Source organism: Echinops telfairi, unplaced genomic scaffold (assembly GCF_000313985.2).
Source record: "Echinops telfairi isolate 266 unplaced genomic scaffold, ASM31398v2 ScPeMD7_443;HRSCAF=831, whole genome shotgun sequence".
Taxonomy (NCBI): Eukaryota; Metazoa; Chordata; class Mammalia; order Afrosoricida; family Tenrecidae; genus Echinops; species Echinops telfairi.
The window spans coordinates 29,331,334-29,382,987 of record NW_022104341.1 but is presented as its reverse complement, the minus strand read 5'-3'; the positions used below and the strand labels follow the sequence as shown (position 1 = coordinate 29,382,987).

At 40.7% G+C, this 51,654-nt stretch overlaps 1 protein-coding gene and 1 pseudogene across 1 annotated transcript; one reads left to right on the top strand and one right to left on the bottom strand.

Annotated features, from left to right (window-relative positions):
• Positions 1 to 13,070: 13,070 nt before the first annotated feature.
• Positions 13,071 to 13,827, bottom strand: LOC101660838 (annotated as a pseudogene).
• A 2,871-nt stretch (positions 13,828 to 16,698) lies between these two features.
• ZNF326 (zinc finger protein 326) lies at positions 16,699 to 43,662 on the top strand. Its single transcript, XM_045291819.1, is given in 13 exon segments — positions 16,699 to 16,814; positions 19,456 to 19,500; positions 23,291 to 23,343; positions 23,345 to 23,413; positions 23,415 to 23,533; positions 25,504 to 25,909; positions 28,147 to 28,342; positions 32,141 to 32,252; positions 37,470 to 37,617; positions 38,080 to 38,179; positions 39,674 to 39,804; positions 40,989 to 41,084; positions 42,734 to 43,662. Coding segments are annotated over 13 exon segments (1,926 nt in total). The 5' UTR covers positions 16,699 to 16,798; the 3' UTR covers positions 43,169 to 43,662.
• Positions 43,663 to 51,654: the final 7,992 nt, after the last annotated feature.

Below are 51,654 nucleotides of genomic sequence, written 5' to 3'. Positions count from 1 at the left end.
CCCAGAGGGGTCACAACCCACAGGTTGAGAACCACTGCCCTATGGAGACACACATGAGGCAGATGCATCTACAAGTTCAAGAACTTCAGGGATTGCTGGCTGCGAGAAACTGAAATAGACAAGAAGGACCTTACCCTAGAGCTCAAAACAAACACCACCACCCCCCAAAATCTCACTACCATTGAGTCTATGTTGACTCATAGCAACAATATAGGACAGGGTAGAACGGCCCCTGCACATTTCTGAGACTGTAACTGTTCATGGAAGTAGAAAACTGTGTTTTTCTCCCATGGAGTGGCTGGTGATTTAGAACTGCTGACCTTTTGGATTGCAGCCCAATGCCTAACCCCTAACCACTGACCCACCACCCTTCCCCTAGAGCGGGGGCAGTGGCAAGCTGCAGCTCACAAGCCAGATGCCAGCCTTTTGGTACGTACATGTGACTCTAAAGTAAAATTGAAAAAAAAATTAAAGAATATTGTTCAGATAATGGTGATTTCATTTGTTTGTAAAACTATATTTATATCTCTTGAATAATGTTTAAATTGTGTGAGGAACAGGACTGCCTTTTCTGTCTGAAAAGTTTGCTGACTTCTGCCTCAGAGAAATACTCTCAATCCAGGCTTCTAGGCTCCTGAATTATCAGAAAGCAATGGTCAGTGGTTCCAATCCACCAGCCGCTCTGTGGGAGAAAGAAGCCGCCGCTTTCCGCCGCTTTCCGCCCCTTCCTGGTGAACATGTACAGCCTTGCAAGCCTGTGGGCAGTGCTACCCTGCCTTACAGAGTTGCTATGAGTCAGAATTGACTTGTTCGCAATGAATTTTATTCATTGAAGCCACTCATTTAGGATATTTTTTGTTATGGCACCACAAGGTAACTTTGATAGCCACTTATTGATCAAATGTCCTACTTCGTCTCCTTAAGGAGTAGGTATAGCCAAGCGTAAGACTCTATCCTTCTCATTGTTTGAGTGAGTGTACGCTCAGCTAATGCACTCTGAATCAGACTGCACGGCAGCACTCTCGGGAAGGTGACACACGCTCCCCTTTCACATCAGGAGCCTACGCACACTCGCTTTCCTCTCGTGATGGCATTGGCACAAAAGTAAAAGAAAAAATACATATGGCGGAGAAACCAAAAGGCTCAAGATTTGAATACTCTTCTAAGAGACAAGAAGTAAGGCAGAGGAGTAATGGCTGCACTTGGCAGGTTCCGTCTAGGAAACCCAAGCTGAAAAGACAATTGGAAACTCAGAGGGGACGCTGGCCAATGAGGCCGCAGACCACACATGCAACAAACTGGTCACGAATGGGAGCCGTTTAGGAAAAGGGGCTCCATTGGCCCAGGGGCTACAAACGGGCCCATTGGAGAGATTCCCAGGTGACAACATGTGGGTGCATAAAAAAAGAAACTGTCACCCCAGGATCAGAGCATTCCACAACGCTGACACTGGTCACAATGACGTCTTTGCAGTGCATTGGTTTGCTTCCATGCTTATGTTTTAATGCTTTAAAAAACGTTCTTTTTTCTTTTTGAACAGTTGCAGATTTAGAGAGAATTTGCAACACTAGCACAGGCCCCCGGTTTTCTGTACTAGCACTGTTGTCTATTGCTATGCTGTGCTTGTTGCAACCAATGAACCTGCTCTGCTTGCTCGTCATTAGCTAAACTCCATACTTTACTCAATTTGTTTGTTTGTTTCAACCAACTGTCCTTTTTCTATCCCAGGATCCATGCAGATGGTCATCACATCTCCTTAGGCTCCTTTTGTCTCGGACTGTCAGTTGCTCAGCCCTTACTTGCGTTTGACGACCTTGACAGTTCCGAGTTGTTCTGGTCCCTCCAGTTGAATCTGTCTGATTTTAATTTCTCAGGATGAGACCAGAACCAGGGGTTTGAGGAAGAAAGACCTCTGAGGTAAACTGCTTCTTCTATCACATCAACGCAGAGTGGGCCACCTGGCAGCATTAGCACACCGACAGAGCAGAGAGGGCTTGCTTGTGGCTGCAAATATGAACGCGTTTGTTGTTGAGGGAGGGTAGCTAGCGAAGGTGGAAGGGAGAGGAGAGGGGAAAGGAATGGGGAGGGAAGACCATACCTTCATTGATAGTCTAGGAAGTCCAGAAAGACTCTATAAAAGAAAGGAAAACTTCAGTTCTTACAGATGGAATAAAATACAATCCTTGCTAGCAAACATTAAGAGGAGGAGGGTAGTGTGGGATACATACATGTTCATTTTTGTTCTGAGGAATCAATGGCTCTCGATGAACATTGATTATTACAGGTGGTCTGGCTCACGGCAGGCTATGCATGGAGCAACTACCCACAAAGTCAGCTGTGGAACCCCCAGCCACTCCTTTGTGAGGGTGGAAGATGTAAATCTCAGAAAGATTGACAACCTCAGAAACCCCGGGAAGCCATTGGACTTCCTCCTACAAAGTCGCCATGAGTTGGAATCGACCCCGGGACCACGGTTTTGTTTGCGTGAAGCTGAGTGCCCACGAAGAGCTTAGTGGAACACAACGGAAGTAAACACTGAACGATCTCAAACCAGAAGAACAAGGATTCCCTCCGCAGAGGAGCTGGAAGTGGAGCAGAGAACATTCTTTGGAATGATTTGGTTACCCTCCACGGGAATTTAAACAAAAGATAATGGGTACGGTGGTAACAGGATGCTTCTTGGACCACCTTGTATGACCTGACTTTTGTGCAACACTGCCTTCCATCACCCAAGCGAAGCAGCTTCCGGCCCACACATGATATTACATTTTGTTAGGGCGGGAGCCTCACATCTGAAGTTCATGTCTAAGGACGAAGACAAGCTTCGTGCATTTGTTATTTGGAGGAGAGGCACATTAAAACAAGCCATTCCTTTTGTTTCCCTTGGATTCCAGATTAGGAAGATTTCAATTGCAAGAGAAATTGGCTGAAAGACGCATCAAGTGTCTGCTTGAAAAGTATTGGCAGTCCGTGGAAATCCTCTGTGTATTTCCTGTGTTTAGCATTTACACAACGCATTTCAAATTTAAAAACCCTTTGCTGTCATTAGCTAATTACCTCCCATGGGCTGCAGGGTAGTTAGAGGGAATGCTGGAGCAGAGCCAGCCTTTAAAGCTGTAAGCTGCCCATGTGTCTGCGCATGTGTTTGTGCAGCCGGGTTCAGAGTGCAGTTGCTGCACCGTTTTCTGTACAGGGAAGGATCAGTGAATATGTGGTTCTTCAATCTCTAAACTCCCTTTTCTAGACCTGATGTCTTCCCAAGAAACGGAAACAGGAAAGAGTTTCTTTCAATAGCATCTCTTTTAAGGGTCATAAAAATAATTGCCTAGTGGTGACAATTCTAAGTTCATCCATGTTACAAGAGCTCTGCATCATTCTGAAACAGGAAGAATTGAAAATCACCCACTCAGACCAAACCAGTTACCACCGAGTCAACGCTGACTTGTGGCCATCCTGTAGGTGTTAGAGCACAATCGCTCCCTAGACTGGGGCCTTGGAAGAAGCGGATCGCCAGGCCTTTCTTCTGCGGGTTCTTATTCTGTGGGTTTGAAACACCCGCCTTTTGTTAGGAGTACAGCATTTAACTGCTCCTCCTGCCACACCTTAATCATTATATCTTCAAAGAGAGTCAAATATAATACCTGGCTCAGGAAAAAAAATTTATAAGCACTAATGATCGATATGGATGTCACATTTCAAATACATGCTTTATATTATGAAAGTACCCAAGGAATTTGGAGACTAGAAGACAGTTTGTGTGTATGTACTTATAAAATGTCATCACTGAATTGCTGTTCATATTTTAAATATTTTCTTTCCATTGGATTTCTATGAAGTTTTACAATTTATCGACATAGACGTTATCAAACCACATACGAAACTGTGTACCTTGCTTTATGAATTTCTCATGTCACATACATTTCCCTTTGCATCATGTTTTAAACAAACCCATTGCTATCAGGTTCATTCCAACTCATGACCGCCCTCGCTAGGGTTTTTGAAACTGAATCTTTACAGGGTGCAGGCAACGTCATCTTTCTCCCAAGGGGGAGCAGCTGATGGATTTGAACCACTGACCTTGTGGATAGCAGCCCAACACTTCGCTGGCAGTGCCACCAGTGTTCCTTTGGGGTTTAGAAAAACCCAAACTCTCAACGCTGCCATGAGTCGATTCTGACTCCCTGTGGGACTGGGTAGAACTGCTGCTGTGAGCTTCAGAGACTTCGCATCGCTGGACAGCCACTGCATGGCTCGTGGATTTGAATGGCTGACCTTGTGGCTAGCAGCTTAATGAGTAACCTCTAAAGATGATATCTAGTCATTGTATACTTTCTAGCACATGAAGCAAACAGAACAATAGATATTGACAATTGCACCTAAATAGAAATGTGGGTACCTGCCAAGCACAGGCTCACAGGAGTGATCTCTACTTAATGTCCACTAGAATCCTTCAGACCAGCAGATGAGAGCAAACGCTACTTCAGAAACCCAAGGAACCATCACCATTTTGGGTGTGTGGTGCCATCTACTGGTTATTTGAGGACTGTGCTTTTTTCTTCTTTCTGTTTGTAACCTGTGCAGTTGGTGAGGACAATCCAGAAGGGGACTTAGATAGTATTCACGTATATTTGAAGTTTATATATCTGTCTTTGTATATAGAGTTGTTGCCTTTACATAGAGTTAAATACAGGCGTTCTATGTGGGTTTTAAATGTTTAAAAGTTTTAACAAGTCTAAAATGTTGTAAAGTGTCTACTCATCCCTTGAAAAGGACTTCCCGGGTAGCAGATGCTCTGTGAAAACATGGGACATGCTCAGTGAGATGATTTAACACTATAGCTGCCGCAATGCACTCAAAAGCGGCAACCATCAGTAAGACGGCGCATCTGCCTACCCCGGCCTGACCTTCGGACTTCGGACTGAGCTGCACCCACCACTGAGTTCGACATTTCCTCAAACTCTCGTGAGTTCGGTGGGTCCTTGAAGCAATTACAGAACCCAGAGAGGTGAAGGGGATACGTGCAAGGAGGAAAGATGGAGCAGACGATCATCTTGCAAGAGTTGGACTTGGGGGACTTTTTCAAGATCCAACTTCTTGGGACAAATTTGGCCTTAATTCTTATAAAATAAATTATGACCACAATTATGAGGCATGGGTAGGGCCAAGCAAAGTCTTGTACTTTTAGGCATGTAGTACCTCTGAGTGGGAGCCAATTTGACAGCCACTAAGAACAAACATGCTCTTCATCACAGAGTAGCTAAGGCACCCGGGAGAAATGGTGAAGTCCAAGAGCTGAATAGAACATGTGAGAGGGCAGCCGGAGAAGACATGGTAAATGATTCTCGCGAAATGCGCGAAGGCCTACAGTGAGAAAACCAGAAGGAAAGAACACGCACAGCACACCTGAAACTGAAAGGACCCAAGAGGAAAAATTCAAGCCTTGAGTTGCAAGATTGAAAGATTCTAAGGGGAAAATATTGAATGATGAAGAAAGCATCATAAGAAGATGGCAAGAATGCATAGTCCTCTACCAAACCAAAAAGAACGAGTCGACATACCTCCATTCCATGAGGGAGCATATGAGCAAGAACCAATGGTGCTGACGGAAGAAGTTCAAACTGCACTGAATGCATGAGCCCAAAACAAATCTCCCGGAACGTATGGTCTGCCCACTGAAATGTTTCGACAAGCTGATGAAGCACTCATTCATCGATGCCAGGAAATTTGGAAGACAGCTACTTGGCCAACTGACTGGAAGACATCCATACTTGTGCCCATTGCAAAGAAAGGTGAACAGAATGCTCAAATTACAGAACAACATCATGAATAGTTCATGCAAGTAAAATTATGCTGACGGTCATCGAACAGTGGCTGCAGCAGTACATTGATGGAACGGCCAGAAGTTCAGGCAGCATTCGGGAGAGGACACGAATAAGAGCTATCATTGCTGATGTCAAGTGGCTCTTGGCTGGTAGTAGAGCATGCCAGAAAGATGCTAACTTGTGTTTTGTTGACTACGCCAAGGCCTTCATGGTGTGGATCGTAGTAAGCATGGGAGCTTTGAGACAGGTGAGAGTGACAGGCGGTTTCATTGCGTTCATGTGGAACTTGTACACGGACCTTGTACGCGCACTTTCGTGAACAGAACAAGGGAATGCTGCGTGGTTTAAAATCAGGCAATGCGTCCAACACAGCTGTACCTTCTCACCATACTTATTCAATCTGAATGCTGACCAGATCATCAGAGAAGCTGGCTTGTATGAAGAATGAAAACGTGGCATCAGAATTTGAGGAAAACGTATTCACCACCTGTGTTAAACAGATGACACAATCTTGCCAGCAGAAAGCGAGGAGGACTTGAAGCACTTGCTGGTGAAGGTCCAGTCTTGAAGCCCCCAGGATGGATTACAACGCGGTACGAAGAAGACCAAATCCTCTGGAGAAAAGGTTGAAGTTCCAAGGATTTGCTCTTGCTTGGACCCACAGTCAGTGCTCATGGAAGCCGGCTAGAGATCGAAGGACACAGTGCATTGGGTAAATGTGTTGCTCCAGACCTCTTTAAAATGGTGAAAAGCAAGACAATTTTTTGAAGACTGAGGTGTGCCTGACTCAAGCCATGGTATTTGCTTGCCTCCTATGCTTGTGCAAGTTGGCCACTGAATAAGGAAGACCGAAGAAGAACTGATGCATTTGAATTGTGGTGCTGGAGAAGACCATGGAAAGTACCGCGGACGCCAAAAGAAGACACACATCTGCCCGGAGGAAATGCAGCCAGAATGCGCCTTAGAAGGGAAGACGGCAAACATAAAATAAAATTAAAAAATTAAAATTAAAAAAGAAGCGAAGATGGCAAGCCTTCGGGACTTCCTCTTGGATGCTTTGGACATGTTAGCAGGAGAGAGCGATGTCCTTGTGGAGGGACATCATACTTGGTAGAGTGGAGCGGCAAGTAAAAAAGAGGAAGATCCTTGATGAGATGGATTGATGCAGGGCCTGCAACAGTGGACTCAAACATAAGAACAAGTGTGCGCATGGTGCAGGACCAGAGGGCGTTTCTTCCTGTTGTTCCTAGGCTGCTATGAGTCAGAACCAACTCGATGGCACCTAACCACGGCAACCACCACCACCACCACCATTTGTCCAGGTCTGAGGCCAGTAGGCGGCAGACACAACGATGAAGGCTCTGTCCTTAATGCAGAGGCCCGGCCTGCTGGGGTAACCTGCTCAACAAGCTCCCGGATGACTCCTTCCTTGTTGTCGCTCCTTGTTCTCCTCTTATCTGGGACAACCGTCCCATTCTCCAATGAACCCTGCCCCTCTGAAGAGACACATGGGGTAGAGGCAGGAAGAAAGGGCCGCCTTCCCAGCAAAAAGCTCTGCTAACTCGATTCTGCCTTTCAGAGGGGTTCACAGATATTGCAGCCAACTTGCCCACAGCAGTGGGCTTCAAAAAGCACCCAAACTCACTGCTAGTGTGTCGATTTCGTCTCGTTGCAACCCTATGGACAGGGTAAAACGGCCCCTGTAGTTTCCAAGACTAAACTTTTACGGGAGCAGAAAGCTTCATTTTTCTCCTACAGAGCAGCTGGTGTATTCGAACTGTTGACCTCACAATTGCAAGTCCAATGCATAACCTATTAAACCACCAGGGTTCCTTAGCAGAGTACTTAATAAGTGAGGACTTAGGGTACTTTACTCATCTGATCACTGTCATCGAGTTGATTCTGACTCATAGGGACCCTACAGGAGAGAGTAAAACGAATCCCTCAGTGTCTGAAACTGTCCATCTTTAAGGGAGTAGAGAGTCTCATCTTTCTCCTAGGGTTCAAACAACTGGCCACCAGGTTATCAGGGCTCCTTGGAAATTTAGGGTAGACTAGAACATGACCGTGGAAATCCACAGGGGTAGTTCTCCCCTTTCCTCTGGGGTCGCTGTGAGTCAGCATTGACTCAGTGGTACTGAGTTTGGTGTTTTCTAATATAGGAAACGTGCCCTGGTGCCACAGTGTGTTACACAATGGGCTAGCTACCACATGGTAAGTAGTTCGAACTAGCCACATGCTCTGAGGGAGAAAGAAGAGGCTTTTTGCTTCTGTGAAGATTTATGACCTCTGAGACCCAAGGAGGCAGTTCGACTCTGTTCATAGGGTCAGAATTGGCTCAGTGGATAAAGCACTCAGTAGGGAACCAAATGGTTGGTGGTTCAAACCCAGCATCTCCTTCACAGGAGAAACATGTGGCAGTGTTTCCACAGAGATCACAGCCTTGGGAACCCTTGGAGGCAGTTGAGGCTGAGTTAGAATCGACTTAGTGGTATCCGGTATGCATATTAATAAGATAAAGTAAATGGCAATAATTCAGAGCTTTATTCAACCATTGATTTGTATGATATATGAATTAGATGTCAATAAACTACTAAAATATTAAAAAATAAATAAAATGCTGTATTGCATTGAGTCACTCTACGGCATGAGACTCTCCAAAGTGCTCAAGAGCAAGTGTCTGAGGACGATGTGCTTCTGAAATCATCAGCGTGCTAGCTCAGCGGCTGTTCTGGCGATGTCCCATTGTTGTGGCCTTGTGGCCTACTCTCCCCTGCAGGCATTGGTTTATGTGCAGTGTGGCTGCTTTGCTATCGTATCCCACTACCATTGAGCTGACTCCAACCCCTGACCACTCTGTAAAGAGTTTCCACAGCTGCAAATCCTTATTGGGAGCAGAAAACTTCATCTTTCTCTCATGGGGCAACTGGTGGGTTTGAACTGCTGACCTTGCAGTTAGCCAACAGTGCCATGAAGGCTACACCATAGTACTGTCTTAATTCCTGGCTTTTCTTTCTGTTTAAGGATACCCTCAAAAATATAGGCGGAAGAGTGTTTAGAAATAAATTAAGAAAGCATTATAAAATCCAGACTCCCCTTCCCTTTTTCAAAAACAAAATATTACTATCCACTTCTCTCTAGTATAATTACAGAATGTTGTAGGTTTGTGCAGATGAAGTTCTGAGCACCCAATTTCAATCTACATCTTCTTTTCAGTGGTGGTTTTGATCATGTTCTTCTTCCTTGGCACCCAGTGATGTGTTATGCACAGGCCATAGAAAGGCGTACAAAGAATGGTCCCTACACTCAGACAGTGTGACCCAGGAACAAGACCTGCCTAGCAACCTAGCTACCTAATTAACAAAAATAAGAATGCAACTGTAGTCACTGCTAACCTGATTATGCAGAGGGGAGAGGGATTCTGATTAAGAATTTATGGAGAAGTTCCCAAAGAGGTGCCATTTCCAGTGAACCTTGAAGAAGGGTGGCGGCAGAGAGAACAGAACGCACCCAGACAGGGAACTGGGGGAATACAAGCTGGGAAACAGCAGGCGGCTCCTGTGTGGTCGAACAGAAGGTCTGTGGGCTGACAGTTAGGAGATGAGGAGCAAAGGATCGTGGGGCCTCTAGGAGTCCACTCACCTGGCTCTTCTCAGGTCACAGGGAGTGGGAGGATGGCAGCTTCTCTGCAAACTCCCTCAGGATCAGGTCCTCGGTGGGGGCCTTATTCCCTCCTCTCGGTGGCCTTCTCCGTGTCAGCCTTCAGATCCAGTTTGTCTGTGCAACGCAGAAGCCCCCTTCTCTTTCTTTTCCATAGATGTGGATGGTCTAGCATTTACTAGTCTGCCCCATCACAAAATACAGGGATAAGGGATCAAATCTAGCACAGGGTATCAGTCCCCATGAGTACAAATACGAACCTCTCAAAGTTGGACTCAACCAGGTAGGTGGTGGCCAAGACATGCAATGAAGGGAGAAGACAGTGCCGGGCACAGTTACTGTTCAGTAAATATTTGTTAAATCGGGGAATTTGGAGAACGTTTGATAGACTGGCAGATATTTGGGGGGGGTGTCTCTGGGGTAGCCTGACTCCTAGTAGAAAGGTTGGCAGTTCAAATCTATCCAATGATGCCACAGAAGAAAGGCCTGGTGATCTCTCAACTTCTGAAAGCTCAAATTGGTGGAAACCTTATGGAATGCAGTTTTACTTGAAACATGTGCGTCATCAGCAGGGCAATTGGTTTTGCTTTTGTTTTCTGGGAGTATGGCCACATGCCTTTTTTTTTTTTTTTTTGGACACACCAACAGTGCATATCTGCTCCTGTTTTAAGCTATTAATAACACTGCTTTTACCTGTGTTTGGGAAACTGCCATTGGCTTCCCTTTGTCCCTCAAGTTGGCTGAGGCTCTGAAGGCCATGGTGGCCAGATGCCTTCTTGTATTGTTGTTAGGTGCCATCGAGTGGCACCCCATAGCCACCCAATGCACATCAGAACGAGAGCCTGCAAGGTCCTGGGCCAGCCTCCCTGTGGTGCCTCTGCCTGAGGTCAGGCATGTGCATGGGCAGTTTCTGCACGCATTTGGTTTCTGCTAGAATTTCTTGCCTAGTAGTGTTTTCCTAAATAAGAAACGACATCTGTGTGTGCACCTGCAACCACACTGATCTCCCTCTGGTCAAGATAACTAAAGTAGACCAGAACATGTGGGAGCCCTGGTGGTGTAGTCATTAGGAGTTGGGCTGCGATCTGCACGGTCAGCAGTTTGAACTCACCAGCAGCTCCCCGGGTGAAAGACTGGTCTTTCTACTCCCATACACAGTTACAGCCTCGGAAATCCAGAGGGGGCCATTATGAATCAGCACTGACTCAATGACAGTGAGTTTGAGTCATGCCAAGGCCCTAAGGCTTTACATTACAAAATCATTCTTTTGTCTGAGGCATACTGGGGGAAATTGATGGGGCTGGGGGAGTCAAAAGTGCTGGGAAGAGCTCAAGTCAGTTTAATATATAAACATTTATGGAGCACCTAATAGGTGCTTGGCACTTAAGATACAAAGGAGGCTTGGTTCTAATCTCAAAGGGCTTGCAGATAATGTGGGGAGACAACACTATTTAGTACATGGGAGGAAATGCTCTAACAGAAGATATCCCAGGAAACTCAGAAGGCTCTTTTAATGGAGTGCTGGTGGCTTAGTATGTTATGCATTGGCTTCCTAACCATAAGGTCAGCAGTTCAAACGCACCAAATGCTCACAGGGAGAAAGATGAGGCTTTGTAATCCCATAAAGAGTTACAGTCTCAGAAACCCAGCAAGGCAGTTCTACCCTATCCTACAGGGTTGCCCCGGATCAAAATGGACTTGATGGCAGTGAGCTTTCAGGGTTTACCCCTGCAAAGTTGGTCCAGGGAGTCGGTTCCCAAAGCAGACTTCCTTCCAGGCCCCACTCCTGACCGACGGACTGAGGATCAGAGTTTGAAAGGAATCCCTCGCTGATTAAAATGAACATCACTGAGAAGTCTCAACCTTGGGGTGGGGAGGAGATGTGGGATCGCTTCTTTGAAGAAGGAAATCCCAAGTTGTGTTTTGAGGATGAATGGGATAAACGAAGGAGCGCTGGTGGCACAGTGGTTAAGCACTCAGCTGTGATCTGAAAGGTTGCTGGTTCCAACCCACGAGCCATTCCGTGGATGAAAGATGTGGCATCTGTCTCCATAAAGGTTTACAGCCTTGAAAGCCCATGGAGCAGCTCCACTCTGTACCCCAGGCTCTCTATGAGTCAACACTGACAGGGCAGCCGTGGGCTGGGGTTTGGTGTTGACCAGTGCAGGAAAGTTTAAACTCGGAGCACTCGGTTTGTGGGAGGCTAAAACTTACTGTGGGAACTCTAAATCCATTTTTGAGTTTCCTGATAGATTCAACCTCCACTCAGTTGTTTTCTGATCACAGACGCAAAAACTAAAAAGCATTGCCCTCAGGCAGAATGGTTCAAAGTAGATTACCACCACTCCCCTAAGCATCCCCGGAAGGGGCAGCCTCACTCACAAATGGAAATTAGCATAGCCAAAGGAGCCCTGGTAAAGTAATGGATTACTGGTTAGGATGCTAACCACTTGGGTAGAGGTTGGAACGCACCAGCTGCTCCACAGAAGAAAGATGAGGGTTCTGGCCCTGGAAAGATTTATGGTCCTTAAATGCCAGTGGAAATACCACGCGCCCAAGCAATCTCTCTACTCAGTATCTACCCCAGAGAAAGAACCAAACAGGAACAGGTATGTGCACACCTGTTTATCACAGGGCTGTCTATAACAGCACAAAGAAGGAAACAAACAGCCTGCCCAGCTGTTGCCTGCATGTAATGCGTAACAGCTCTGGAAGACTGTTGTTTCACAAGTCTGTTACACACAGTAGGAAAAAACACTGCCTGGTCCTTCGCCATCCTCACAATTGTTTTTATGTTAAGGATGTTGTTGCAGCCACTGTGTCAATCCTTCCTGTCCAGGGCCTACCTCCTACCTCTACTTTACCTAGCACGATGACCTCTGCCAGGGACTTTTCTCTCCTGATAACGTGGCCAAAGTGCGTGAGATGAAGTCTCACCATCCTCACTTCTAAGGAGCATTCTGGCTGTACTTTCTTCAAGGCAGATTCATTTGTCCTTTTTTTGAAAAACAAAAAAACAAACCAAAGAAACCCAAGATAAAATATACTTTTATTTACTTTGCTGAATCAGAAGGGCATAGAAAATCACACATCAGGCAAACAGAAAAGTGCTTTATAAGTCCAGTTACCTTGGGGTTTATTTACCCTAAGAGGAAAAGGTCATAATGTTTCCATGCATTATTTAAAAAACATTGGTGACCAATAGTCGGAGTTACGGCATGCTGTACTTGTGACCCATACAAAACACCGACATTTGGGGTTGTACGTAATGAGAGAAAAAGCTCAACCACTTTTCAAAATACTCTAATAGTCATTACACAATACTCTAACAGCCATTACATGTCTTAGGTGAGCCTAGGGATTCCGTTTAGAAAAGGAAACAACAAAATCACACAGCTACTCAATTTCTTTAAAACCACTGAGCAAGAAAGGTGACGTTGAATTTCACATACTGATTTTGCAAACCTTCTATAGGGTACCTTGCCTTAAGTCCAAGAGCAAAAGTTAAGACTTCGATTTTTGGTAAACAACTGCCTGGTATACTTGGATGACTCCCCCCACCCCCCTGGATTTTACCTGGAAGTAACCTTAAAAAAACTTTTTTTTTAATTTAAAAGAGGGCAGGTTTGGCACTTTGATACTGATGTCACCAATGCTAATATTTCTGGGACCTCAGGAAGATTCATACTCTTTACAGCAGATACCGCACGGGCTGGAGCTCCTGCTGAGCCAGCCTCAGAGTCCTCCAGTCATTGTGTGCATCAGTGTGCGTAACAATCTCCTTCAGGTTGGCCTCCAATGACATGCCCCCCATCACCATTGTGCAAGAATATTGTGAACCTTATCTAGGTGGGAAGTTAAATCCAGTTCACAGACTTTTTCTAGACACTCGTCTAATGTTTCCACCAATAGTGGAATTAGCTCTAAAATGCCAGGTTCCCTTTCTGAAGAATCCACACGGAAGACAAAATACAATGTTGCATAATGTCTATATATCAGTTGTTGTCAGATCCTCCTGGTAACAATCCTCCTTCTAGGAAGTTACCAACATTTTCATCTCTCTTGGATCCCAAAGGGAAGGTCCCCCTGATGATTGGTTGTTGTGTGTCTTCACTGTAGGGCTGGTGGAACTTGAGAGCCTTAGTTTCCCGTGGTTGTTGAAGGTGAGGATCGCCTTGATCACGGCTGGGTCGGCCGACTGGGTGGGCGCTAGGGCCCAGGGTGGGGGAGCGGGCAGACACAAGAGCCTAGCCTAGCGTTCCTTCCCCACCCGTTCACTCCTGAACTAGCCGAGATTGTTCTTTGTGCCATCCATGGTGCTTTCAATGGTTTTCACCAGCACCATAATTCCATATCAGCCTTCCATATTCAATGTCCAATTTTGACATGCAGATGAGGCTATTGAAATACTATGACTTGGGTCAGGCGCCTTAGTCCCCAAAGTGGCACCATTGACTTTCAACTCTTTAAAGGGTCTTAGGCTGCAGATTTACTCGAGGCTGTGCCTCCTTTGATCTCTTGACTGCTGTTTCCATGAGCATTGATTGTGGATCCAAGCAAGATGAAATCCTATTATACATCCTTAATAAATGATGATTCAACTGTCATATGCCTAAAAAAATAGACAGATTTGGAAGACCTCGTGGTCAGTAAGGATAGTCCATCTGTTAAAGACTTTTTGAAAACCACTATATAAAAGAAATTCATGAAAGATGGTTTTCACACCAAAAGGGGCAGACTTTGATGGTTACGGGAGGCCAGGGGGAGGGGAAAGGAAAGGAATGGAAAGAAAGTGCGTGAATTAATTTTAAAAGATTTATAGAAAATCCAAAGAGGCAGTTCTATTTTGTGTTATAGCGTCACTATGAATCAGAGTAGCCTTGATGGCATTGAGTTTTTTAGTTTGAGGGAAGCAAAAAGGAATCCTGGTGGCGTAGTTAGGGTTGAGTGGCTCACCACAGTCAGCAGTTGGAAACAACCAGGCATTCCTTGGGAGAAAGAGAAGGCTGTCTGCTCCCATTGAGAGTAGTTTGGGAAACCCACTACTAGGACAATTCTATTTTGTCTAATAGGGTTGCCATGAGTCCTAATGGACGACATGGCATTGAGGCATTTTTGTTTTATGTTGGCCTCAGGTAGTGGCAGTGGAGAAAGAGGAGAATGGGCAGGTGTGAAGTTTTAGGGAGTAAGAAGCTTGTGAGAGAAAAGACTTCAGTGTGGATTTGTAGGTAGGAGGTAGGAGAGGATGCGGTCTTGACTGGATGAATCCATAATTTCTAGCTCATGATGCTACAAATGGAGATGTGCAGATTTGAGGAAATTATGAGTTTAGCTTTCAACAAGTTCAGTTCAGACAAAAAGGAAACATGGATAGGCGAGAAAAAAGAAGGGGAAATACACTTGGATTAGGCCTTTAGTGATTCCCCCCCTCCCCCACTGGCCATAGACCAGGGATATGAATAGGTATCATGCAGAACACATTAGAAAGCGGATTATTGCAGATGCAGTTAGGTTAAAATGTAACACCTTATCATTTGCTTCCTCTTTCGATTCATTTTAAATTTGTTCTAGTTTTTAATGTTTTCTGCTATGTCTTTGATAGAGGTTTTATGTTTTACTTTGTTATTTACTTTGTTAGTGTTATTCTTTGAAATATTTTCCTGTGTCTGAAATCCATGATGGGTAAGTCTACAGGGACACTAATTAAATTAATGATTCCTTGTGGGTCTGGCAGGGGAGGTTGAGGGGCAATGCAGAGCTAATAACGATGAGCACAAGAATGAAGAAAGTGTTCTAAAATTGATTGTGGTGATGATTGTACAACTCTTCTTGATGGGTTTGAACTATTCAATTGTATGATATATGAATTCTATGCCAATAAAACTGTTTAAAAAGCAAGAAAAAAGTGAACTGGGCAACTCAAATCGGGTGAACCAATCAGGATAGAGGAGTAACAACTAAATGACACCTTTGCTGTCAAGACTCATCACTCAATCACTCACTGCCGTCAATTCAAATCACAGGACAGGGTGGAAGTGACCCATAGTGTTTCCTTTGCTGTGTGTTATCTCTACGGTAACCCATCATTAGGTGCCCTTGTCTCATGTGGAGCATACAGCCGGTGGATTCCAACTGCTACGCTTTTGGTTAGCTTATCACATGATCAATGCCTGGTTACAAAGACTATACCAGTGAGTTTCCCCTCGAATTGAATTCAGAGGGGATGCCTTCTTGAAACTTGGCTCCAGATACTGATGGGACCGTGAAGAAGAGCAAGTGGTTTGATTCAGGTTTCCTTTCCAGTGATCAAGTTGCTGTGGACATTATTGGAGTGCTGGGTGGTGCTAACCTGTTAAATTACTTAACGAAAGTGCAGAGGTTCCAACCCACCCAAAGGCACCTCGAAAGAAAGGCCTGGCCTACAGAGGGTAGTTCTGCCACAAACGTGGTCGCCAGGAAGTAGTCATCAACTGGATTGAAGCTGCAGTTTTTGTTCCTGATTTTAATATCACCAACCATCATTTCATTGTTGACGCCATTTCACTGTTGACACTGTTCTTAAATCCCCCCCCCCCCAATAATGTTTACACCCGTAGTTTAAGCTGCTCCAGGGTCATTTTGCCCTATGGATGAATAAATTTGCCCACTGACCTCAACATTACATATTTCAAAAGTTGCAATAATACAACAGCAGTGTGTATGTACGTGTGTGGCCGTTCTTCAAGTGCTGAGTGACTTCTCCCACATCTCCCTCCTAGCTGTGAGTTTTACAGTCGTTTTATATTGCACCTTGAGAACACACATCATTCCCATAAACGATTTCTATTGAGCAATCTGCTCTCCTCTGCTCAGTGAGTTTTAAAAACGTCCCGGTCTTCCGTGTCTTCACGACAGAAACTCCCTAAGTACTCTTTAAGAAAGGTTTCTTCTTTTTTGTGTGTGAGCAATCTTCACGATCCAATAAAAAGCGAAAGGTCGGCACGTGGCTTTATTAGTTTGAGCTCTCCATCCTTCATTTCACTTCCTCCTCCGCAGCTTTACCAGCGTAACAACGAGGAGAGTGACAGGCGGAAAGCTTCCGGTCTCTATGTGAAAGCCCGCCCACTGACTCGCATCAGCCAATCGCAGGCGGCGCTACGGCGGCGGGCGGAGCTCTTCGGCCCCGCCCCCGCCTCGCAGGGGCTTGTGGTTCCTGGCCCGTGGCGTCACGGTCGTTCTTCCCGGCTAGGCGTGTGTGGCTCTGTTGCTCGCAGGCTCTCAGCGTCAGGCAGCGTTCAGCCTAGTGCCGCCGAGGCCATCGGCTCCGAGTCTTCGCTATGGACTTCGAGGACGGTAAGCGCTGCCTCTGGCTGGTCGTCTTGGCGCTGGGAGGTGGGCTGGCCGCCGCCGGGCGGTTCTGTTAACCGTCTCAAAATGGCCGCGTGGGCTTTGTTCTGCGGGCCCGAGTCCGCTCGTCTGTCCGCTGCGAGGGCAGCTCCAGAGCCGGTCTCTTCCGAAACTTGGGTGTCCCCATTTACGGGTGCTCGGGGCCAGCCACGGGCGGCCAGGGGCCTTCAGTGCCGACCTCGGTGCGGGGAAGGACGCGCCCTGGAGGACGAGGGCCTGAGCTTGAGGGCCCGGATTCGCCCCGGCGCCCGAGCCCGGAACCCCCTCCCCCGCCGCAGCCACCGGGGCTTGCCTTCCGCACGCCGAGGAGCGACCCGGGCCTCCGTTTCCTAATTAGTTATTCCCCAATTACGGATGACTTGCCAGATTTCAAAGGCTTGCCCACCATGACGTTTCAGTTTCACTAGTTTAAGATGACTTTTAAAGGAGCCTATGAGTCGTGTATAGATAGCCGGCTGCAAAATGGAAAGCAAGTTATTTCTGGCTAGCAAACGAACACGTAGCTGCCAAATAGACCGGGTCATTAATCCCTAACTTGAAAAATACTGCTGTGAACCCGACCATCATCCTGCATTGTGCCTGGATGGGGCTTAATAGTTGCCTGAATTCTTGCACCGCAAGCAGGAAGTGCCCTTCACATTCAAGCCTGCATCGAGCTGAGTGTGCTGGACCAACACTTTAGCGGTAATGTAGTTCTTGAAGCCATTTTCGCAGGCTCACAAAGTAAAATTGTCTTAGTATTCGCCTGCTTTCTAAGCTTGCCCAACTTTTATAGGTATTGGTGTCGAGATAAAATGTCTTGTAGTGAAGGGAGAGGAGAGACTTGGGAAATGGTTTGATTAAACTGGATTGAATCCCGAATAGCCAGTTCATTGATTAACTATAACCCTGTAGCCCCACCAAAAAACAAAGCATTTGGTGAGGTATGAGTGCAGCTGGGACTGAGTAAATTATATTTTGCTCTTTGATTGGATTTCAAGTCACAAAAGGTTAAAACTGCCCAAATCAGAGTTAGACTAAAAAGGAAGGTCTGCTGTTAGCTCGAGTAGTGCAGGTGTGTACTTGGGTCATTTTGATGTATGTTGAAAGTGAATTTGAGAAGTTCATTCATTAATGTTTTTACTAGCTGGATAATGGGATCCATACTTGTTTGTCCCCATGATTCCTCATCCTCTAGGGCAGAGTAGGACTGCCTGAGGCTATACAACTTTCAAGTGACTGTCCTGGGAGTGGCTGTTGGGTTTGAACCAGGAGTGCAACATTTCACTTCCTGCCCTGTCTGGGCTCCATACTTAGGCAGTACTCCCTCTGAGAGAGCCTGGTGGCCATGGGAGACAGCCTCCCTCTCGTCTCCTGTGAGCCCATTGCCTGGATAATGTGAAAACCAATAATAAACCAGACCAAACTCAGTGCCAGCGAGTTGATCCTGACTCACTGTGACCCTATTGGATAGGGTAGAACTGCCCCTGTCGGTTTCTGAGACGACCTCTTAACAGGAAGTGAAAGTCTAGTCTTTTTCCTGCTCAGCTGGTGGTTTCCAACTGCTGACCTTGTGGTTAGCAACCCAATGTGTACCCAACCAACCCATAGTGCCCTTCGTGGAATAGAGTGGTTAAGGTCAGCAGTGTGAAACCACCAGCCACTCCTCTGCGAAAAGGTGACTTACGACTGCCAGGAAAATGGGAAAACCCACTGGGGCAGTTCTACTCCATGAGCACGATGTGCCCACAATTCTAAACAGTGTTTCCTGATAAAGTACTTCACTTACTGCCGATCCCAACCCTACTGCTATATTTGGGAAATGAAATTTGACTAACAATATATCTAAATTAGATAATTTTGTGCAAAGTGGGAGGATTCTGTTGCATCCAAATGATCATTGTATTAAATTCTCCCCTCCCAATTGTAAAATTAATGCTTTTGTATTGATGCTTATTAGTTTTGACGAGATTGCTAATGGGAGATTTTTAGGTTGCATCAACTACAATGCGCGTACATAGGTCTATACCTGTGTAGTTCTCAGATAAGAACTTGATATTTCCAGAGGACAAATGAAAAGAAGCAATTATTTTTGAACTTTTTATTTCGACTCTAGAAGTGTATCATGCAAATTGGTTTCCCATTCAGTAATTGATGCACATTGTGTTTCTTGACATTGATCACAATCCCCTCAGTGTAATAGTACCCTTCCCATTTCTTGGGTTCCTTTTTTCCATTCTTCCTTGTTATGGGACATTAAAATGAAAAACAAAAAAACAATGTTATGTAAAGTAAACTTCTAAGTGTCTTTATGTGTTATTTAATATGTAATTTAGTCTTTGTCCTTTTATTACTCTATAAATCTGTACTGGGCCCCTTTTTTTAATTCTTAGTGTATATCAACTGATATTTATATGGCCATAATTTGAATCATAATCCTGCTGCTTGGGGAAGAACAGCAGATATATTTCCTCAAATCGATAATTTTTTTGTTCCCCATTTTGCAGATAAGTTACCATAATTACATTTTAGGAATTATTTATAAGTGGGTATATAATTTGTGATATTTTATAATACTGAACTAATTCTTTGTTAAATATGTTCATAGATTATTCTCACACTGCTTGCAGAAATACTTATCAGGGTTTTAATGGTAAGTATCCTTTTTCATTCCCTGTTAAATTTGTTGAGAGGATTGCTTATCAGTGATTTCATGTCCTGTACAATAAAGAACCAATGTAAAAGCTCATTCCTTCTCATTTCAACCATTATTTTGGCTCTTGATTTTGTCACCTCTCATTGTTAATATCGTCAAACTATATTTGTATCGGGAATTAGGGAATCCAAAAAAGTTGAGTAATTTTGATCCATTTGCATCTTGGCTATTTTATTTGGATTGATTTATTCTAGAAGTTCTGACTGCATTCTGAGTGATGGGTTGTAAGAAACTGGTTGGGCTTTTTTTTTTTTTTAATCAGAGATTTTGTTAGTAATGTAGGCCAGGTGGATTATTAGCTTGGTTGTATATAGTTCTTTACTATAAGCATTTTGACCTTTCTTAAATTCTTGAGGTCACTTGCCTCCAAATGGGCTAATATTTAAAGAGGTTTCTATCTCTAGAGGATTACTTCAAGAACATAATGTTAGACTTGTGACTAGAGCTAAACAAACTCTTGAGAAGGTTGCAGGATAGAGTTAAGGCCCTGTCAGGCAGGACAGTAATACAGAAGTGACAACAGAACAAAGACATTAAAAAAATTATGAAAGAGCTGAGGGAGTGATACTAAATCAACTTGACTGCCCCAAAATTACAAACTCTGTCATATTTAATAGTATAGTTCTGATATATTCATAAAGCAGAACAATATACCAGGAAATAATACTGCTAATTTACATGTGTAATTTACTATAATTAATTTCCATTTATCTCAAAGGATTTAAACTATTTGATGTGAAATTGAAAATGGTTTAACATGTAAGTAGGAGGCCTAAAGGCGGGGGGAGCCATGTATTTTTTTGAGGAGAGATATACAATTACCAAAGGATGTTGAATTTGAATCTACAGATTAGATCAAAATCTAGAAAGCAGTTTCATTAGGTGTAAGGATTTAGGACAGTTTGGGAGATGATAAAAAATTGAGACTTTGAGAAAGCAAGGGACATTTGTAGACAAACATAATAGAAAAATAAAAACATAATAGAAAGATTAGTAAAAATGAGTCCAGTACTTAAAACTTGGGTGGCTGCAACTAGGGTTATTAACAGAAAGTACAAGTTGCAATGATAGATAGCCATGATCTGCCTTAGAGATTTATTGGAGCTGAATTAGTTATTAGAAGCTTATTTTCTTAGTAAAATGGCATGTTGCAAAAACATCTCTAGAAATTTCTATCTAATTTTTTAATTTTTGTTAATGTTTTATTTGAAGTTAAATGGATGGAACTTTCTACTCCCTCAAACAGTTGCAGTTTCAGAAACACAAATGGGAGAGACAGTTCTCCCCTACTCCAGAAAGCCACAATAGGTCAGTTGGTTTGGAGTTTAGCAGGGTAAGGGGGATGTGTGCCTATCCCACAGTTCATAAAGTACTCTTGAATCTTAATCTCAATCTCAGTACAAATGGCCCCTGGCAATGTTGATTGTGAAAGATAGTTATAGTCATGGATTGTATTTCTAGTTAAAGAAATAACACTGTATTTCTGGTTAAAGAAATCACTGCTTGATTACTCTGAGGCCTGGGTTATAATCTACATTTTATAAATGAGGAACTTTCAGGCTTATAATTTGATTTCATTTATGTAAATATTGTTTGCTGCATATCAGATATTCTAGTAGTGGGGAATACAGCTGTAAGCAAAATGGACAGATATCCAGCCCTGTGGACTTGATAGTCAAAAACAGAGGTTCCCAAACATATTTGTTCTTACTGTTCCCTTTTCAGGGTGGGGGGAAATACCAACCTCTTCCTCCCCTAATTAGAAACTTTTGTGCTGCAGTGCATAATCCACCATAAAGCATGGGTATCTGCTTTTGCAACAATACCCGTCCCCCCTCCAACCCACCCACCCAAACACACAAGGTTCCACGCCCCTGGGAGTCCACTTTGAGAACCACTGGCCTAATGGGAGGAAGTAATAAGATAAAGAAGGTGATAATGACTGCTATTGGGGAGGGGGAATCCTGTGAATATTAAAACATTTTTAAGAGTAGCTGGTGACTAAATTACTAGGTTATCTATAGGAAGATTTTAGGAAGCAAAATTAGAGTGTACATGCTAAATGACGCTAAGATAATTCCATTCCAATCTTAAAAATTTAATCCCTGAAGATAGTCATGAAACAGACTTCCTTCATTTTTTGGAAGTTGTACTTCTAATGTTTCATGTTTCCATCTTTATATCTACTTTTTATATAAATAAATGGAAAGAAAAAGAAGTATTCAGGTAGGAGGGGCAGCAGGAACAAAAGTAGAACTCAGCGCAAAATTGTGTTTCCAAGAGACTTAAAACTGTCTTGACCAGAATAGATCATGTTTGCTGAGCAGTCGGTTTTAACGCAATGTGAGAATGATGAGGGGTAGCCAGATCCTAACGTGCTCTCTGGAAAAGCTTAGAAAATGAGACTTGGAAGAGTTGATAGTGAGCATTGCAGCCTGAGGGGCTAGCAGATGAAAAAATGGTTGTATTGCTTATGTTCTAGAACCATCAAGGGGTTTGTGTAGCTGGAATGTATGAACAAGGGGGTTTAGAGATGATGAAGTTAAAAAGGTGGTGTGTAATGTAGTGTAGTGGCTCATTACAGGGCAAGGTTTTCTAACTTCTGGAATAGTGGATACCGGATGATTTTTTTTGTCGGGGCTAGATGGGCTATCCTGTGCATTGTAGGATGTTTAGTAGCATCCCTGCCCTCGACTCACTATATCCTAGCAGGGCCTTTTCCTTAGTTGTGACAACTAGAAATTTTTTTTTAGAGCCTTATAGGTTACGGTATTTCAAGGATTTGGCTTTTATTTGGAGTAAGATGGGACTGTGGCTTGTTAAAAAAAGTCCACTGTGACCCCGTGAATTGTTTGTATTAAAATATCAAATTCTGAAAACTTCAGTACCCTTATTGTGTTAAAATTTTATTTCAGTTCTTACATTGCAGGAATTTCACATTGATTTCAAGTTTTGTGGATTTAAATAATTGTCATTGTTTATAGGTAGTATTACAAATAGGGCCCAAACTATGGTTTTCCCTTTTAGAAAAAATCTTTTTTGCACTTCTTAGGAACTTTATTTCCTTTTATTTTTGATACCTTGAGACGAGTCAGATACAGAAAAACAGCACTAAGCTTCAAATGTTTTTCCTTTTGAAATTATGTAATGCTAACTTCTTGAGAATAGGGATTATGCTAATTATCGCTATGTACCCAGTTGTGCCTAGTGATGTTGACGCCAACCCATAGTAACCTTATGTTTTACCTTTTGTTTAACACTCATGAGTGCAGTGGGTGAAGTGCTTGCGGCTAATAGAAAGACCAGTGGTTCCAACCTACCGGCTGCCCTATGTTAGAAAGATGGGCAGTGCCCTGTACTGCAACTCTATCTTCTCCTGTCTTGAGTTGGGTCACTCAGTTGGAATAGACTTGAATATAGTTGGTTTTGTTTTGATTTTAGTACAGTCATCCTGTACTATACTGTCAAATAATTATTGGTTAAATTGAAAATAGTTCAAATATAGAGCCTTGTTAGTGATAGTTTCTTTGTTAGCAAATCTAGTTTTTCACGAGGTTGCCATCTATTTTCTCTGTTGTTTAGTGTGAGCTTGTTGTTTAGTGTGAGCTTGGTGTAAATATTAATGATGCGTTATCTCTGATTAAGCATAAAACAAAGCACTCGTTATACAAAGATTCCTAAAGAGAATGGTGTATTTTATGTGCTTCTTTTCTTGGTTCTTTTGTAGGAATGGATCGTGATTATGGCCCTGGATCTTATGGAGGTCAGGCATTCAAAGATCATTAATTTTAAAACTATTCTTCTGAGCACTACCCGGCGTGGGCATTATTTAATGCTTTTCTTTTTAAATTTTTATAGGGATGGATCGTGAATATGGCCATGGGTCCTATGGGGGTCAAAGATCCATGGACTCCTACCTAAACCAGTCCTATGGCATGGACAATCACGGTGGCGGTGGGGGGGGCAACAGGTAAATTGCTTAATCACTTGGCCAAGTAATTAGACAACTATGAGATTCTGGATATATTAATTTAAGTATATCTTAGGCATGTAATGATAATTGATCTTTATATGGTATTGAATGTCATGATGTTAAGTGTTTGAAGGTATTAGTGGATATAAAAATGATATCAAAATTGCTGACAAATTATTTTAGTAAAACCAAGATAAAGAAAAATACTTAATCTTTAGAAGTGAACTTTTCCCCCTCCAAAATTTAATTCCTTGTTAATCAGAATGCCCTGACCAAATTATATGAAATATGTTACTGGGGATATATTTGTGAAGCTTTAAAATTTAAAAACAGAAAAAGTTTCAAGTGTGGAGTAGCCTGTGAAGCAACAAAGCTGTTTTTGACTAGGTTGGATTCAATGGAACCAGTTTAGTAATATTTAGTGTTAGACATTTAATATAGGTATTCTTTGGATTTTAAAATGACTTGGAAGAGCAAATTGTAATAATTTAAAAAATCATATCCAGGCTGTGTATTGGCAGGTTTTGCTTACACCAAAAATACATGTGGTCTATGCAAAATACAGCATTATATTAAAGCTATCCATAATAGACCTCTGCTTATTTTAATGCAGTAGGGGTTAGATTGTATTAATATTTTAACTGTAACTCTCCATGTTAATTGAACAGCAACAAGCTTTAGAGCTGACCACATTTCAGGCAAAGGAGGTCAACTTTTCGAGAATCCTGAATATAAGCAGCACTAGCTGGGGAACACTTAATGCGTGCGCGATACGTTGAAGGGTCTGGATCCTTAATGATGGACTGGATGGTGCTGCTTTCCTTGCTTCTGCTAAGTGTGCCATTGTGGTTTTAGGGCAGAAAACAGCAATTAAAACAGTTTTATTTATGTGAGAGCTATTATGAAAACTAGTTGGAAAGAAGAATTTTATATGGACACTAGGATTCAAAAGTAAAGAATACCTTCTATTTAGTAGTCTCTAATTAATTGAAACAAAGTACATTTAAATGCTTTAATATGTCAGTGTTGCCCTATTGTAAATTTAATTGCTCTTTACTGTAGATGTGATTGCTTTTATTTCCTGTGTAATTATAAGCCTTTGTAAAACTCTGTTGTAAGATAGCAAGTTTTGTATTTCATGTTTTAGATGTGTGAAGTAAGATGATGCCCACAAGGAGACTGTACTCCCTTTTTAAAGAGTAGTTTCATGTGATAGTTACCTGGCAGGAAATCATGTTTCATATATACTTAAGGATATTATAAGTGTATTCTTTGTCATTTGCCTTGAAAGTTCATGTGCAGAGGTTTTATGTTAGTGCTCTTTTACTTGTGTGTTTATCATAGATTATTAGATTTTAACATGTTTCTAAGTGAAAAGTAACAGAGGACCAAAGTTTGGCAGTTTGTCAAATTTTAAAAACCGATAATTCCTCAAATTTTGACTACTACACATGCAGTGAAAGCTGTTTCATGATATAGATTATTTGGGATGCAAAAAGATCTGTTCTGTGTCGCAAATAGCCTACATCTGTGTAGTCTTCAATTTGTGTGTCCATAGAAAGCCAAACTGTTGCAAATCTCGTTTATATGTTGATTATAGAGATGGATTCAGAGAAAGTTTCAGTAGCTCATGAGCTTGTGCAAATGTTTCCAAGACTAGGGCTGGGCTTAAATAGTGATGGACAAATTTTCTTAATTAAATAGAAAAGCTGCTAAAAACCAGACTTTTGAAAAAGCTAAGGTTGATTGAACTCAATTCATTCCTAGAAACAGACCTCAGATAGCTTTCTATCTGGTCACTTGTTGAATTGCCCAGCCCTAATCAAGCGTGAATAGAATAGAACTGTGCAAACCAGTATGGTATAAATGAATTTTAGTTGATATTGTCAACTGATAACTTGTCTTTTGAATTGTCTAACACTAGTAAGCTTACTTTTGTTTTTTCCCTCACTGTGCAACTTTTCCAGGTTTGGACCTTATGAGTCTTACGACTCCAGGTCTTCTCTGGGTGGGCGAGATCTGTACAGATCTGGCTATGGTTATAATGAACCCGAACAAAGCCGCTTCGGAGGTAGTTATGGTGGTCGATATGAGAGCTCCTACCGGAATAGCCTTGACTCTTTCGGAGGTAGAAACCAGGGCGGGTCTAGCTGGGAAGCACCTTACTCCCGTTCAAAATTGAGGCCTGGGTTTATGGAGGACAGAGGAAGAGAGAATTACTCTTCCTACAGCAGTTTTTCTTCACCCCATATGAAGCCTGCGCCTGTAGGCTCTCGGGGGAGAGGAACGCCTGCTTATCCTGAAAATACGTTTGGAAGCAGAAACTATGATGCTTTTGGAGGACCATCAACAGGCAGAGGCCGAGGCCGAGGAGTAAGTACAACAGAATCTTTTCAGATTCTTTTCACTAGTCACTCTTTTAAACCCTTTCAAGACCATGGTGTGTGCAGTAGAATGAACACTGTTCATCCCAGTGTGTTTTGAAGTAAAATCAGAGTCATAAACATAAATTTTAGGTTACTAAAAATTTTTGTAGCACCTCAGAAAATAAGTGGCAGTGTAAGATGATTATTCATGAAGCTTTGCGAAATCTCCTTTATTAAAAGGTGTGGATGTTAGGTTTGGTCTAAAAGGGGTTAAAAGGAGTTGCATTTTTCCTTGTGAACACTAGCAGCTTTGCTGGTGGGACAGCTCTTGGATTACTGTAAAAGGTTACTGAACCAACCCTTTGAGCTTTTGAGTAGGTTAAAGGTGCAATGTATGATAAAATGCTCACACTTTACTACTAAACTGGCAACTAGAATTTCTTCCCAAGTTCCATATTTCACATTAAACACAAGAGACTTAAAAGTTGGTGGTAGTTGAGGAATATCGTTAAGCATGTTTACATGGCAAAAAAAAAAAAGGTGTGTAGTAGGTTGTAGAATGCTTTGTTTCAGTTTTGATTCTGCTAATACATCTTTTTACAAATGTAGCCTACTTATTGCACGTGGCTTTATTTTCCCTGGTGTCACTAGCTTTACTCTTGAGGAGTTACTTTTCCATGCATACAGACATGTTTGTGGCCTCTTCCTCGGAAGTAATATCTTGTAAATTGTTTCAATGCTCACTTTGCGAGTGTTTAATCTCAAGTTATGTAGTGTAAAGATTATACCCCATAATCTTAGCATGTAGGGTAAGAAAGTTTCCCAAGTAAATGTATGTAGATTGGGCTTACATAGTTTGGTTATATAAGAATATTGTGTTATCTATTTAGTCAGTGCAGAAGAAAATACTTCTCAAAAAATGTAATCAAGCACGTTTGTCCATTAGTCTGTTTCACAGGATAGTTTATATACTTGTATAGAAATTTTGTAGTAAGTTACTTTTTTATAAAATGCATTGCACCTTTAATGGATCGTTAATGAAGACTTTTCTGGTGTGACTCTATATTACCTGGAAACACTATTAAGGTCTACTAGGTTAGATAGGTGTTCCTAACTAAGCATGATACACAAATAAAAGCAACTGATATGTTTGTTGCTTTCCATCATACTTTATAATTGTAGGCCTATCAAAAATTATTAGGGCAAAGACTTTGAATTTGGAAATTGAAAACCCACCCCACTTTTAAAAATTGGAAAATATTTTTCCATACTCTGTCTTATTTAGGAAAAGGCTTTCTTTTTAAGGAAACATCAGTTATTTTGTTTCCATGATTGTCACACAGGTATTCCTTTACATTGTATTCACTACTCTTAGTCTGAATGGATTTTCTTTTCTATTAATGACTGATAGGACCTGCTTTTGTAACCCTCACTTGTACAATTCCCATTGGATCCTTCTCTTCAGACTGCTCCTCAGTCTTTGTCTCCTCAAAGTAAGGTTAGCAGAGTACATTTCTGTGGGCAGGTGGACTCTTGGTGTAGGGATTTTGCAATGACGAGAGAAGTTAAGGGACGTTGAGTCTTTGGTCGCATGACTCTTCAGCTGTACACTTTTGTTTCTGGCGCTGCTGGGGCAGAGTATGTTTCTTTATGAAAGAATGTGAATGGAACGTCCGATGCAGTTCTTTAATTTGAAGTGTGTCTTTTGGAAGTTGATGCATGGTATGCTTTAACTCCTATTTCATGCTAATGTTCCATTTAGCTTTCTCATTCCCTTTTTCAACAGGGAGAAATCTTAAATGATTTCTGAGGTTTTTTTCCTTTAAACTACAGAAATGGTCTGTGTGTGTCTTAAGTTTTAAGCCAGGTGTTAGTAAAATAAGGATTTCTTTGAAGGTCTTTGATGGGAAACCATCAATTAGGAACTCTGAAGAGGAGTTGTCAGAGAGTTGTACAAGTGGTAATATTCTTTCAGGCACATACGTTTATGATCTCAAGACATAAGGAATTATAATTAAAATGTAGGGGAGTTCCATATATGTTCTACTGGAAATGAAAATATCAATTCACTGGATTTGACTTATTTCATGTACAAAATTTTTCAGTGTGTTCAGAGTGGACATTTATAAAATTGTGGGAATTTGCAGGTGAAAATCAGTAGCTAGATAACATGTTAATTTTATATAAATTCATATTTTGACTTTGGAAAATATTCTAATATTACTTGATTTGACAAATTTACAGCATATGGGAGATTTTGGAAACGTTCATAGACCTGGAATTGTTATTGACTATCAAAACAAACCCACCAATGTGGGAGTTGGTGCTGCAAGAGGAATAAAGAGAAAAATAATGCAGCCATTTAATAAGCCCGGTGGAACCTTTATCAAGAAGCCCAAGCTAACAAAACCCGTGGAGAAGAGCCTCAGCAAATCACCCAGTAAGTCAGAAACTGAATTTCACTTACATAGCATTTTATTTTAGTATTATTACTCAATGGTTTTAAATAATTTAAGTGTATAGAGAGAAACTGACATAATTATCATTGCAAAAATGAATCTGAATCACACTTAATGGGAGATATTTAAGCACTGTGAATTTTATGTTTACTGCCCATATTTTCAGATAAAATACCCATGTTACATTAGCCATCTTGTTTCAGTTGTATTTCAATTGTAGACCATATTAAACATTTAGTTTTTTAACTGCACTTAGAATACTTAAGGATTTATTTATTGCTGTGTTAATTTTTGCATTGGAGTCTAGAGCAAGAATCAACAAACTGACCTGCATTCCATATTTAGTACTTAGCCTGAATTTGTAATGACTTTCAAATTCTTAGATTTTAATGCAGATCTCTTTCATTGGAGGTTTTCATGAAGGTGTTTGTGAAATACAGTCCGCTTTATGGAAGATTCAGGGAAGAAACTTTGATAACTCTTGAGTCAACTCCTGCACAATGGGGCTGATGCTGCCCCACCCAAGCCCTTCCTTGATTGGTTAGGGTTTGGCTGTGTGGTCCTGTAGGTTTTTACTAACTGATTTTCTTACGTAGATTGTCACGCCTTTCTTCCCAGACCACTTAGTCTGGGAGCGCTGCTGAAAGTTGTTAAAGTTCACACTTCCCCTGGCAGGGTTGGTGACTGTACATAGCACACTGGCTGTGACAGGAGACTGTGTTGCCCCTTGGGCGTGTAGAATTCCACCACCAAACCAAAAGTGTAGCAAGCCACTTACATGATTGGCATAACAATTCACAAATAAATTTATGTGTTCTATTATTGTAATCACCTACCGGTTGATATTGCAGATTGTAGTTTTTCAGACCGGAATGAAAACTGTCTTCATTCCTGTCTGAAAAACTAAGTTTCACAGTAGCATCAGAAAGAAGAGAATACTTAGGGATACATTTGGCAAGAGGAGGTATTAAAATGTATATTACGAAAACTAAAACATTGGCAAAAGAAAAGTAAAAGATCTACAAGATGGGAAAACATTTATGTTCATTTTTAAGAAGACTTAATGGTACAATGAAAGTACTATCCAAACTGACTTAGTGCAATGCTAGAATCCTAGGTGACGTTGATTCAAGCTTGACTCCCAAGTGATTTTAAAATGCATGTGGAAAAACAAGGGACCCAGAATAGCTAATTCTGCAAAAGAGCAACATAGAATTCAGACCTTTTGGCTTCAAAATTTATTATGAAATGATATTAATTAGGTGCGAGACAGTTTGTTCATAGTAGTCAAAAGGTAGAACAGGCTTACATGTCCATCAGTAGGTGAGTGGAGTGAAATGTAGTACTTAGATGTCATGGACTATTACTCTGCCGTAGAGAATGAAGTCCTGATAGATACATGGACGCTCAAACATAGATGAACCATGGAAACCGCATTTCTAGTGAAATCGGTCAGTCACAGAAAGGACAGGTTGTGTAATTCCATTTATATGAAGTACTAGGATTATAAGTGATTTCAAGAACAATTGGGAAGGACAGGGAAGAGGGCAGGGCACTTGTACGGGTCATTGAATTTCTGTGAAGGTTGATAGGAAAAGTTGGAAAGAGATAGCAGCGATGTTTGTATAACATGTTAAACATTGTAAAACCACTGAAAGTTGCATGTAAAAAATGTGAGATGCTAACTTGTTATGTTGTAAGGTGTGGCTCTTCTAGATAAAAGTTTTTTGGCCTTTATTTCCTGAGACCCGTTAGGGGCAGCACTATTTCCCTGGTCTATTTGGGAACCTATCTGGTGACTGACTGGTTGATACACCAAAACCACAAACCATTGCACTTAAAAGAAGCCGGACTCCTGCTGACTCTATAGGATAAGACTAACGGATGCTTTTTCCTGTTGAACAAAAACTAGTATACCCTAAAAATGAAGCCAGACTTTATGTGAATCGGGCTCTCACTAGCAGTTGTGATGTGGGCATCTTGAAAGATACCTGCCAAATTTTCAGGAGTTAGGGGTCTTGTCACATTGTAATATTTCAGACTATTGGTTTGGAAAATTAGGAAAAGGACTGCATTTTATTATTTAGAGATACAACGTACAATATCCAGTTTTAGCATATGAGAGTAAATGAAACCACTCCTGTTTGAGATAGTTGCATAAATGGATTTTTTTTTTACAGAGAGGGAAAACTTGGTTGGAGGTATTGAAAATTTCAAATAAAATAATACATTTAAGGCCTTATAAACTAATGAAAAATAGTATGGATATTGCATTAATATATTGGTTTTGTAACTCCTTCCCTTGTATACATTAAAAACATCCCCAGTGCTGATGAGTTGATGGCAGTTCATTGACACCCTTATGTATACATACCCCAAACCAAACCTTTTGATGTCGATTTGATTCTGACTCATACCATAGTATAATTAATTACATGGAATCTTCACTGAAGTAGACTGGGACATCTTTCTATCGTGGAGCAGCTGGTGTGTTTAACCTTAGTGCTTCCAGGTCTAATATGTCTATGTGTAACTACGGCCAAATCAAACCCACTGCTGCCAAGGCAGTTCCGACTCACGGTAATGCTGTTGGAGAGTGGAACTCGCTCCATGGGATCTCTTAAGGCTTTCAGTCTTTCAGAGAAGGCTGCCACATCTTTTTCTCAGAGTGACTGATAGATTTGAATTGTAGCTTTTTCTGTTAACCCACAATGGCTCAAGGGTTCCTTTCATGTATACTTAGTAGGTGTTTGATAAATGTTTCTTGCTACGAGAGGCTTATACTAATTCAGGAATTTTGTACTGGTGTTTTTCAATTATAATCACAAAAGATAATGTATTACAGGGAAGGATTGAGCTCACAATGAGATACCACTTCACAACCAGTAGGATAGCCATTATTTAAAAAAAGAAATGACAAGTGTTAGGTTGTAGGGAAATTGGAATCTTCACACTTCTCCAACAGGAATGTTAAATGGTGCAGCTGCTGTGAGTCATCCATAAATGAAACATAGACTTGCCATGTGACTCATAATGAGACTCCTGGCTACATAACTTCAAAAATTGAAAACACACTCAAATACTTGCACGCAGTATTTGTGGTATTCACAACAGTCAGAAGTTTGTGTTTGCTAGTAGCTAGGGGAAAGGGGATGAGGAATCTGCTTAAGGAGTATGTATGGGTGATAAAAAAGTTCTGAAACTAGCTAGTGGTGGGGTTTGACGTGAATGAAAGGAGCACCTTAAAATTGCTCATGGTAAATTTCATGTACTGCATATTTTATCTCAATAAACAAGAACTTTGAACTTCTAAAACACATCACATACCCTGCATCAAGGATTCCTAGTGGTCATCAAGATTCCATTTTTATACGGGCTTAGCATTCCCCAAGGTGTAATAAGATAGCTTTAGATGATGTGGATAAACCGTATATACTCGTATAAGCCGACCCAAATATCAGCCAAGGCACCTAACTTTACCACAAAAACTGCATTAAAAATGTGCTGAAAAACTCGGCTTATACTTAAGTAATTACATAGAGCAAAGATTGAAAAACATAGATTTAAAGACAACTGTATAATAACAAACCAAATGTGGAAACATTTTTGATTTTTCAAATAACTTATTATTTTAGAATATTTGGTAATATGAAATTCAGAGTTTTCTGGTGAACTCATTAAATCCTGATTGCCAAGTAAATTACAGATGCCTGTACTTTATGAATCGGTGATTGGCAAAAGAACGAAGAATAATTTTTACTTCTGATTTTTGTTATCAGCAAAAACTGATTCTAAAATGGAAGAAAAAGAAAAACGACGCATTGAGGCTCGTCGAGAGAAGCAAAGGCGCAGAAGAGAAAAAAATAATGAAAAATATGGAGATGGATACAGGTTTGTGCTTAATAGATAATCGAACTCATTAAAAAATAGTTCCCTAAATAATGCAAACACATCGATTGGAATGTGAAAAACTTCTTAAGAGTCAAATGAAAAGGTTTCAGCCAAGAGATAAAGCAATCGCTGATGACAAGTCAATTACCACTCCATGCCATGTGTGGCAGAGAACGTTTTGAATAGGGTTGTTTTCTTATACCCGATCACTTGGCCACCTCGTGATCTCACAGGCTGGTGTGCTTCTTCTGTGTGGGCTTTGTTGCTTCTGAGGTAGATGGCCGCTTGTTTACTTTCAAGCCTTTTAAGACTCCACACGCTATACCTTTTGATAGCCAATATAAGGCTTCATCAGAACAAAAAATCTTAATATAGTGAATGATGGGGGGAGTGCGGAGTGGAGATCCAAAGCCCATTTATAGGCCACTGGAGAATCCCCTTGCAGAGGAGTCTTGGGGAGGAGATGAGCCAATCAGGGTGCGATGTAGCAACGATGAAAAATACAACTTTCTTCTAGTTTCTAAAATCTTCCTCCCCCCACTCCCCCCACTATCATTCAAATTCTACCTTGCAAGTCTGGGGACCAGAGGATGTACACTGGTAAAGATAGGAACTGGAAACACAGGGAATCCAGGGCGGATGATCCCTTCAGGACCAGTGGTGTGAGTGACATAGAGGGAGAGTGGGTTGGAAAGGGGGAACCGATTACATGTGACCTCCTCCCTGGGGGATGGACAACCGAAAAGTGGGTGAAGGGAGACGTCGGACAGGGCAAGATATGACAAAATAATAATTTATAAATTATCAAGGGCTCATGGGGCAGGGAGGGGAAAAAAATGACCTGGTGCCAGGGGTTTGAGTGGAGAGCAAGTGTTTTGAAAATGATGAGGGCAATGAATGTACAAATGTGATTTTGTATGGATTGTGATCAGAGTTGTATGAGCCCCTAATAAAACGATTAAAAAAAAAAAACAAGCACAAAAAGAATAGAGCTTTTTTCAAATTATTTCGGGTGAAAGTTTTTGCCTGTCCCTTTATGCCTTCATTTTTGTTTTTCTGAGCAATTGTTAACTGTTGCGTCTTGTATAGGTGATTTTAAACTGTCCTTAATGGAAGAAAGACAGGGCTTTCTACTCCAGTAATGAGTTAGTTTCAGAAACCCTCATAGTTCTACCCTGCTCTTTAGGCTGGGATGTGCCAGCATTGACTCAATGGCAGTTTGGTTTAGGTACTTAATTTGGGTGGTATTTTGGAACCGATTATTGAGCCAAAAAGTATCCTCATGGTTTTGTTTCAATTCAAGATTTAAAGAGTAACTCAGGGCAATAGTGTCAGAGAATCCTTCTGTCTCAACTAGTTCAGTAGGGAGTTTTGTTTAGTTTGTTCAAATAGGAATTTGAAGCTCTTTTCCACGTTTTTCTTCCAGTCACTCCCATGTATTGTTCTGGTTTGTATGATACAGCAATGTAGCTGGACACCATTTAATAGTAGATGGAATGGGTTCCTATAGACTAGCTTCTTTTTAAAAAAAACATTTCAGTATGAAGATTTATAGAGCAGATCACCAGTTTTACATTCAGCATTATCTTTTAAGACTCCAGCCACTGTAGACAGGTTTCTTCTTTTATATCCTTCTGTCTCCTTTCCTCTGGATAAGTAGAGACCAATAATTGTGTTTTAGTTGCTTTTAAAACCCCAGGCGCCAAACTAGGTTATAAGAACGATTTTAACACTAGTTTTTAACACTAGCTTTTTTAACACTAGTTTTATGAGCTAGGTCATTTTGACACATTTTTATTTTCTCAACGAAAGTTACAGAAACTTTGTATTTACCTTCTGCTATGTATGCCGACTTTTAGCCATTTAACAAGATACATATATATCCAAATTTATTTTCTTCTAAGCCTTGTCGGCTCAAAATTCTCTGGCGTGAATCCATCTCTTTGGATACACGTCAATTTGACACAACTTAAATTGAGTATTAATCCCAGTAAGTTGATTTCATTTATGAAAAGCATTACTGTACTTCAATAGTAAATATAAACGTAGTAAGAAAGTTCTTAGAAAGTAAACATCAAATGTAAAGACAAACAATACAGATTGTCATACTGACTGACCCTAGCAACCCTTATCCATCAAACCCAGTATTTCAGATGTTCTATGATAAATATAAATTTTTATAAACATATGTAGTATTACATAGCTTCATTTACAAGTGAATAGTGAACAATTATATTGTTTTAAGGAAAATGTGGTTTATTTAACATGCCAATTTGTCACGTGTCCGTAGAGATAAGTTTATAAGAAATGTTGGTAAACCCTGTGTTAATGAGATTTGACTGAGATATTCCCATAGGACTTTCAATGACTGAGTTTTTAGAAGTAGATTTTTAGGCCTTTCTTGGTAGGGTAACCTCTGGGTAAAACTCAAAACCTCCAGTCTTTTCGTTAGAAGCCAGTTGCATTAACGACTTACACCAACAAAGAGACTGCAAAAAATAATAGCAATGTTTTGCCTTTTGATATTTGTATGCAATCACTTGAAGCCCTAATCATAATGGTAAATATCCAATGCATTATTCTTAAAAAGAAATGGAGAAAACTATGGAGTCTTGAAAGAAATTTGACCTTATAGAGATAATGATCATCTTGGATAGCAAAAGGAAATAATATACTAGATTTTCTCAATCCAGATACCAAAGAAAACTATTAAAAAAAAGTAGGTAGGTACTAGCCTTTCTAGATATTGAACTAAGAAAAAAACCATATTAGTTAAATATGCCTCGGAGGCTATCTAAGACACTAAAGCCAGTTTGTATAACATAGCTACTAGGGTCTTAACATCTTGTGAGATGCCATGCAACTATTGACCTTTTTGTATTTGGAGCAAAGGGATGAAGAAAGTCAAAGGTACAAGGAAACAATTAGTCCAAAGAACTAATAGACCACATGTCCTAGCTTCCGTGACCCCGAGACCCTAAGAACTAGATGGTGCCCAGCTACTACCAGTTTTTACTCTGAAAGGGATTACAGGAGGAGGGTCCTGGATAGGGTAGAAAAATGTGGGGGGAATGTAAAACCGAGACCAGGTGTACCTAGTCACAAGAAGACTGGTGGAACCCCCATGACTATATATGCATGGGTATTCAGGAAGTGGAAAGCTAGACAAATTGAACTACAAAGGTTGAAGAAAGGTGTCAACTTAATGACGGCATACCTTGTAGCAATACTATTAAGTATTGTCTAATAAAGCGAAGTGTTGTTTTTTTAATTAAAAATGTTAAATGGTAGTCAAAAGCATTTTCATATTTTAGAAATGTAAGGATCCCTGGTAGTGCTGCCTGGGTAAGCATTGAATTGCTAACTAACTGCAAGGTAGGTGGTTCAGACCTACCAGCCACTCTGCAGGAGAAAGATGAGGCTGTCTGTTTTCATAAAGATTCGCAGTTTAGGGAACCTTATATGAGTTGACTTGATGGCAGTGGATTTGGTTTTTGGTAGGAGCCATTTAAGCCTTAGAACCTAATGTGTTATTACTGCCTTTAAAAAGTAACAGTGATAAGTATATTAAATAATAGGGTTTTGTTGTATTCTTATGTAAATTTCATAATTACTATGCCCAGGACTGTTGTAAGGGCTACGTGTGGACTAATTTTCAAAAATCTTATCTGTGGAGATAAAAAATGTAAGACTCAAAGGAATTAAATACTTGCCCAAGGATCTATCTCTAGAGCCCACATTCCTTATCCAGGGGAACAAGTCTTATAGTATAAGGAATAAGGTAGAACATGGGCACTTAACAAAACCAGTTAGGAGACTTATCATTTACAGAAAAGGAAATAGTAAGGAGATTAAAAGGTAGAAACTAAATGAAAGAAAAAGGGAAGATTTCATCCCAGGTAGGGGCCTCCTGAGCTCTTTAGTGCAGGTATTCCTTTAGGGGAGGGTAAGGCCTATTAGTTATGCTGAAGTGGTCTGTTAGGTCGTTCATCTAAAAGCTTCAAGTGAATGAATTGTGATTGGTACTATGTCTGGCTTTGTTGATGCTACCTTAATTGTGATAACTTTGTGACAGAACAGTGTAAAAGAAGGTTTGGAATTTAATGTATCTCAAAGTTTGCTTTGGCTGTGGAGAAATCAAGAATACTGGGCTGGAGTGTAGAAGTACAAAGTGAAAAATCCCTCCCAAATCTAGAGACCAAACCTGCTTTGTGGAGTTGATTTTGACTCTTGTGTACCAACCCATGTGTTGAAGGCCAGACTGGGCCAGTAGCGTTTTCAAGGCTTTGACTTTTCAGAAGCAGGTGCTTTTGTGTGGGATTCAGTACATCATTCACAGACTCCAGTATAATGAAGTGCTACTCCAACAGGTATTTCAGTAATAGTGCTCTGGCTTAAACGCTAAATGGAAATCAGGTATCCACAGAGACACACTCACTGCCGTCCAGTTGGTTTTCAGCTCACAGTGCCGCAGTGGGTTACAAGCTGGGCTGCTGAGTGGAAGGCCAGCAGTTTCAAAGATACAGCTGCTTACTCTTGTAAAGCGTTCTTCAAGGGCAATCAAGTCCATTCCGACCCCTATCAACCTGTGCACAACAGAACAAAATACTTGCCTAGTCCTACACCGTCCTCACACTTTATCTTCTCCCTGAGCCAGTTGTTGCAGTCAAAGTGTCAGTTCATATTGTTGAGGGCCATCCTCTTTTTTGCTGCCCCTCCACTTTACCAAGTATGATGTCTTTCTCCAGGAAAGAACTCTTGACAATATGTCCAAAGTATGTGAGACAGTCTCCATCCTTGCTTCTAAGGAGCAGCACTCTGTCTGTTTTCACCCAAGACAGATTTGTTTGCCAGGGTTCTTTAAATATTCTCCAGCACTGTGATTTAAATGCATCGATTCTTCTTTACTTTATTCATTGTCCAACTTTTGTGTGCACACAAAGCATTGGAAAACACCATGACTTGGGTCAGGCACAGCTTAATCCTCGAAGTAACATCCCTCCTTTTCAAGAGCTCTTTAAAAAGGTCTTGTACTGCAGCTAAAGTCTCGTAAACCCACAGGGGCAGGTCTGCTCTGTCCTATCGTATTGCTAGGAAATCAGTCCTAAGACTGAAGAAAGTTATTTATGCTGGTACAGTTCACTTTTGTGGTATATTCCTATGTATTATTTTTAAATGAATAACAATAATTGATATGATTTTTTTTCCTTCATGTAGAACTGCATTCACATGTTCATTTTGTAAATTCCGAACCTTTGAAGAAAAAGATATTGAACTGCATCTGGAAAGCTCGTCACACCAGGCAACATTAGATCATATTCAGAAACAAACCAAATTTGACAAAGTAGTTATGGATTTTTTGCATGTAAGTAGCTGTTTTTGAAGTGAAAAGCATCTTATCTGACATTTGAATTCCTAATTTTGTTTTTCACAATATCCCTTCTTTCTCTCATTCTGTGTTTATTCACACCCCAGGATATCTTGGCAAAATTTTGTTCCTTGATTCACAGCTTTTTCTGTAATTTCCTTACCTGGTTGTCATTTGTTATTTGGAACTCAACCACCCACCTAACCTGACAAGATACTTGACTATTCCAGCTTGCTTTCATTTTTCTCTGTATGTTTAAAATGCCTTTTGAAAAGTGAATATTTTTTGTACTTCTAGCTTTTTAGGATAGTCTTTTCAGTTCAGGTTTAAGCTTTTAGAAAATAGATCTAATCTTTATGCTGTATTTCCCATGGACCCATCCTGGGGCCAAGCTAATAGTATGTACTCATGGAAACTTTGAGATTCTAGTTGATGAAATCATCCTTTTTTGTTTTCTAGGAATGTATGGTGAATAAATTCAAGAGAACATCTATTCGTAAACAACAGACAAATAGTCTAACAGAAGCAGGCAAAATAATTGATAAAGATGCTATGGAAGGTATACATTTAGACCAATTGCTTTAGAAGTCACATGTATATTTCCTATGTCATAACCTATTTCCATGTAAAGAATGCTCCCAAGAGTTTTAAAGCTCAGTCTAGTTAGTAACCTGAGTGGGTTCTCTGCAACTAAATCCTTTGACTTGTTCTTGTTCTTATGAATGCCTACCTACCCTTATCCCTTCCTACCCTTCACTACCATTTTGTCCTTCTCTTCATCCTTCTATTCTTTTTTCCTCTGCCACTCTCATCCCTTCTCGTCTTGAGAATTTTTGCTTAAATGATAAACTTCTCTCTTCTGTTTTTATTTTTCTGAGGCATGTAAGAAACAGATTGTTTTGAGGTCATTTCTGATTTATGAAAACCCTGTGTGCCATCAGAATAGAAGTGTGCTGCCTAGGGTTTGCAGTGGCTGGTAATTTGGAAGTCGGTTGCTAGGCTTTTCTTCTTAGGAGCCTCTGGATGAACTCATACCTCCAGCCCTTTAGTTAGCAGCCAGGTTGTTACCGGTTTGTACCACCTCGGCATTTCCTGAAACTTACAAACATGCTTTTATTATGAGAGTTTGGGGTGGGGGTGGAGACACACGCATACACAACTAGACACAGTTCCCGTGAAACGTCTACCTTTCCCTTTTCCTTTAAGCCACCAAATGTCTTAAGATGTAGTTTGCTCTGGTTTTTGTGGCTTCTATTACCACTTAGTACCTCACAGAAGAAACACTTTTAGTATCATCAGTCTTAATGAACCTGCTCTGACAGATGACAGCATGCATTTTGATGGGCTCTTTTGAATTATCTTATTTCTACAGTAATTTGCACCGACAACCACAATCAAATTTTTCCTTCCTTCATCTTGGAAAGTTCCTCCACACACACCTCCATCTGCCAATGCGAGAATTATAAAATTATTTTAGAAATAGTTACCTGGAAGACAGGGTGGCCACCTGATTTTGACAGGTCACAGCACCATAAACTAAGTGCAATGCTGTATTCTAATAATCTCTTTTTAAAAATAATTTCCAAGCTTCTTACCTTTTATCTAATATTGCATGTATTTAAATCCTTGTCTCTTGACAATTGTGGTAGTCTTTATCTTCAGTCCCGTATGCACTTCTTCATGATTTTATTACTTAAAGGAACTTTGAATAACTTCCCCATCACCTACAGTATGAAGTTCAAATTCGTGGAAGTTTTGATTTTACTATAAAACATTCTAATAGTTGTTTTCCTTGGTGTATTTTTGGGTTTAAGGACTTGGGAGTGTTAGAGCATGATTGTATAGCATGACTGAAATATCGTATTATTATACCTTATACTTTTTACTCTATATGTGCACATTTACACCATGTGGAAGAAAAGCTAAAAATAAACGTTATTATTCTTGAGCCTATCTTTGGGAGAAGGGTTATAGCTCATCATGGGCACTTTAGTCTGTCAGGAACAAAATCATGAGGATTATTTTTCCTTAATCATAAGAATTTCATTTTTAGGTGTTACTGCGGATGATCACATGATGCGAGTTGAGACTATTCACTGCAATGCCTGTAGTGTGTATATCCCTGCTTTACATAGTTTAATTCAGCAGCACTTAAAATCTCCCGATCATATCAAAGCTAAGCAGGTAAGTTTTCAATCTAAATAAAGGCATTAAATTATTCATCAGTACTTTATTATCTCACACCTGCCTACTTGCATCTAATTTCTCTTAATCTTAGATACCTAGTAGAAGGGTATAGAGAAGGACGTTAGCATGATTGAGATTGTAGGTTTGGGAACAGGACAGGGATTGATACTTATTTTGCATTTGTGATTATTTAAGGATTGGATTAACTAAAGCATATAAAACACTTCAAATAGTATGTGGCACCTAGTGATCATTTAGGATATTATGACTGTTAGTATTTTTTTTAAGTTGCAGTAAAATAGATTTGTTAGTGTACATATGCTTGAGAACATAATGAAATTAAAATCTTGAGTATGATTAATACACTGAAAGAAATTGTTTTCAGAATAGCTTTATTTTTAACAATTTTATGATATGTAATTCACATACCATATAATTCAGTGTTTTAAACCAACTTAAAAGAGTTGGGCAATATAATTTTTATTTTTAAGTAAATTTGTAAACTAGAATTACCAGTACCAACAATTTTTAAGGTTTTTAGTAACATATCAAAGATAAGTCTATGATTCTCTTTTATTGGCACTGTCTGCTTCTAATATTAGCTGGTTTTGTGTAGTTATTTTAAACAAAACTCACGCTCATACTACTGGAGTTCAAATATTAAATATTAAAGGTAGGAGTTTTTAATAAAGCATATATGAGTCTCTGTGTTTTGTACCGAAGTAACGCTCGCTTAGCTCAGACTTTTAGTCACATCTTCCATAGAGTCTCCCTATCTCTGTTTTGCCTCTTCTCATTTTGAAGGTTGCCACCATTTTGGCAACAGGCATTCCATATTACTACTGTTTCTTTTTTGTATAGTACAGCCCAGAGGAAGACTAGTTACTCTTGCAGTATAAAAATTATATTTTTGAAAGCATGAAAATTGCTATTTGGAATAGTTTGGGACTGGACAGGAGAGAGAAGGCAGTTCTCTAGTCTGAGGACTAGATGGTCCGTGTTGGAATATCTGAGTAATTTAGATGATGGGCATGACTCCTGTTGTTACTCTCTGGCTTCATGTCTCAGAAAATAAATCATTTAAATCAAAGGATTTGAGACATTAAATATCACTTCAATTATGTGATTTTTTTTTTTTTTTGGTCATTGCAAGTATCATCAATGCGTTCCATATTTCACAGGTGTATAAGGAACAGATAAAAAGAGAGAGTGTCTTGACTGCTACAAGTATTTTAAATAATCCAATAGTGAAAGCACGATATGAACGTTTTGTTAAGGTAAGATTTTAGGAGGGATGTTTTTGAGGTAATTTCTTAATGATAAATTTCAGTAATTAAATGATGACAAAGTAAATCATTGTTATATTCAAATGCAGAATACAACGTATTAGGCTAAGTTTTATTACATATCTGGCATATAGGGAAAACATCTTTTGCTAATTGTTGGAATTTGAAGGGGTGTAGGGTTATTGCTATTAATGGGTGATAAACTGGGGTCTCGAATGCAAGATCAAAATGCCAGCTTCATTCTTGATTATTAAGAGCAGCCGGCTTAGAGGATGTCCAGTTACTGTGCATGTCTGATATTTGACTGCTTTCCTCTTAACCTGTCATTGCTCTAGTTAGAATAGATTTCCCCTGGTTTACAACATGTTATAGGGAACAAGCTACAATATACTCCTTTTGTGGTTAAGAATACACAAAAAATGAAATAAAGGAACTAAGATATAAATTAGCCAGGTTCGTTTTTCAAGCATACCACTATCAATGGGGTGAACTGCGTAAAGGTGGTCTCACTTGGGTAGATGTGGGAGGGGGAGGGGGGGGCAGGGACTCGGTCCTAAAGGCCGCTGCAGCAGAAGCTCCCTCCTGGATCAGGACTTTTTTGTTCTCAATAAGTGCTGCAGTATTAGAATGAGATTAAAAACATGGGCCTGTGTTGTTTTTGAAACAACGTCATGGAGAAGGAGGATTCTTAGGGGAAGCCATTGTCTAACTCCCACTTGTATCAGACTTAATATGAAACTGCTCCAAGATTACCAATAATCTAATTATCAAATGTAAACTTATATAAAAATAAAGGGGCATATTATAAAGCCTTAAAAATCTATCTTCAAATACCAGCTCCAGTGTCCCCCTTTAGTTTTTTCTTACTGGTTAGACATAGTTGATTAATCAATTATTCTCAAATTTGTTGTTTTGCCAGATAATATTATCTTGAATTTTCTCTTGTACCATGTGTGTGTCTTCTGTTCAAACTTGTGCCCCATGTATAAGCATTTTAAATTGATTTTTGTCATGTTTTTTTTCTTACCTAGTGCCTTACTCCCACTCCAGTACAATTCCATTTTATGGCCTTGATTTTATCATTCATCCAATATAAGCCATTCGCAATGGCTTTTAACTTCCAGGCTTCTGAGTTCTAAACTTACGTTCATAGGTATCTGTGAGATCAACTTTAAATATTAAAATAAGATGTGATACCTAACAACAAAAAAAATGTGTGATTTCTGTGTTCAGTGAGTAAAAGATTTATGTGCCTTAAAAAATAAAAAGTATAACAAAATAGTCGGTTTTCATATCAACTTTAAAGAAATTCTGCAACGGTTGTGCATTGAATATTTTTGAAATCAAGTAAATCTTTGCATCATTCAATTTGTTTCTACCAAAGGTTCTATTTTGCTTTATTACACATATGATTTTAGAAGTTGAATTAAAGAAGGAAATTAGGTCTTTATCCAGTATGGCAGTGTAAGTTACGACTTCAGTCATTGATATATCTACGTTAGTATGAAACAGATGCTGTAAATATTCAATGGATGTCATAACATTAAAAGGCTTCAAATATTGTTTATTCTTAATCTAGCAAAATGTTCAGTGATTCAAAAGCGATTATACAAAATTTAAGTTACTTCTCATGTTTTTAGGGTGAGAACCCTTTTGAAATTCAAGATCATGCTCAAGATCAACTAGGAGATGAAGAGGAAGAAGAAAAGATTGATGAACCTATTGAAGAAGAGGACGATGAAGAGGAAGAAGAGGAGGAAGCAGAAGAAGCAGAGGAAGTGGAGGAAGTTGGAGGAGTGGAGGGAGTGGGGGAAACAGAGGGAGAGGGAGAGGTCGAAGGAGCTGGGGAAGATGAGGGGGCTGGGGAAGATGAGGGGGCTGGGGAAGATGAGGGGGCTGGGGAAGATGAGGGGGCTGGAGAAGATGAGAGAGCTGGAGAAGTAGCTGGAACTGGGGAGGTGGAGGGAGCAGGAGAAGCGGGAGGATCAGTGGAAGTCGAGGGAACACAGGAAGGAGAGGAGGAAGCAAAGGAAGAACCTGCCGACTTCCCTGTTGACCAACCTGAAGAAAATTAGATTTCAATGGAGCTTTACATTTCTTTTGTGTTCTAATGTATAAAGAGTAAGAATTTTAATAGCCTAAAAATTAATCAACACCCATGTTGCATGCATTCCACACATTAAGATTTGTTTTATATAATTTTAAAATATTTGGTATTTGTTTAATAAAGATAGGACAGTTTCAGTTTAATTTTTTTTATAGCTATAAAATTTGATCTGAAATAATTGTTTGTATAATTTTAATTATTGGTGTTAAGGATAACAGATAATGGGTTGTTAGTATATCTATTCTAATCATTTGGACTTAAATGCTGCTCTTGGGAGTAAATATTCAAGTGTGCATTGATCTTGGAATACTTAGCCTTGAGAAGATAATTGGGCAAGTATTTTGTGCTCTGAGTGTGTATTTTTTTACTGCGTTGAACATTGAATATAGTAATTTGCGTTAAGATACGCTTAAAGGCTTTTTGTGACCATGTTTCCCTTTGTAGTAATAAAAATGTTTTTTACAAAAACTTTCTCCTTCAATCAGCATTTTTTTAATGGATCATTTAATAGAATTAGTATTAAAAACAATTTTTCTATTCTTAAGACTCATGCTTATGGATGTTGAAAAAATAGATGAGACTGTTAGGCCATCTATTCATACGTAATTTATTTACATCCTGATCACTGAAAAGCAGTGCTGTTTTAAAGTACTTACTCTGGACATCATAAGAGTTTGCACTTTGGAGAAGGAGGAGATTATGATTATCAAAAAAATTTTTTTTAAAAAGCACTCATTCACTGTATAAAGTGGATGCCCCTATGAGTTTCCAAAACTAGATTTAGGGGAATGGAAAGGTCTAGTACTGACAGATTTGAACTGCAGCCGTGTTTAGTATGCCTCCAGGGTTCCCTTAAGGCACGAAGGATATCAAATTTGAAAGTATTAAATGGGTGAAGATGTGATGAGAATTTCACCGTTGCATGCAAGGCTATTAAAACTAGTTTTCAAGGGCAATGCAGGTTTATTGTGGTTAGCTGAGTTTGCATATTTTTAAACTGAAAACTTCTAGTAGGCATTTGTATGTAGTAATAGGGATTTCAGGTTAAAAGACCAAGATTAGTTGAAGATGAGTGAAATCTGGATCCTGTTTAGGAGTCTCTGGTGAACGCAGGCTTTAGAAAATCATTTTGCTTAGAAGTTAAAATTCTAATGAGCTCTCATGTCATTTAATTTTTTTTTTTAATACTAAGAATAATAGATTAATACAGATTATTTTAAAAGGGATTTAGGGACCTATTACTATTGTCCCCTATGCCAGTTTGTAGGCACTACAGTGGATTGCGTTGTATATTGGGCTGCCAACCTCAAGGTCAGTGGTTCAGAACCACCAGCCTTTTCCCTGGAGAAAGGAGTTGTCACGGGAGACCCACAGGCAGCTTTCCCTTGTGTAGAGCTGCTGTAGGGTCAGAATGGACTCAAAGGCAGTTTGCTTCAGCTCTTCATAGCACAAAGCTGCTCTGCACTTCTGTGAGTAGGTTTATGGATTCGCCAAAGTAGTATTTATTTTAAGTAACTTTCTAAAGCATTAAATGACTAAATAAAGGGGTTCTTCTAAAACCCCTTAGATTGTTTAATTACGTGGGGTATCATAATAGGACCCATCTAACAAACGTTATGTCACCCTGCTTACGCTTCCTTGGTCAGGATCGCGTCCAAATCCGGTGAGTGTGTGTTTCATGTGCTGTTCCTTGCCTCTTCATTTGTTGATAGCTTGTCAACTTGATGTTCACATGTTAAGATTTGACTTTATGATCCCTGTTGCGAGAAAGTGATTCTTGGCACTTTAAGATTTGACTAGGATTTAGATAGTATACATATTTTATAATGTATGATACGTATTATGTTTCTCTAAGAGCCCTAATGGACAGCAAAGTGTTCTTGAATTGAGGGAGTACTTGAGTAGAGGCCCAGTGTCCGCCTGCTACCTTAAGACTTAAATATGTGTACAAAGATCAGTTTATGTGCACATGCCTATATTTAGACCTCTATAAATGCCCTTTGCCTCCTAGTTCTTCTATTCCTTTTACTTTCCCCTTGTCCCACTATCATGTTTGGCTTGCATTCAGGTTTCAGTAATTCCTCTTGGCTACATTGCTCTTGATTAAGCCCCACCAGGCATCCTATACCCTCCTCACCATTGATTTCAGATCACTTGTTCCCTTGGCCTTGGGTTGGTTGACAACCTCCCCCACCCCTCTCCCCATGTTCCCCCATTCGGTCCAGTTTTCTCTGGATTGTGTATCCCACTTAACTAGATAAATATGCAGACACAATAAGCACAAAAACAAGACAGAACAAAACGACAAAAACTAATGAGAAAAAAGAAAAGTAAGTAGTTCCAGGTGGTTTTTTGACCTGTGGGAGTGTTTTCCAGTTGAGTCTGACGGGGTGCCATGCCCTGGTCCAAAGTCTGTCTGCTATTCCTCGGGGTCTTCGTTGCACTGCTCCCCTTGCTGCTCTGTTGCACGCCTTTAGTGTTTTGCCCTGCTGTGCTGGGGTCAGATTGGGCACATTTCCTGCACTGTGTCCCCAGTGTTGGCCCCCATAGCTCTATGCATCAGTGAGGGACCCATAGAGGGACCCATATGTCTCATGGTGGGGCCGGCCCTATGGTCCTCTGCATTGACTGCTCTGAAGAGGAATATCTTCTTCCGAGTTTGGTGGCGTGTGTTCCAGGATGTGTTCTACTCCTTCCCTCTTCGTTTGCTCCCGTGTGCTCTGATCAGAAACATCCCTCTCCCTGAGTGCTTTCCTCTGAAGTGTGTTCTTCTTGGGGGGGACTCTGGGGGTAGGGTGTTGCCCACAGACCTATTGGTTCACTGCCTCATGCCAGTATGTTGCATTCGTGTCTTGGGTTGAAGTGTGGTCTGGATGCAATTTTTAAGAGGTTATCAAGTACTATTCTCTTAAAATGCTTATAAGCTGTTACATCTCAAGCCCCACTAATTTACAGTTCAATGTCATACACACTACACATTCAAATGTCCAACCTGTCACAGCGCATAACAAAGTTATCAGGAAACTACCTCCAAAGGTGTTGCAGAATCACACTAATCTATTAAAACAAAAACATGGAAACAAAATTTTAAATGTTATAGTCGTACAAATGCTGCATACTGACTCCAAATTGCTAAGTATGTTTTGTATTAGGGGTACAAAGACTACCTGAGCACCCCCATCCCATGAATGTTACATTGCCATCCAACACAGTCATACGTTCCCATAATTCAACTTTCCACTATTTTCTGGTTGTACCAAAACCAGTAAATGATTCCATGTCTTTAAGAAAAGCATTTATACTTTTAAAAAATGGGGTGAAGTGGGATTTCCTCAAAAAATATTTCTAGAGCTACTGAAAAAAACCCTTACATTTACAAAATAGATAAAGATATTCTGGGTTGTACTGGAAGGGAGACAGCAAGGCCCACTAATAAGACATGGTAGATAAACATTCATCAGACCTGGCTACTTTTTCTCCAGCTGCTTCAGAGGCTGGATTCCTTGTTTTCGCTTACCCATTTTTGGCAGGTAAATCTTTAGTTTCTTGGTTAGCTGCTTTATGCTGCTTTCCCTTCGCTCCCCCTTTCCTCAAATTTCCTTGCACATTTTTTGGGTCTGGATTGATTGTTTCCTGCTGGCTCTTGGCTTGTCACCACTTTTTCAGGTGTAGGTTTTGCTGACAACCTTGCTTCCTGATCTCGAGCGCCTCCACTACTGCTTGGACCCTGCTGACCTTCCTTTGGGGCATCTTGGCTGTGGGGAGGGCTCTGCCAGATGCCTGTGGCCCTCAGCTACCAAGAGCTTTCTCCAAGCTGGGCTGCCTGCCCGTTGCCACGCTGTCCACCGCCTGAGCTGCGAGCTGCTAGGACTGCTGGCGGGGCTGTGGGAGAACTGGATCCCCAGTTAGTTGCACACTACAGGTAGGAGTGAGGGAGCGGGTGGTGAGGACAATGGGTGTTATGCTCAGCCGGAGAAGGACACCATGGAGGCGAGAAGTAGCATGGAGGGACTACAGGCAGCTTAGCCCTTCAGCAAAAGTAGGGTGCTTCATGGCATACTAATAGGGGTTCCCCCCAAATTGATGCTCACTCTTTTTTTAATGTGAGGGGGATAGTGTGTGGGAAACAAAGATTTCTCTCAAGTCATCTCCCTGAAATAGATGCTAGACTTAGGACACTGCTTGCAACTAATGGTAAATGATTGTCAAGTTACCTCCCTGAAGACAGTTGCCAGACTCCTCCTGTCTGGGTCCACCACAGCTATGGCCTACTCACTGCTGTTAGGGACAAAGGCTTGTGACCATTAGTCTGGTTCCTGTAGGTGGGGTTTAAACCTTACTGATATGGTTTCTGTGGTGGGCCAGAGAACAGGTCAAAGCGGCTGAGTGACATCCAAAGTTAAGCTGCCATCCTGAATCTAGGATCTGCCCATCTTGTCACATGTGTACCCCCATTACCTCCCCTTCCTATTACATGGATACCCCTAGATCACCCCCCTTCCATTACTTTATTACCTATAGCACAACCCTTTCCTGTGACGTATGTCTTCACCTGTAATTAGGGGGCTTCCATGTCTACAGAGAATGTATACTCCTTGGTTAGCATTAAATCTCCATGTGGACCACCAAGTGAGGCTGAGGTGAGCATGCTATCATGAAATATGTCTGACTCCATTATTTCAATCTCTTATCTCTTATGCTCTCTGTGGCTTTACTATAATCTCTACTTATTATCGCTGTACAATTGTGCCTACTGGACCCGTGATGATGTGTTAGCAGCTGGTTAACCCTGACGAGTGCATTTGGAGTTCATTCCACCAGGTCGGACTGTTAATCAAGCTTTCTATTTAGAAGTTTTGAAAAGATTGTGTAACAGTATGCGACAAAAAAGGCCTGATTTGTGGCAGACGGGACTGGTTTTGCCACCATGGCAATGCACCTGCTCATGCAGCCATCTCTGTGCACCAGTGTTTGTCAAAAAAACAGCATGCCTCTCTTGCCCCATGCACCTTACTCACCTGACTTCGCTCCGAGCAACTTCTTTTTGTTTCTGCGAATGAAGAGGGACATGAAAGGACGGCGATTTGACGATGCAGAAGAGGAAGAAAAAAAACAAGGGAGGTGCTGTCAGCCATTCAAGTAGATAACTTTGAAAAATGTATCCAAAGATGGAATTGCAGATTTGACAAAGTGCTTTCAAGGTGATAAGGTGGTTTTATAAAAAATTTTAATTACATAGCTTTAGAAAAATCCGTTCTTGGGGGTGGGGGGGATACCCCCTCATACTGTGCTATGAAACATCCTACTTTCAGTTTTTAAGTCATTCTCTAATAAAGCCCTATTAAAATTATCCGAGTGATACAACGATAAAAAGTACAGTGATCAAGAAAGCCATAACCACACTAGAAAGAACCAAGGTACAATGTGGCATTTCTAAAAGATAAAAAAAATTGGATTCAGATTTGGAGGAACCCAGAATTCTCTCAAGCTCACAGTTAAATACAGGTTGAACTATGAGAGATTTACTCCTAATTTTAGACAGTGTGGGTAGGGTAAATGGGCTATTAACTGAAAGGTGGTCACTGTATACACTCAAGAGGCACGTTTGAAGAAAGACGACAGCCCCTGGGAAAAACTGGAGGACAGTTTACTGTGACACACTAGCCTTGAGTCCGACTGGACCCGAAGGCAACTGAAGGCAGCGAAGATGGCCTGTGATGTGGCCGACAGTTTTCTGAAGGCCCGCTGGCCCATAGCTGACTCCACCACCTGATGGGTGGGAAAGACGGGGCTGTCCGCTACCTTAAAGATTCCAGCCTCAAAAGGAAGAGTGGGTTGGGTTGGATTTTGATGATTGGGCCTTTAAATAAAGTCATCAGCATTTTTTTGTTATTTCCCACCCAACAGGGAATACATACGTTTCAGTATGTCAGCATTGCCCTCGCTCTCACCCTGATCTCCCTGTTTGTATTCACCCAACTTTTCTGCCCTCTCTTGCTTCTTGCATTTTACTTTTGTCTTCTTTCCCCCCCCCCCCAATTTTTAATTTTCGCTTTCTATTTCCGATGGCTGAATGTTCGAGGAGCACATTCCTCATGGTGGCGGTGTTCCGTTCCTAGGTTTGCCTGTCTTACTCGCCAGGTGCTCTCAGGGAGTGGACCTCGTTCTGAGCCTGAAGACTGTCAGGAAGGGCCAGTCCAAGTGTATATTTTTAAAATCTGCTCAAACTGGACAATAACCAGCCAGAGCATGTTTCGTTCTGTGTGTCCAGGGTCGCTGTGGGTTGGAGCCGACATCATGGCACCTAGCAGCATCTGCGACACGCTACCTAGAAATCCATGCCATTGTAGAAGGGCACAGTGTAGGTGAGGAAATGTATAATGACAATGCAGAGTGTTAAATGCCAGGATAAATAAATGGTTTATGTTCCTACCTCCAAAGACCATTTTGTCTAGATATCAATTATCTGCAAATTAATTTATAAAGGAAATATTTGTTACTTCGGATGAGTGGTAGCTGTAAAAGTTAAAGCAAGAGTGGCTTACACCAACTGAATTGTATTTCATCTAAAAGATCAAGGTGGGCAATACAGACCTGTGTCGCAGGTCACTGTCTCGGGCTCCCTCTATCTTGGCCTGCCATCTTCAAAGATTTTCATTAAAATAAAATGTTTTTGGCTTTGTTTTCACTTTGTTTTTTTAAGACTCTTTTCTTTTGCCATCTTACCTACGTTCCAGCCAATGGAGGGGGAGGAAAAGGGAAGTCAGCTACTATTTATGTGATCCCCAGCAACTGCACCTCCCTTCCCACTTGCGTCTCCCGTCTTAGACCAGTCGTATGAACACACTGCACTGCCACGAAGACGGGGTTGGGTTCAGATGGCAAGTTCCCAGCTGGATACAGAGACCCTGTTCTCGAGGTCCCCGGATGGCACAAACCTTTTGTGCTTGATTACTGTCGTAAATGGAATTGTACCCCCGGTAAGTGTTGTAAATTCTAACTTCTCTGCTTGCATTTATAATCTCATCTGTATTTGATTAGTAAGGTAGGATTAGTACAGAGGGGATTTTGAGTCTCACTCTTGACATGAGTAAACAAGCACAGCAGAGATGGGAAAAAGAGATGCTATACCGCATGAAGATCGTCCCGGAGCAGCAGATCAAAGATGTTATAGCAGCACTAGTACAAGTATGAAAACTAACCCCAAAGTTGATGATGCTCCCTTACTGGGACTGCTTCTGTAAAGATTGCGTCCCTTACATGCCATTAAGTTGATTCTATCTGACTCACAGAAACCCGGTTGGAAAGAAAAGAACTGCCTTTATACCCTAGTTTCTAAGGTTATAATTTTTGTGATTGACTATGTAAAAGGCCTTTGCCTGTGTGGATCATAACAAATGATAAATTATGCTGTGAAGAGTGGGATTCCTGAACACTTAATTGTGTGCATGCAATTAGACCAGGAGCACACAGAGTTACTGCATAATTTAAACCCTGGAAAGTTATGTGTTAGCATTGTTCTCTTTGACCAGGCTTACCGATATACCGACCAGTCACTGCCACTGAGTCAATTCTGACTCATAGCAACCCTATAGGGTCACTGACATCAATATGCTAAGCAAATCACCTAAGAAACGACTGTATGAAGAATGTGTCATTAGATTGGAGGAAGACATAATCAGCTATATTCAGATGATGCAAACTTGCTTGCTGGAAGTGAAGAGAGCTTGAAGCACATATGGAGAAACGGTTGTATCACACTAAGCACAAAAGTGAATTTCAAGTGGACTAAAAAGACAAGGGCTAAAGCAAGAACCAAAACTACCCAAGTAATAAAACAGAATGTTGGGAAACGATTTATAATTTTGGAGTGGAAAGGTCTTTGTAAGCATGACACAATCTAGAAAGCCGAGGGAAAAGCATGGACTGCTTTGCTATATGAGAAAGTACTGTCTAGCATAGAAGACGTGATCATGGAGAAAACATCCTACTTCAATGTAAATTCAAAGTGAAACTACTGTTTGAACCTAAATAAGGAATCACAGGTAACATTTCTGCAATAAAGACAGCAGCAAAAAAAAAGGAAGGGGTTATGACAGAGTAGATAATATTTGTTTGCAAAGGACAGCAAACTTTGGAATTTAGAAGGAAAACACACACACATGAAAAGCCCAGTCTTCAAAGAAAAAGTTAAAACTGCAACAACAAAAAGGGAAATCACATAAACATATGTAAGTTAAAAAACAACAACAAAGTATTGATAAGAAAATCTATAAACAGACTTCCGGGAAGATGGCGACGGAGTGACATGCACCAGAGGGACTCTGCAGAATCCAGCCCAGGAGAGCTGCTTAGAGGGAACTTTAACACAACTAGAACACAGGAGGAGCATCATAAAGATAAGTAGGCACAGACCCAAGGGGTTTTGAGGGGCTTGGGGCTTTTGGCTTACCT